The 72,089-nt window shown below is 35.3% G+C and overlaps 2 long non-coding RNA genes and 2 pseudogenes across 2 annotated transcripts; 2 read left to right on the top strand and 2 right to left on the bottom strand.

Moving 5' to 3' along the window:
* Positions 1-24,343: 24,343 nt before the first annotated feature.
* On the bottom strand, positions 24,344-36,183 carry LOC147496699 (D-glycerate 3-kinase, chloroplastic-like; annotated as a pseudogene).
* Positions 36,184-44,423: 8,240 nt separating this feature from the next.
* Positions 44,424-45,783, bottom strand: LOC147496698 (protein NRT1/ PTR FAMILY 4.6 pseudogene; annotated as a pseudogene).
* A 10,136-nt stretch (positions 45,784-55,919) lies between these two features.
* On the top strand, positions 55,920-56,451 carry LOC147496697 (uncharacterized). The gene is made up of 3 exons (XR_015194351.1): positions 55,920-56,089; positions 56,186-56,248; positions 56,330-56,451. It is a non-coding gene; the product is annotated as an uncharacterized LOC147496697 (long non-coding RNA).
* A 2,295-nt stretch (positions 56,452-58,746) lies between these two features.
* On the top strand, positions 58,747-59,635 carry LOC147496696 (uncharacterized). The gene is made up of 4 exons (XR_015197173.1): positions 58,747-58,771; positions 58,854-58,949; positions 59,041-59,185; positions 59,323-59,635. It is a non-coding gene; the product is annotated as an uncharacterized LOC147496696 (long non-coding RNA).
* The last annotated feature ends 12,454 nt before the right edge of the window (positions 59,636-72,089 follow it).

The following is a 72,089-nucleotide window of genomic DNA, read 5'->3' as shown; positions in this document are numbered from 1 at the left end:
TTTCATAATGTTAGCAATAGGTATAGTGTAATTCAAAGTATACCTAGCTTCTAAGAAGGTATATGTTGAAGACTCTCTCCAATATGACAAAAGTTATTTGTACGTATCACCCACCTGTGATGCAAAGAAATAGATGTAGTGCATTAGGACCACATATAGAGTCATGGTAAAGATAACAGTTGATAAACTTATGGTCAGAACTCATTCTTGAAAAACAGGCATAGTACCCAGGTAGTGTGGGACTGACTATTAACACCTACTTTCATCTCCATGGCCAAGGCACTCCGCCCCACCCTCTCCATGCGGGCTAAATTTAGACATTCTTCTTCCTATGCTTACACTAATGTAGTCTCTAGTAGGCTAGAAATTGGATTAAATTCAAGCCCATGCTCATTTGGCTTCTACCGACTAGTCATAACATACATATTAAAATACCATACAACAAATCTAAAACAGAAAAATGAAAAGAAAAAATGGATCATAAACCAAACCAAAAAATAACTTACTATATAACCATGAAACCAATAGCATCCACAAAGGCCAAAACTATCCATAGAAGCCACAGCTATCAAAACAAAAGCTATCCACATGATCCACATCTATCTGCTTATCCACATCATCAAGGTCTAAGCACCACTGCATTTCATAACAAACAAAAAATCCAACTTATTCAAGTTCACAAATAGACATAGTGAATGAACTTCACAAAAAAATAAACTTAAAAACCTGATTACCAATCAATTCTCCGCAGCATTAGGCTCAGAAGAACTCGATCCAAATAATTCTACAAAACAAAAAAGAACACAAGCATATACATATGTAAGTCGAACTACACAAGTACATATTTTAACATAAGAAAATAACAATAGACTAAACATATTACATCCACCTAGTTTATCATATTGCTCGATATCATCCATTGACTGTTGATGATTAATTGGAATTTATGGAGAATGAAGCCAATCTTGTGCACAAATAAGGGCTTCCACCGTGTTAGGAGCTAATGAACTACGGAAAGGGTCAAGTATCATTGATGCTAAATGTAGACTCAGAAGCTACGTAAGATATCGGAACAGCCAAAACATCACGTGGAAAAAGAGAAAGGATCCGGTACCTAGAAGCGTTGATCTTCCACCAACCCAAAATGTCAAACTTATCCCCACCAACTTCATTAGTTTCAGCCAAAAACCTCTCAACCTCAGACTTATTCTATAAGTTATCTTCCTCTAGCAAGTGTTGCTAAAATTCGGCAGCTAGTATAGTAGGATCTTGCTCATCATCATCAACATCCATTCGGCTTGTTGTTTGTCACGTTCGCATCAAGAGGTGGCTGATTTGAAGAAGGATAGTGCCCAACATACCACTCATACAACGCAACCAAAACATCTTTCACTTTCTTTATTTCATCAGTAGCTTTAATTTCTACATACAACTATTTGAAGGAATTAAAGACACATACTTCTTCTTGAAACGGGGATCAAGCACAACACCAACATATAACAAAATGTTAATCTTATCCACATCCCAATACTTATCAAATTTAGCTTGCATACGTAACGCCATTGATCTCAAACGTGCATCCTCACTTCCATTAAACTATATCAAATTCTTCTGAACAAGTAGAGTTTCACTAAAGAAATTATTCGAGGTACCATAACAAGAACTTAAAAATCGCAATGTTGCCTTATAGAAAACTCTTAGAAATTTCACAAATAATCTAGCACTATTCCAATCAGTTAAGGTTGGAGGCCCCTTGATATTGTCATCATCAAAGTAAAGGGTGTACTGTGGGTCTTCAAGCTCCAATAACTCAAAGGCACTTTGGAACTTCTCAGCAATTTCTAACTTCATGAATGTCGCATTCCATCTAGTTGCCACATCTAAGCATAAAAGTTTGGTGCACTCTATTTGTTCTTCCTTCACACACTCCTTGAACCTGGCCAACCTAGATGGAGATGACCTCACATACCTCACTGTAGTACGTACTCGAAAAATAGCATCATTAACATCTTTCAAGTCATCATAAACAATAAGATTTAGGATGTGAGCACAACATCTCATATGTAAATACTTATGTTCCATAACGGTGTCTTTCCCAATATTTTTACTTTTCTTCAAGTAATCAATGGCAACAGAATTAGAACTTGCATTATCAATAGTTACAGTAAAAAGACTATGGACACCCTAATTAAGAAGACACTTCTCTAACATCTTTCCAAAGACAAAAATTCATAATCCTTTTTTGTAAGTTCCAATCACTATCGATGAAATGAGCAGTCAAAACCATGTAATTTAAGTTTTGAATAGATGTTCAAGTGTCAATTGTTATACATATTCTATTACCATGTAGAAAACTCTTTAACTTTCTTCTCTCCTCCATGTAAAGTGTGATGTAATCCCTACCAACTTGAGTCCGATAGGGCAAATTTGTAGACTTGGGCTGTATAACCTTCACAAAATATCGAAACCCTTCACCCTCCACAAAACTAAACGGCAACTCATCAATAATAATCATTCTAGATAGAGCATCTTTACAAGCTTTTAAGCTAAAACGAACATCAACAAGCTCTTTATCTTTGAAAGACAATGTTTGTTGCGATTTATCAGCCACCACCTTATTGTTAGGATTCTTCTTACATACTTTCATATGGCTCAACATATTAGAAGTTACATTACCTTTCAAAGCACAATATCATAATTAATATGGCAATAATTACATTTGGCTCTTGGATTTTTGGGATCACAACCCTCTATCTTATGAAAATGATCCTAAGAAGGAGAAGATGAGGATTTTCTTTTATTACCTTCCATAGTAGGATCGACCGTATCCGTAGGATTTTCGACAGTTGACTGTAGAGATGGACCATCACTAGGAACCTCAGTAGAAGCCATCTCCAATGAGATTGTTTTCCTGAAGAGACAAAAAATTAACAGTTTAATGGTCAATCTAATAATCAGCAAATGCTGAAACATAGGCTAAATTCACAACATTCAAACTATAACTATATCATCAAACACTTAAAACTATATCATTACAATACAATTCAAACTAAACTATATCATATATATAATAGCGCCATAGTGCACTATCATTTATAATCATTTGTAAACAAAACTAAACTATATCTCGACAAAAAGCGCTTCCACCCTCTTAAAACAAGAGGAAAAGAAACACTAGCAACAGCATAATCAGTAGTAGAACAAACCTTTTTATTATTTTTACTTATTGAAAGATGTAGAAGTAACCTAAGTGTATCATATTCTTTAGTTCATTTGTCTAAACTATATCCTTTCTCATATCGATAGTGGGATATATTGTCAACATTCAAACTATATCATCAAACTAAATACATTATCTTGCATTCAAACTATATCATCAAACACTCAATGAAAACCATTTAATCAAACAATGAAACATTCAAACAGACTAAACTAACAACAATGAATATTAGAGTGTAAGAAAAAAGAAAAGAACTGACCTTGGGTAACAATAATTTTAGATACGCAATTAATGCAATCCAAAAAATCAAATAATCAATGAAAACCATTTAAATTACTTACCTTGATTCGAATGAAGAAAGAGACGAAGAAAATCACAGTTAAGCAATTGAAATTGAAACCATATGATTACTGTTAATGGTGATGACTGATGGATGAGTGGTGGAGGAATGGTGGTGGGAAATGAGAGAGAAAGCAAGAAATGAAGAACTGGCTAAAGGGTGGCAGCTAGACTGGTGGGCAGGGGGTGTGGCAGCTCTGTCTTAGTTAATGGTTTTTTACTAATTGGTACGATACATTTCTACTAATTCTAGTATATTGATATATTGCAGATCGGGTCGGTTATTTTCGGTTATCCCAAATCTAAACTGAGCACCAAATCGACCCTGTCGATTTTGCAATTGCACAAATCGATCCAAACCATTTTAAATGGATAACCGACCCATATGGCTTTGTTCAGGTCAAGTCAGTCAGTTTAGTCGGCTGAAACGAATGAAGTTGGTGGGGATAAGTTTGACATTTTGGGTTGGTGGAAGATCAACGCTTCTAGGTACCAGATCCTTTCTCTTGTTGCACATGATGTTTTGGCAGTTCCGATATCTTCCATAGCTTTTGAGTCTGCATTTAGCACCCGGGGCGTAAAACTTGACCCTTTCCGTATTATATTAGCTCCTAACACAGTGGAAGCTCTTATTTGTGCACAAGATTGGCTTCGTTCTCCATCAATTCCAATTAATCTTCGACAGTCAATGGATGATATCGAGCAATATGATAAACTAGATGGAGGTAATATGTTTAGTTTATCATTATTTTCTTATGTTAAAATATGTACTTGTGTAGTTCAACTTACGTATGTATATGCTTGTGTTCTTTTTTGTTTTGTAGAATTATTTGGATCGACTTCTTCTGAGCCTAATGTTGTGGAGAATTGATTGGTAATCAGATTTTTAAGTTTATTTTTTTGTGAAGTTCATTCACTATGTCTATTTGTGAACTTGAATAAGTTGGATTATTATTTTTTTGTTATGAAATGTAGTTGTGCTTAAAGCTTGATGGTGTGGATAGGCAGATAGATGTGGATCATGTGGATAGGTTTTGTTTTGATAGTTATGGCTTCTGTGGATAGTTTTGGCCTTTGTGGATGCTATTGGTTTTTGGTTATATAGTAAGTTATTTTTTGTTTTGGTTTATGATCCATTTTTTCTTTTCATTTTTCTGTTTTAGATTTGTTATATGTAATTTGAATATGTATGTGATGACTAGTCGGTAGAAGCCAAATGAGCATGGGCTTGAATTTAATCCAATTTCTAGCCTACAAGAGACTACATTAGTGTAAGCATAGGAAGAAGAATTTCTACATTTAGCCTGCATGGAGAGGGTGCAGTGGGATGGAGTGCGTTGGCCATGGAAATGAAAGTAGGTGTTAATAGTCAGTCCCACACTACCTGGGTACTATGCCTATTTTTCAAGAATGAGTTCTTACCATAAGTTTATCAACTATTATCTTTACCATGACTCTATTTGTGGTCCTAATGCACTACATCTATTTCTTTGCACCACAGGTGGGTGATACGTACAAAAAACTTTTGTCATATTGGAGAGAGTCTTCAACATATACCCTCTTAGAAGCTAGGTATACTTTGAATTACACTATACCTATTGCTAACATTATTAAATCTCTATGCATTTTTTTCCCTCTTTTTGTTACTACCTAAATGTGTTGTCTTGGATATGTTTTCAAGCTTTCACTAAGGTGGAGTTCTTATTTTTTACCTTAATGTCTCTCTGAAAAAATTAATTTCTTCGCAGATTTTGGTTTATCTGTGATGGTGCATCTTTTGGGTCTTCTCAAAATTCATGTCCATCGAGGCATTAATCTTGTTGTTCGTGATGTCTGAAGCAGCGATCCTTATGTTGTTCAGAGAGTTAGAGAGAGTTGCAAGCCAATTTGAAGTTGGGCTTAAGTTGTTGTAGCTATTTAAACTTATTCAGTATTATGGTGTTGGTATACTATCTGATTTGCTCTAAATCTATGTGGCTTGTTTACTCTATATATTTCTGCCATTAGAATTCTCTTAGGCTCTCACCATATTATCATGTGTTGTGTGCTGTTATTATTGGAAAAAAATGTTGTGCTGTGAAATGGTTAATATTTGAGACTCAGATGCTTATATCTATTCTAGGACTGAACTGTCACAGAGAGGTTTGGGCATGACCACTTTTTTGTCAGGCTCCTTGGACTGGACTGTCACAGAGAGGTTGTCGTAAGGCCTAGAAAATATCTCCCTTTTTTTTAGTTCAATAACTTCTGTTATAATCAGAATTTTGTCACAGAGAGGTTATAAGAATTTGGGGTCGGGTTAGTTATAATCGGGTAAACCGACCAACAATCAGTTTTGGTCGAGTATCGGTTAGGATAGAATTTGGTCGAGTCGGTTGTGGGTCGGTTGAGTCTATAGGGTCGAGTCGGTTACGATATTGCATAAACCGACAGGGTCGGTTATGTGGTCAGTTTTAGCCTAAATCCAACCCGAACCGACCCGTGCACACCCCAAGTACGTAGCCAACCATTGTCTTGGTTCAGTTTCATCTCAATATCAAATTTCCTTGATCCCAACATCAAATTTTCTCTATATCTTAGTGCGTTCATTATCATTTGCTCTCGTTGTGTTGAAGCAGGTTATTGCCGAAACATTTAAACTTGCTTTTTACGGTCTTTTTTTCTTATACCTCCTCATATACCTCCCCTTTATCATCTGTTTAACCTTAGTGGGTATCATGTCATTGTAGATGCTAGGAAGGATGACCAAGCAAGGTATAAGCGTATTCCACACAAACATCTTCACTTTGTATATAAAATACTAAATATATTTGTGGTTGTTATGCATGTAGTTTTATTCATCACCTATACAATAAGGAATTATGGATGATCTCAGTCTTTCCTTAGACGGGGTATGTATCCATTCATCACCAGCTTTCTAATCAATAAATACGACTACAATACTATTGTATATAAAGCATGATACAATACTTCATAAGCTACTATGCAATGTTTGAAAGATAGTATTTTGTTCAATATCAAGAGGAAGAGTTGACCAGTTGATGATACGAACTTTTTTGGATTTGGGGTTTCGAAATTGAAGCTTTCGGTTGTTGTTGTTGTTGTTGTTAGTGATGGAAAGAAAGAATCATGTTAATGAAAATGGAAATTCTTCTTCTAATGGTGAGTGTTCAATTTTTTTATTTTGTTTGAATGCTTTTTAAATTTGGTTTATTTGTCTTGGCTATTAGATCATTTAATAGTATGTTTTTGTTAGCTATAATTGCTTTTGAAATTGTCTATTTTTTTCCCTCTCCTGGGTAAGTAAATTTATGATGTAATAGGAAATTAAAGTAAATTATTAGTAGTAATAAAGAAAAAGATGAATTTTGGTGAAGAAAATTATTAGTAGTAACAACACTAGTTTCGGAGTTAAAATAATATAAATCGTAAGTTGAGGTTTTAATTGCGAGAAGGCTAGGGTTTGGTGATTTTAATTTCATATGGGAATTGATTTCCGGCACTATCTAACATATTAATTCCAGTATTTATCACATTAACTTCAAAGCTGTTTAATTATACTTACGGTTTGAATTGATTTTCTTCTTTGCATTAACATGTAGCAAATAGGATTATTTTCACTCCGTTTGTTGTTACTATTTTCTTCCCTCATGTAACGATAAACAAAAAACAATTGACTTAATTGCTAATGCATATTTCATAGTTGTTTCTAACTATGAGTAACCGCTTTCTTTCAAATAATTTTTCATTTCATGTCTATGAGTATATCTATAAGATTATGTCCGACGTTGGAACACATCTATATTGTAGGTGATAATGCAGGATCTTATTTGGGTTTTATGGTGATAATTTTAGCGTTGGGTTTTTAGATTCCGTTACCTCAAAATCTTAAACTGGAATGCGTTTAGAATTCTATTTTCATTTGTTAATGTAGCTTCTATTTCTCATCAAAATAGTATTATATTATTTGACTTCAATTTACTATGTAAGATGTTTGCAAGTCAGTAACGGCTATTTTTTTTTCCTATTCTTTAGTCTTATTGATGGCTATTTTTTTAAGTGATCAAATGGTTTTAATTGTGAGTTTGTCTGTTTGAGAATTTGTCTCATAAAATGGTTCCATTAGTTTTGATCAATCACTTTCTTATATATGCTATGGATGTCAGTCAGTATATATAACAGTGACAAATGTGATAAACTGTTTACTCTTACATTATAAATTTAGTTGTTATTAACCAATTTTAAATGTCTAATATTGCTTTGATTAATAATTTCAGCAGCTATATAATCAGCCCCCAAATGTGGGTTTTATTACCTTTACAATACTTCAATTATGCCTTTCTTATGCTTAATGAACAGACAACTTATAGCTTCTGCTACCGTTTGGGGGATATAGGCCATTTAGGACATATATTCCTAATACGTGCATTTTAACGCAAAAAAGCTTGCTATTGACGTTGCTTGGGAAGGTTTTAGCTTAGGAGCTAAAAGTGTCGGAAAGTCAAGGTCAATTGTTAAAGTCAACTCTCAAAGACTCAAGGACTTAAAGCTGGAAGCTAAGGATTCAGGGACTTAAAACCAAAATCAAAAATTATATATATTGTATGGGGTTAGGTCAAAAGCCCACAAGGTTGTTTCTAGAAGGAAAGGCAAATATGTAATTGGTGTCCTATATAAACCAAAGAGATGTAGAGAATTAGTTATCCAATGTTTTAAGGTCCATACCATTTGGTTTGTTAGGAGTAGAAACCCTAGAGCTAATCTTTGGTCATTAGGAGTAGATTAAATGTTTTAATTTAATAGTGTAATTTCCTTGTTTTCCATTTTTATGTTCTTCAAGCTTTAGTGTAAACCAAGTTCTTAATCTTTTCAATACAAGTTTCCCATCTTTTCTTCAATACAATTTTTCTCTACTTATCTCATATTGATTTAATCCCACAAACACAAGTCATACTCATTTGACAAGTTCAAATGAGTATAAGTTTGTGAGTAAGATAATCATCAAAACCAATTTCATTCCATATTTCTTTATTGAATGTGTTTAAGATTTCAACAAGTTTAAGATAAGAACTAGTGTTTCCACCATTAAACTTAGGAACAAAAGAGTAAGAGAGACTAAAAAATAGTAGAGAGAGTTTTTTCCATCCATCAAACCATTCCTCCCACCATAAGAATTTAAGATGAACAACAAACCCAACACCACTATTTCTTATCAACCAAATGGCACCGCCTTCATGGATTCAAATGGGAAAAGGAAGATGGAGAAAAACAACACTCATTGAACCCTTCTTTTCAAATCTTAATTTCAATTTTTTTTAGTTTCTTTTCTTGATTTCATTACTGATGTTTCGTTTTCGTATGTTTCCAACACACTCTTGTGCAAATGGAGCCTGAGAATAGTACAGGACGAATCACCAGAACTTGCTGTCGAAAAACGAGCGCAAACGGAGAAAAAGAACCCATGTCGCGCCTGCCACACGCGCACCCGCCCAGGAAATGCGACCGCACATGTCAGACATGCACCCGCGAACCGTTCACCCGCGTCTGCATTTGACACGCAATCGTGCCTCATTCGCCCACGCCGCGTCTCGATTTTCTCAGACGAAGCTTCCGTTGGCTCGGAATCTTCGTGTGTAAGTCCACTTTAATACCCACTAGTCTTTTTAATTCAACTATTATGAAACAAAAAGTAGATAGATTTGCAAGGTTTTGAGTTTTCAAAAACCAAAAATTCAATTAAAAAAGCATTTTTAAAATTAAAAGTTTTTATTAATTAAAATGAATTAGTAATCATCAGCAATGTTAAACATAAAAATTAGTTTAGTAGCATGTTTAGGTTTTAGTTTTCATTAATTGTTGTTTATGCATGATTAGATTAAGATAATATCATATAGTTAAATCAAAATACAAAAAAATTAATTAGGGTAAATACAAAATAGTTAAGTTTTGGAAGTTTAGTCTTTTGGTTAAAATTTACTTACCAAGAGTTGGGGATTCAACTAACTTGGACCGGCTGGATGTGCGAGGCATGAAAGAGTAGGACCACGCTCGCACATCACAGCCTAACTTGGGGGTTGAAGTTCCAATCTTTGACGAACACTTTCCAAGCTTTTACATATTTTGTTTAATTAATCATTAGTGAATAGTTAATTAGCTAAACGTAGTTAAATTTTCGTGGTTATCGCTTTCATAGTTGTAAGGCCACGAAGGCAACCAATTGTAACTTATTGGCTTTGCCCAAATTTCAACCCGACTTATGGGTTTTAAATAGATTAAACTTGTAACCATAAGGAAAAGCTCGAATGGTGCGTAGGTTGAAATACAAGACATCAAACACTTCATCAACCCCACCATGTCGCCTTCACCCCAAGGGTCGTGTACGCACACCTTGGGTGGTAATTTCTAAACCTCCTCGCTACAAAGTATAAGAGGATACTTGTGTGTTACTAAGCATGCTTGGATGATTGTGTAATTTACATTTTAGTCTCGTCTTTACATTAACGGTAAGGCTAAACCCGAGCCATAAAAGAACAAAAAGTGGGATTAAGCCCCATTTTAGAATGGACGTTGCATGAAATGTTTGTTATGTAGACCAAATTAAAAAGATAAAATCAATCAAGCATAGCCAATCTAGTCACGTCTAGCAGGACAAACATTTAGCACGAACAAAGAGAGTAGTAAACTGCCAGATTCCAATGGACCAACCACCTTCCTCACTCCCCTCCCTCAGAAATACCGTGAGTGAGATTCTTGGTGGCACACCATCTGGTGAAGTAGCGATCTTCTCCCTCGACGCGTGTAGTTCCCAAAACCCAGTTTTGCACCTACTGTTAAATTCAAATAGGGTATAGTTTCTAATATATAGACATTGCATGCAAACTTTTCTCAAAAACTTCAAGATCACAAATGAATTTTTGCAAATTGTGCATTATTCTTGTTTGAGCATACATGGATTATCAATATCTTGTGCAACCGTCATGGAATTACAATGCAAACCCAAAACCTTGTTCTTGTTGTGGTAGTCCGTATCATTGGGCGTCTCAATACACATCATATACCAAGTTCAAGCCTCCTATGGAATATTCTTACGATTACGAACCTTAATTTTCAAATTTTCGTAGTACCCAATACACCCCAGAGTTTTCTAATCATGTAGACAATTCATAAAATTCCACCACAAATAGTTAACCATTATTCATATATCCACCCGGTCAGTCAAAATATGGGTTCACTAACAGTTCATTACCATTCACATCACCATCCATTTCAAATTCAGATTCCACTCCACCATCTATCACAGACCAACTTTACCAAGCAATGGTCGAGCAAACAATTCAAATACAATAAATAGCAAAGGCCTTCTGTTTTCTCCAATCTATTTCAATCGATACCACATCTGAGACTAATATTCTTCCTACCAGTCCAGAACCCAACCAAAAAGAGAAACAAGGTGCTACTATAACAGACCCAATTGCTAAAGCCCATCCTAATATTTATGACCAATTAAAACCTAATCACCATCCACCTGACTATCGTGTGAATTCCAGATCTATGATAATTACTATATGCATGAGAACACTCCGACAGAAGAGACTCTAGAACATGTGTTGGACTCGACATACTTGGACAATGATAAAGAGGACAAAGAAAATAAAGTTTCTAGAGAAAAGGATATAAATTCTATAGTAGAAAGTGGATCTAATTTTAGTTTGGCCATTAAAGACTTATCAATGGAACAAATTTGTGACATCCTTAATATTGCTGATATGAACCACAAATTTGTGGGAACGCCAAAGCTAGATGAAGAGTTCCCTGAGTCTTTGAGATCATATGAAAAACCATCACCCAACCATCATTCCCCCGAGTTAACACCTCTCAAAAGTCAACCTTTATTCATAAAAAATCCACCAAATTCTAAGGACTGCACCACTAAACCATTTAAAATAAACCTCAAGCTCGCACTTAGGCTAAAAGTCCATTAGAGGAGTTTTATGAAGTCTATGTGAGGGTTATGATTGTTCTTCATTAGTTTTCTTATTGTCTTATGTGCTTTAAGTTCAAGTTCTATAGTTTTCTAGAGATAGAGATTATAGAAGTTGAACTAGAGAAAGGAAACTTCACAAAGAGATTTGTGGAGGAGAATTTCTCTTATGCTAATCATATCTTAGTACAGAGATTGCTAAGATTGGCTAGGGATCAATAAAAATTGTGACTTTTGTTGGTTTACCTTGTGTATATTAATAAAGGTTAAGATTAAAACATGAGAAACTAGTTAGAATAATCATAGATTAACATAGATGGATTAATTCTTCCTCTATGTTCTTCCTATTCATTACATTAACCTTTTAATTGTCATAGTATAATTTAGAATATCTTAATTAGTTATTCCCACATATTAGTCTTATTAAAAACATTGCTCTCATTGGTATTGAAAAATTATTTAAGTTAGTGAAACTGTTACGTTCTAAGCAACTAGGAGTGGAACGAATCCTGACTCTCTATATTGCATAATGAATTGAGAGTAGGAATAATATTGATAAGGTAGTTGATCATTAGTTGTTTGTGTTCTTCTATAGATAATTAAGGATTAATTTTAACGATTATCAGCATGCCAAACCATGGGATGGTTGCCAACTGTGGCCCTTTATTTTCGAAAATGTTTTCCTTCTGTGGTGATTTCTAGTTGTTTCAAGTTTCATCTTACAATCTAGTTGGAATGGCTTTAACGAGGGTAACTAGATAGTAGGAGAGGAGAGACTAGATTATCTAGAAATAGAGCTAGTCCTCTTCACTAGATTTGCCTACTTGCAAAACAAGAGGTGGAAGATCTAGGGAGGCCAAACCATGGGATGGTTTGCAATTTGAGTCACCTAAATTCAAAAATATTTTCCTTCTATTGGGAGGATCACTCTCCTCATAGTGATTTTTCTTAGTAGTAGTTATCTCCTTTTATGTTATTGTTTTAAGTAATTTAGAAACAAAAAGCCAAAAAGCCAAAAAGAAAAACCCTTCTCTCACCATTTCATAAAAGTTCTTGTTTTTTTAGTACTTATAATAGAGTTTCTCGATACATCAATAGTTATGTGATTTTCCAAAAACAAAACGGGCAATGGATTCCACATAGACCAACCCTTAGAAGTACGCAATCTCTATTCTTCTAAGGGCAGTTTGAAAATCAGTTATGTGTTATTAAGGGTTGCCCATATCACCATGGTATTTGTACGAGACATCTTAAGTCTTGCACAATAAATCCCTAAGCACACATAAATGAAGTCACGGTCTAACTGGAATGGGTTCAATAAAGAGCCGACACAAAAGTTGCCTAAAATCACCTGTTATGGGTTGTTTTCAAACTTAGCTTAGAAATCACAGCTTTTGAGTACGAGTATCTTTATAACATCTCTACATAGTTTTCAAAACTTGAGAATATAAAAATTAAAATCTTATGCCACAGAGTAACTAAAATGATACTGGATAAACGTATGATTTTATCTTCTTGTAAAAACCATCTATATGGTTAGAGACCTTTTGAGAAAAACAGGATTCAAAAAAATAAAATAAAACACACACACACACACACACACACACACACACACACACACACACACACACACACACACCCATTTCATATAGATAGTTGTTTATATACATGCATTTCCTATCTTTTTATTTATTAACTTCTAAGTATAATTCTGCATGCATGTTAAGTATTTCATAGTAGAATAATTATGTAAATCCCTAGTATAATAACCCATGTACATCTCATTCGCTCCAAACTTGTTTGGGGATGATATATTTTCATAACGAAGAACAAAGTACAAGTCACTACCATTTTTGCTCATGTTCTTATGGCAATCTCCTTCCTTTTTTTCATACTTTGATGACAAAGCATATTTTTATTTGGGGGTGGTATAGTAACATTCTGCAAAAACTAGGCATTTATTCTTATATTAGATATATTAAGGATATTTCTTTCTTTCTTAAAATATTTTGAAAAGACCAAAAATATTTTTTTTGTTTAGTACAAAAAGTCTTGTTTGCCTTTTTCTATGATGAATAAATGGTTTAGAAGTCTCATTATAGCAATAGAGTAAAGATTCGTTCTTCGAACTTAGACTAATATATATACAATACTTTCTGCACCTTTTCATAAATAGCATGCATCAGCATTTGATTGTATATAGCAATGAGTTTTCGAGACCAAGGTTAGAACAATTAAGTTCCATATCCTGTGAGAATCTAGTCAAAAGCCTCATCTAAATGTTATTAAATGATGACACAAGGATGTCCGGATAGAAAGATAACACGTCCACTTGTTTGATCACCATGTCATATCCTAGAAGAGAATTTAGGCCTTTTTTGGATCGATATAGCTAAATAAACGTTAAAAACCCAAAAAGATAATTTTTCCTCTAGTTTCCCCTTTGAGCCTTCACTAATTTCTAAAAGCCTTTTTATTTCTTTGCCATCAATCCCTGAACCGTTACTACACACACAATAAAAAGCTTATCCAGCTGACGAGTTGAGAATTGGAACAGAAAGAGAAGAGAAGACCTTGTACAAAAACAGAATAGTTAGAAGCTTCAAAAAAAAGGAAAAGAAAAAAGATTCAAAAATTGAAATCTCCCAAAAGTTCAAAATCAAAAGGAGTCGAATTCAAAAGAAAGAAAAGCAAAGTTAGAACTCCCAAAAATCAAAATCATATGGAATCACAAAGCCAAAGGGCTAAAGAATGAATCACAATTTCTGAAGCAAAGAACAAAACAAGGTTCTTTTCTAGTTACAAATATCCTGAAGACCCAATTTCTCAACTTATCATAGTTTGTTTTCCCTTCCCTTTATTTCTAAACCACTACCTTAACCCCTTTATTCCTAATAAAAGACCTCTAGCTCAACTAGGAATAGGATGGTGTGATAGTAAAGGGATATTGTGATCAATCGACCCCGGTTTCTTTGAATGTCATTTGAGTATATGAGGAATATAAGTGTCATCTACACTTGAGAAAACAAAACTTGAGTGAATCTATCAGAGAGTTGTGATTGTAACACACCTCTGTGAGAACCCAACTTAAGGACGCTCTCCAAAAGTTTTGAAAACGACTCTGCTTTTGCATTTCACCGCTCATGTTTTGCACATTTATCTTTAGATGATTAAACTACTGTATATATATTTTTCTGAGTTCAAAGGAGCTTTTCTTTATTCCCCCACTATTGAGATGTATAAACCTCTGAGAATAAATAAGAAAACGAGACCATTTGTACTAAATAGAGGAAGTTTGCGAGTACTTTCCCTGGAAAACTCTCACGAGGCTTAAGCACATCCACTAAGGAAGTCCTAGTGGTTTAAGGCCTTGCTGTATATGGTCAATGCAATTGCACTCCGCAAAATAAGACTAGTATAATAAATCACACATTTGTTATCTTAGTTTTTTCTCTCTCATCTTTGCTTGAGGACAAGCAAAATGTTGTTTGGGGGTAGTTGATCAGCCCCCAAATGTGCATTTTATTACCTTTACAATACTTCAATTATGCCCTTCTTATGCTTAATGAACAAACAACTTATAGCTTTTGCTACCATTTGCAGGATACAGGCCATTTAGGACGTATATTCCTAATACGTGCATTTTAGCACAAAAAAGCTTGCTATTGACGCTGCTTGGGAAGATTCCAACTTAGGAGCAAAAGTGCCAAAAAGTCAAGGTCAATTGTCAAGGTCAACTCTCAAAGACTCAAGGAAGTAAAGCTGAAAGCTAAGGATTCAGGGACTTAAAGCCAAAATCAAGAATTCTATTGTATGGGCTTATGTCAAAAGCCCACAAGGTTGTTTCTAGAAGGAGAGGCAAATATGCAATTGGTGTCCTATATAAACCAAATAGATGTAGAGAATTAGTTATCCAATGTTTTAAGGTCCAAACCATTTGGTTTGTTAGGAGTAGAAACCCTAAAGCTAATCTTTCGTCATTGGGAGTGGATTAAATGCTTTAATTTAATAGTGTAATTTCCTTGTTTTTCATTTTTATGTTCTTTAAGCTTTAGTGTAAACCAAGTGCTTAATCTTTTCAGTACATGTTTCATTACATCTTTTCAATACAAGTTTTCATTACATCTTTTCAATACAAGTTTCCCATCTTTTCTTCAATACAAGTTTTCTCTACTTATCTCATATTGATTTAATCCCACAAACACAAGTCATACTCATTTGACAAGTTCAAATGAGTATAAGTTTGTGATTAAGATAATCATCAAAACCAATTTCATTCCATATTTCTCTATTAAATGTGTTTAAGATTTCAACAAGTTTAAGATAAGAACTAGTGTTTCCACCATTAAACTTAGGAACAAAAGAGTAAGAGAGACTAGAAAATAGTAGAGAGAGTTTTTTCCATCCATCAAACCATTCCTCCCACCATAAGAATTTAAGATGAACAACAAACCCAACACCACTATTTCTTGTCAACCACTATAGAAACTTAAAGAAGAACCAAAGGAACTGCTTATCATACATTTGGAGGCTCTAGAAATGATGTACGGTGATTTGAAACAAGACCCTTACAAGCCAACTGCAAGCAAAGTGAGTCGAGCGTACCCTGCTTCACAAATATTATGGTTGTGTATATGCAATTAAAATTACATACCACTAAATATATTTATTTGCATTCGGAAATATATTAGATATTCCATTCAAGGTTTAGGCTAGACACATTGGTATTTTTAACTATTATGCAACATCTCTCAAATCTCTATGAACAAGAAGAATAAGGATCTAAAAATTTACTTTGGGGTTTAACAGAATACGGGAGAGATGTTCACCATGAAAATTAAAAAAATAAAAAATAAAATAAAAATCAACATTCATTCTCTTCGATAAAATCCAACGAGAACCGGACCCTAAATCAATCAACAAAAAATGGACCGGAAAAGGAGGGAAACCAAAGAGAGAATGGAGCAAGAAGTGATTGAATTCAAACAAAGAGTGGCTACATTTGGCATAACCATATAAGTGCTTATTAGAAACTATAATAATTATATTACTAATCTGCAGATGATGGATTGAATCATTTAATGCTAAGTGAGAGGCTTAAAGCTTAGGAGTTGGGAAAACAAACCAAGGATTGGGGCTTTTCTCGATAAATAACCGAAGAAATAGAAAGAACACAGTGCAAAACCAAATATCTTTAGCGAGGATTTTTGTAGGATTGGTTTCAAAAATCCTAAGATAGACTATGTTATAATCCCTAATCCTAATAGAGTTTTGTTGGTATTTCATTTCCATCTCTTTTAGTTTACAAGGTAATCTAATGTGAATTTCTTTTTATCCTTACTCTTTTTTTCCAAGGATATGTGGAAGGTGATGTTATCGGATGTTATATTAGTTTGCTTGATGGGGATTTGTACGTGCCGAAGTGACATATAAGGAGCAGAGGTTTGTGTTTGTTGCTGACCAAAAGGAAGAATGAAGAAAAGTTGTACCAGGTATGTCATTGTTTCACATAATAAATTTAATTTGATGAATGTAGGTAGACTACTACATTGCTTAATATTTTTGAGTGTATTATTTTTCGCTCAATGTTCCTTGAGCTATTATGCTCCAATAGACTGTTATTTTTTGTGTTTGAATTGTAATGGTAAATGCAGTAGGCAGTAATCACACATTGGGTGAAATGGTGCTATGGTGGATCCCTCAAGCAAAGGATTTAAATTATTTTAACAACTTTCATTCACACAAACTCGAAATTTTAATTTATATTAAGGATTTATTCAGAGATAAGTATATTAGGAACAGGATACAGCTGTATGTGAGAATAACAAATAACAAATTATTTTAAACTGTGACCATATGTGGGTCAAATCAGTTATTTCAGTGGAGGGAGACAAAAACATAAGTTAGGGAAGATGGACGGAGTTAAGATTGCAATGAAGAAACTCAAATGTGTATTAATAGACCATACCTTCAAGAGGGGGACATGTGGAAGTGGTGACATGGACACATGGTGACCTGACCCATCTAAAGCTAAACTTGGATATGAAGTTTTAGTGGTGAAAAGATGAAAACTAAGAAAGTATGAATTTGTAGTGTAGAGCCTCTCTTCGTCCAAGCATGGGTTCTCTACATTTGATTTGTATACGGTTTCTGAAAAGCAAGTGTAGTTCACAGGTAACCTTTTTGGTTCATTTACTTTATTTTTATTTTCAGTTTTCTCTTCCAACCAATTGTTCATGTAAAAAGCTTCAATTATTATATGTTTCTTTTTATTATTTATTTTTGCTTCTTATAGAATTTATATTGCAGGGTGCCCACAGTATGTACACCATTCCAAGGGTGTAGGCTTAAGACAAATGTACTTATGCATAATGTACTACTTGGATGAATGAGAATCTGTTGTTTGACTACCAGTTTTGCAAGACAGGGGTACTGGATAATGTCAAAAAGGATTGGAAGAAGGTTGCTATCCTTAACATCATCTTTCTCATCTTCATCATTTTATCATCATTATTAGTCATTGATCTTTGTGTAACACAACAGTCGGGTTTGTCATTTCGTTCACATTTCAATAAAATTGCAAAAGTTTATTTATAAACAAAAACTAATTCGATCACGTGAATTTGTGAAAGTGAATTTAGGTAAGAAAATGATGAAAATAAAATAAAATAGACTTTGATTTCGGAGATAGAAAATCCGTTTGAGCGAATCATATCTCCGTTAAAAGAGTTAGTCTCGATTTTTTATCTGTCTGTAAAACAGCGGTTGGGTTTATCATTTCGTTCACATTTCAATGAAATTGCAAAACGTTATTTATAAAAAAAAAAAAAAAAAAAAAAACTAATATGATCACGTGATGTTTGTGAAAGTGAAATTTAGGTGAGAAAATGGTGAAAATAAAATAAAATAGACTTTGATTTCGAAGATAGAAAATCCGTTTGAGCGAATCTAATCTCCATTAAAAGAGTTAGTCTCGATTTTTTATCCCTAATAACGACTCTTCATCTTTGAACGAGCATTATTAGCGCGTGGAATCGATTCAGAACCCCATCTCTGGGTGAACTTACTCGATTCCTAATCGTTATAATTATCGAAACACCCTCTCTAACGGAGATAATCCTCACTCGGGCAGAGTTTATGCTCTGAGATCACAGAACTAAAGTGTTATTCTAATTAACAAAAAATAAAACTGAATTAAAAACATTTTAATTAAAAATTGGAAATTAAATTCTTCATTACACTAGAACAGCAGTAAACTATTCTAAATCCTATGATTTAATGCTAACCATTCAATGAGAAAAACTAAAACTAGACCTTTCTATTTATAGTTTTTTAGATGGTCTAGATTCAATACATCTAATCTAAATCTAACGGTTACAAATAAAATATAATATCCCAGGGAATATTCTAGAAATATTCTCTAGAATAGTAATGGGCTTGGACTAAATAGTAACATGCTTTGGCTTTATCTTCATATTCCAAACTGTACGACCATTTTTTGGAAGCTAAATACTATTACGTAGAGTTTTCTGTGCTAATCATTTTAGCTAGTCAAATGCTTGAATCAGAGTCAGGAGACGAAAGATATCATTGTTTGAAGTTTTCTCCTGACTTTCGGGATGATTTATGTCAGTTTGACCAAGTTTTTTATCTGAAAATCTCTTCTTTAGCTGCCTTAGGGACTCAAGTTTGATTTATTCAACTTGTTTCATGGTTCTCTGAGTCCATGAGCTTTGCTGGCAGTTTGGAGCTTTAAATGAGCTGATACTAAAGATTTTAAGTCCAAGCTTTATTCTGTTGTATTTCTTGCTAAAATGTAGGTTTTGTGTGTATTTTATCATTGTCTATTGAAACCTGTGAAAACATGAAAATATAATTAATTTATATTTATTAAACACATAATTGACCCAAATGTAATGTCTCTACAGGGGTTAAAACACAGTTTTTAGTACTTATCAGTCATTACGACAAAATCTTTGCAAGTATGTTTTCCATTACTTTTGTTCCTGTCACAAAATGATTACTTTATCCTTATTTTCAATTCGTAAGAAAAACCTTTTCTTTTCAATATGTTGTTTATTTTATTCAATATTTCTATCTATTTTTACCGCTGATATCAAGTTTGTATTGGCAAGAACATCTAGAGGTCTATTTCACACTAGGTGTCTTATAGTCCTGACTCCTGTGTTAACTATTTGTTTAAAAAAAATCTTAAGAGATGTCTAAAGATGGGTTTCAATTTTGACTTCGTAACTGCAAAAAGACAAAGTTATTAGGTGAGATTTTATTTTTCTTTTTAGAAATTCTAGCACCACTTTGTGTAGACAATTAGGTTCTTTAATTGCACAGCCAAGTGCTAGCATTCATTTTCTCTTTAATAGATCTTTGAAGAGGAACTTAGTGGTGGAAGTTTGAGCACAACTGATTTATACTACAGATTGTAATGTGTCCAGTTCCCCACATACATTTAGTAAGAAATAATTTCATTCTTCTTAGGATGATCCATAAATAAGATAAAAGAATAGTAAAGTAAAATAAGAACCCATTTGTTGTGTGGAAATCCAGTGTTAGAACCATCACTAATGAGGTTGATGGTATGTACATACTTCATAGCCAATATCAAGCACTCATCACAATAATGTTATCTGGATATCATTCATAGCCATGAAGGATACCCACCAGTTTGTTAAAACCTTAATTTATTAGTCTTTGTGTGACCAATATTTCTCAAAAAGTTGGATATATAGTTGTATGATGAGGTTTAATAGCTTGAACTAAACTATATATGGAGAGAGACTGAAGTGGAGGAAGTGTGGCTAAAGATGGTTAGCCCAAGTTCAATCATGTTCAACATTCATTTTGTAGGAGTGTAAATTTACTCAAGTGTTTTACGCTAACCTATGTTTTATGTTTCACATTTCGTATTTAAAATAGTTTGTTGTTTCCTAATACTTCAATGTGTAGCTCAACTTCATTCATTTTCACAACACCTCAACCTATCTACAAGAAGACTAACCAACCTAGCAAAAAAAAAAGATACAAGAAGACTAAACCAAAGTATCGTGGACAACGTAGCACATCATACTTTATGAAGACACACACTGCGACTAATTAGAGGTTGGCATCCAATTCTTAATAAGTTGTTAGTTTCTCTTTATTCCTTTGGCTTTACTTAATTTCTCTCAAAAGGCATGCATAAAATAACAAAGGTTGTAAAGGTAGTCTCGGGAGAGTATTGGGTGTTATATTTATTCAGATTTGGAATAGAGTTATTAATAGAAGAGTTATGCTGAGAAGTTTTTTGATATCCTGACTTATTTGTATGTAGATGTAAGTTTTCTTCATAGTTGTAATGACATTTTGAAGGACGGTCTTTGCTTGAATTGTATTTGTTTGTGCAAGTTCGTTGTAGTCGCTAAGGTTGTGGTATCGTTAAAGCAACGTTCTGCCTTTATTTGTATTTTAACTTGGTGAATCGGTTTTAGGATTAATAACCTCACAATATCTCAAATCTATTTTCAGGTACAAGTGATTATTTGTTAAATTGAATCCAACCATTTTCAAAATGTAACACATGATGAGTACCTCATACTGAGTTTGGGACAACCTGTTGATTGGGATGGACTGCCAAGTTGATGAATATGAAGGTAGGCGAGGCAGCAACATAGCACATGAGGTACAATTGTTTCATTTAAAATTCGTACCTACTTTGGTTTAGGTAGGAGCTGTGAGAATAAATCTTAATGCATTAGTTTGTTTGGTTCAGGTAGGAGTATAAGTTTAAAATTTTAAACTCTACTAAGCTTTCTTTGATGAATGATTACCATCGTTGCATTTCTTCAATTTTGATGATTACCATTATAAGCACCATATGAACTTTGTGAGAATGGTCACATGCATTGGCATAAACATATCTCTTATATTCCTTCATTGTTCTCTACACATTCAAATGAAACAATTCTAATGGAAGACTTATATGACTGGCTCAAAAAACAGATTGGTCATCATTCGTTCTTCATTTTTCTTGCAATTGTTTGTCAGAGTTTGGGTTTTTGTTTCGTATTCCAAGTATGTACATATCTTAAGTTTCTTATTCAAGAAAAATGACACCTAATTGCTTTCACATGTCTTTGTTTTTATGGAATTTGTTTGTTAATAGATGGTTGGAAGAATATTAATTTATTATTTACTCTACATTCGCTTTTAGGTTTTCTGTGAAATTATCAAAAAATGGCTAAACTTTGTTACCATAGATTATTTGTCAGACTTCATTTCTCCTATGCTCTACAATGGTAGAAACAGGGCAAGCTCATTTGTTCCATCAATTTTGACCAAATGTGGCATCATCAACAAACTTAGGGCACTAAATAGATTTCTAGGGCACTCCCTCTTATGTATTTATTTAGTTTTATTTAAATTTTGTGTTTTTTAACATGTATCTTTTCCCATTTCAGTTGACTGGGCATTGTGTATTTGTAAAAGAGAAATAATAGCTAATACACGCATATTGTTATATGAGCTTCATACGCAAAAGAATGTTCATATTTCTATATGAGCTTCATAGGCAAAATAATGTTGGGTCTGATATTGTAAGGTCTCATACTAATAAAATCTTATTTTGATTGCAAGGTGTAGAAGACTGGGAGAACCGATAATGAAATTAAGAACTTCTGGAACACCCACTTAAAAAAGCGTCTCCTTGGCATAGGCCTTGACCCACACACATACTCCATCATCGCCCTTGGGTTCAAGTGCTATCTCATCTACATTTCCTTCAACATGTCATATATGGGAGAGTGTCAGGCTTGAGGCAGAGGCCCAGTAATTTAAGGTTTCTTTACTGTTTGGATCTTCTCAATCCAACCTTCTGAAGTTGAGAAACCTAATTGTGACTATTTTTTCTGCATAAGGAACTCAAAAGTTGGAAAAACATTTCGAATACAAGTTACACAAGAAACAAGTCATAGCCCCAAGTCTCATGCATCATCCTCAATATAATATGGAGTTGGTTCAAGGGTTAGTGCAAATGTGGAATATTTCGACCCCCACCTACGTGGCAAACGTCCATTGGTAGTGGTCTTCACTTTATTTATTTAATCGACAGGGCTAAGGCCCAGATTGCAATACCATAGATTGATGTACAGTCCCATTAACTCATGTGTCTAGGGCTGAACCCTAGCCACATGGTTTGCCATTTACATACATTAATTTATGTCCAGATTCATTTCTTATCAAAGAGATAATCATCAATTAAGAGTCATGTTCAATTACAATTACTTGAGCTACAAGAAGTCTATACTCTACACATATAAATACCAAACTATTTTCATAAAGAACTACATTCTTTGGACTTTATCACATCGATAATTTGGGTACGTAGACAACCGAAAGGTACAGTCTCATCATTCTCCTTATCACCGTCACTTTTCTCACTACTTTTCTACGTTCTTCATCTCTTTCGTCACCACTTACTATTTTGATCATATTTGATCGAAACATAATTGACGCCATCTGCGGTTCTTATTCAACACCATCGATCATGTTCTATAAAAATTATGACGAATACTAGAAGAGCACAAGGTCTCAATGCAATTACTGATGATCATCACAAACATGATGTTCACGGTCAACTTGGCGATAACGGACTAATCCCTCCTACTCCTTTTCAACAACAAGTTGCACGCGACGCTACTTCCGTTCCACCGATGCACCAAATTATTCAGCGTGAAGTTATTGCCTCTGACGATTCTCCATCATCTAATACGGATAATGTCAGTCAAATGTCTCGCAAAGAACTTCATAACAAGTTCAAGTGTGTATGGAAACAAAACAATTACTACAAGCGTCGTCTGAATCGAACCATTTACTACAAGAAAAAAGGCTTTATATCACTGTTAAAAACAGTCACAGAAAGTCTTTTGTCACTGTTTTTTTTTTTCCAAAACCGTGACGGACTGAGAGTCATTTATTTTTTTCCCAAAACCGTCACAAAGATTTGTTGCAGACTAGCCTCTCTCTACCATAAAAAATGGTATCAACTGCTCAAAAACCATCACAACAAATCATATAATTTGTGACGGTTTTAAATAAATTGTTATGCATTCATTCCTTTGAACGGTCATAAAAAGTACCATTAGTCATGACGGTTTAAGTAAAACAGTGATATGTATATTTTCTTTTTCAAAAAAAAATAGTGAATATTTGTGAAAACAAAAATTGACCATTCCACATTAAATTAGACCTACATTTCATATCTGCACTGATAAAAGTTTTCTAAACAAACAAACATAATCCATTAAATTTCAAAATAGTATTTACAAACACTAATTCAGGTGAAGCTTTACAAACCAAGATCGACTTGGATAAGCCGATATATGTATTTGAATATAAATCAAAATTAAACATATCCCAGTAGAATAGAAACGTATTCATCCTAACCCACCAAAACACAACACATTCTTGGATAAAGCCAACAAACTCACGTCCTTGCAAATAGCCTACACCTCTAGGATAACTACAGTATTTCGTAGTACCCAACAAGATGAGGACTACATTACCCTCAGTATAGCTCCCTCCACAACTTGATTCTCATATTCATCCTACATACAAGAAAATTAGCGAGTGTACGTCAATACTATTGTATCCTAAAGTGAAAGTTTTTCGTATTTAAACTAGCCAAGATCAAGAATCACCATGTGAAACAAATGAAAAGTACATTTCCAAAGTAATGAACAAGGCAAAATCACTTACTATGTTTGGGGAATTATTTATCGTAAAAAATTTAAGTGAACATTAATGTGAATGGGAATGGCAGTGCTAATTTTAATGACTAAACATTCAATGTATGATATAAACTTTCTTTTTGCACATTTAACCTTTACATTTAACAAATTCTAAAATGGATGTTAAAATAATGTTCATACATATTATAAAAAATAAAAAATAGTCTCCAGTTCTGACTTTAGTCTTCTAAGTAGTTGCTGTCAGCTAGTTTCCTAGGATGGGATTTCTTTCGTCGTCAATATCAACAAATAAGAGATGCTTTGGGTCATAACCAAGCGGTCCTTCGGAGTACAGTGCGGGAAGGTAAGCCTTGTATGCTGGAAAGTAGCGTGAAACAAAATCCCTAACCTGCAAAATTTGCAGAAAAAAAAAACAGTGTCTTAAACCCGACACAAATTAACATTTCCAAAATTTAGGACGACAAAAATCCAGAGCAAGAAAGTTTTCAATCAGGTGATCATTGCAGCTTTGAGACAATAACGTTCGGGCATTCATAATTTAATCAAGCCAGGACTTAAATAAAACATTTGCAGACAGACCTCCTCATCAGACATTCCAGGTTTGCCTTCCTCTCTCATAGCAATCTCTGCCGACAAAGTAACCACAAACTTATGTTCACAATGCTGAAAATAATGTTCCAATGCACAAAGGTTTAAATAAGTTTTCGAAGGATTTAACCATACTTGTAATCGCCATTGGTAGACGCATCTTGGCTCCATAATCTTGATAGCTATCCAAGCATTAATGAACTTGTCCCATGCATCATAATAGGCTTCAAGGTTGCTGTTTACAACCTCCAGCTGGAAAGTGAAGCATAATTCTAATCAAAATCCATTTGCATTAACATGTTGAAATAAGTGTTATGCTCCTATATGCACTAACATAGTAAGTTACTTTTAATGTCAACCTAATCTCAAAGACTCCTTACATATGGATCGACAGCTTTAACAACTTCATTTGGAACGGGTTTAAAACCAAGCATCCAACCTTTGAACAATACAACCTGTATTGACACCCAAAGAGCAAAAGATGTGAGCATAACAGGCATGATGAAATTCAAATTTACATAAAAGTCTTGCATGTTGCTATCTTACAGTTAGTGGCCCTTTAACCTCTGGCCATGTTGAAGGATCGGCTCTGTCTCCCTTCCCACCATATGCAGACTACAGAAAAATTCAATAATAAGTAACGTTGAAATAATGTGTATCAATAAGCAAACAACAATAGTGTTGTTTGTTAGTACTCACTTTATTATATCGTGGTAGCTTCATCTTCATACCTAAATATCATAAGCATAGCATAGAGTTAATACTTGAAAGATCTGTGTCTATAGAGAAGATACCATTTTGAACTTTTGTAATTGAATTAGTAGATCAGAACTAATGCGAAGTACATAATATAATTAACAAGCATGTAGGGAGCATTACCCTTTTTAGTCATTTTAGTTAGACCCTGAAGTGTTTCAACTGATAATGGTAGATCATGGCTTCCAGCATTTCCTCATAACTGAGAATGCAAATTCACATATAAAACAAAAAAATCATCACAGTTACACCTATACAAGGATTGAGAGTGTTCATATAGATACCTCCAAAAGTATTTCCTGGATTTTGCTCCCTCATCTTAGCCTGCAATGTATACGGATTGCATTTAGAAAACAGAGACAGAGAAGAAGAATGTATATCAGAACTGCAAGTATCTTTACCTAATCCTCTGCAATTAAATAAAAATCATCGATTGAAACTGTGGCAGACTTCCTGTAATACAATTAAAGCCAATTGAACCAAGAAAAGAACTAAAAAAACAACCAAATTCAGCTTTCCAACTTCCAAGAATTACCATTATAGCAACCTGATTAAAGGTACATCACATAGTTAAAATGATAAGCAACAATATTGTGAATGAAAAGAAAAACGGGGAATAAGTGAAAATGAAAAGGAATCACAACCCACCTAAAGCAAGAACCTTGAAGCCTCATGCTCTAGCTAGGGTTCTACACAATTTGCATTATCGTAGTTAAGCTTTCAGACTACCATAAATCTCACCAGCCATACCTTCAAATTTGAAGAAGAAATGAAGAGAGTGGGAGTAAGTGTTGACTGCCAATGAATGAAGTGATGGAAATGAAATCCAGAATCAAATGCTCTAATTTAATAGAAAGAAACCCTAACAAGGAAGAGAGGAGAAGATAAAGATAATAATAACTAACATGGTTCAATTGATCGTTGCAAAGCAATCCTCTTTGTAACCAAGATCAGAACACCGGTCGCAATCCTATTTCTTCGTTGAAAAAAATGAAAGTTTTTTTGTTTGTTTTTTTATAAGAGGGGTGTAATTTTGATACCGTACTGGTATAGAGTTGGGAGTTTTTTTATTTATTTATTTATTATTGTTTTAAAGAGGTGGGGAGTTAGTGTGTGGGCAAGTCTAGAATTTTTTCGAGTCGTGAATTGTGGGCACTTGTTTCTAATTTCTTACGTCAGTAGTTTTTAACAGTGACAATTAATATATACCAATTATGTGATTGTTGTGTTCGAAACAAATATTTCTCCACGCATATACTCCCGTCTTTAGAAAAATACCATATTTGTGACCGTTTCGAAAACGCAAGTCACCAAAAACTTTTTAAAACAGTCACAAAAACCCTTTTCTGCCATTTGTGACCATTTCAAACATAACAGTTACAAATAACATTTTAAAATAGTCACAAAAAGCATTTTTTCTACTAGTGGTATATTCCTCTCGAAAAGGGTGTGAAATTTATCGCACCACAACATAACACACGCCAATGACATCGTAGCATGTGGGATTGTTTACGTGGTGAAGATGAGATTCCCGTTGCTCCCAACATACGGTCATCCACGAGTTCTCAAAAATGGTGTTGTATCTATCACACCACAACGTAACACACGCCAACAACATAGTTGTGTGTGATCATTTACGTGGTAATGATTAGATTCTCGTTGTTTGTAATGGTTATCCACGAGTTCAAAATGATAAATACAGACTTCACACTGGTTACTTTTCACGAATCTCTGCAAAACATTTCGAATTCATATTTGTCCATTACCATTTGATAATGCCGATAGTCGTCTAATATTCTTTATTAGCAAGACTCTTATATCAGCTGAATCGAGGCACTCTTGCATTGAGAAAATTGCATTGCCCTTGTTTCATGTTGCCAGATGTCTTAAGCTTATTTCTAGGAAGGAATAGTCAAAGTTTATACTGAATCTCCGCTGCGCACGTTTTTTCGCAATGTCTATAAATCGTCTCGCAGAATGAAAAAGTTACCTTAGCACTTACAATATTGTCTCTGACACTCGTACATTTAAACAGCGACAAACTTTGGTTTTGCTAATAGCTGATTTTCTTATTGATGATATTCCTATATCAAATGCATTACGCGATGAGGAAAATGTCGATCCCTAATTGTCATTACCTCCTGGGGGCGATGACTTGAAATACTTATCGGATATATCAGCTGATTGCTAGATTTATACCGATGGTTTGCATAATAAGTCTGGCTCCGGTCTTGGTTTTGTCATCTTGAAGCTGAATAAAAACATAATTAAGAGGTCTCTACGCTTGAGTTTTGATGCTTCAAATAATATGGCTGGGTACGACACTGTTATTTGTGGTATGTGCACAACTCTTCAGCTGGGGCCGACTAAGTTACGATTAATTATTCTAAGGTAGTTGCAAGCCACTTTGAATAATAAAATGCGGCTCGCGATGATAGAATTGGCGTTTATATTAAATTAATTCAACAAATTGTATGAAATTTTGCATCTATCAGTATTGTGTAGTTTCCGCGTTATGATGTAAAGCATCCTGATTCTATCGCATACTTATCTATGGAAAATTAAGTCATCCCTGTCACAACAACACTGGATCAACAACTTATCTTTGTTAGATGATCCTTAACGAGCTTAACGCGATAATGTCTCGATATCTACCATAGCTACCAACGACGATCATGCAGCTGACAATGCTCCGAAATTCCTGATGACCAAACACTATCACAAAGGCACAAATCTCAATCATCTTCTTCGTTATTTGAGCAGAACGAATGATTTACTAGGCCTCAAAGATATTTATTCAGGACTATATGAGCACCACTCCTGGGGGCAAAGTCTTGCTCACAGAGCAATGACCCAATGATATTAGTAGCCATACATGCAACAGGATGTTAAGCGTCTGTCCTAGAAGTGTGTGCCTTATCAAAAACATGATGATATAGGTCAAACTTCCCGCGATGAAGCATCGTCCAATCCATAGCCATTATTCATTTGCGGAATGGGAACTTGATATTGTTAGTTTATTTCTGACAGCCCATAGCAGTGTTCATTTCTTGCTCATCGTAACAAATTATTTTACTAAGTGAGCGGACAAAATAGACAAGTTGAGCGAAAAACCAGAAAAAAATTTGTTAGTTTATTTCCCGTTCAATAGTTTCTTTTTGTTATTATCATTGCACTTTTCAAGATTTGGTGATCAATAAAGAAGTATTACTTTCACTTCAGTTCTAATGGTATAATTTTGTTTCCATCGCAACATTATAATCACTATGACAAAATCTAACGAAGTTACCACGTTTAGCTTCGCCAGTGTAAGTTTTACCGTTTTTACGCTCGCTTAGTTTGTTACTATCGCTACAACAAAATTTGAAGAAGTCACTACGTTTAGCTTCATCAGTCTAATTTTGAACGTTTTTACACTCGCTTAGTTTATTACTATCGCTACGACAAAATCTAACGAAGTTATCACATTTAGCTTTGTCAGCCTAAGTTTGAACGCTTTTACGCTCACTTAGTTTGTTACTATCGCTATGACAAAATCTGACGAAGTTACCACATGTAGCTTCATCAGTCTAAGTTTGAATGCTTTTACACTCGCTTTGTTCATTACTATCGCTAAGTCAAAATCAGACGAAGTTACCACGTTTAGATTGGTTAGTCTAAGTTTGAACGTTTTTACTCTCGCTTAGTTCATTACTATCGCTACGACAAAGTATGGCGAAGTTACCACATTTAGCTTAGTCAGTCTAAGTCTAAACATTTTTACACTCACTTAATACATTACTATCGCTACGAAAAATGACGAAGTTACCACATTTAGCATTGTCAGTCTAAGTTTGAATGATTTTACGTTCGTTTAGTTTTTACTATCTGATTAATGTATAATTTCTCGTTTTGGTTTTATACTTAAGTCCGGAGTCCGAAGTCCGAAGGCCAAAGTCCATTAGTCGTCCATTTAGTCAAGTAACCTTACTCACGTGGGTTTGGTAGGATAGGTCAAGTAAGGGATCGTCAAAACCTTAGGGCTCGGCAAGGTTTACAACTGGATTTATAACTTTTGGTGAGTAGGATTTTAGGTTATTTAGTTGGTTTAAGTAAATTAACGGTAATGCGAGTAATGTAAAATAATAGCGATTGATTTCTACGTAAATAAATAGGAAAAGAGAAGCAGGGAAAGGGTTAATCAAACTCATGCAAGAATCATTTTTCAACAGTTTATACTATCACATCACTATAGCTCTAATCCGTTTTGAATTCATAGACAAACCCGAGATGACGTCGAGTATCGATCCCTAGCGAAATGCACGCATCTCTGGGCGTATCTCACTAACAGAAGGAGTTGAACTAATATTTCATCTCTAGAATATCATTTCAGCTCCTAGTTCGATTCTACATCAGCTGGACAAATTGGAGAGCTGTCTGACACCAGAGAGTCGCGCGCGAGACATTTTGGGTCTCTCGCGAGACTATTCTGGGGCAACAGCACTCCAAACTTGGACAATCTCAATCATTTTGGGACCGGATGTATAATCTACACCTAATTCCTAAGTAGTGATTCTAGAACATTAGAGTGTCAATCTGGATTCTCACACGAGCATCGTAACCCTCCCCCTGAGGGGGGAGATTAGCTCATGGTCATTGGATGAATAATTAAACTTGTTGTATAAAATAAATAAGTAAATGCAGAACAGGAATTAAACTTGAAAAGAAATGACTTTTATTAAGAAGAAAAACTTACAGTACTGAAGCTGTTAGAAGGCAAAATGACGGAATGTAAACCTAAAGACTATAAACTAAATCTAACTAACTAATGAGCTAAAGCTTGAGCGTAAAAGCTGAAGAAGAAATATTGAAGACCCCCTCACATATATATATGCTCCAGACCCTTCACATGAAGACCAAACATTAAAATGTTTTGTTTCATTCAATTGCTAAACTTAAAACTTTGTATTAACAAAGGTTTATCCTATTATATTTTGTTTTGTCCTTTTATCTTTTGTTTTGTCCTTTTGCCCAATTCAATTCAAAACATTGAATTGGTATGTGCATTTTTCTTTTGCAAGGTGGCACAAAATTGTGACCATCACTTGCCACCTACCTATGCTGACTCGTCATGCCTTTTGGGCCCACAGATTGGGTCCACGTGGTGTGTCCAGTGGTAGTGCCGATTTTGGCATTTTTACAACTTTTTGTCTTTGCTTAGAGTTCGTCACCCTGGTTGCTCTGGCAATTCACTAACCGAAGTTGGCGTCTGGGTTTGAAAGATGTGAGCTTCGGAAGTTTGCTGCTTCTTTTCATGTGGACCCATTCTGCACTGGTTTTGTTCCTTTGGAAACTTCGACTCTAGTCAGGCTTTGTTGGGCTTCACTGGGGCTGAGTGGGAAGACTTCAAATATTCCAGTATTCTCGTACTTCGATGCATGTTTTATTAGTATATTCACGTTAACTGCAAAAACCTAAAAAAGTACAAAAATATAATTATTACATGATTATTAAACACATAATTAACCAAAACACTATGTCTCTCGGGGTTTAATATTATAGTTTTGGGTGCTTTTCACACCACCCCCAAATAGCACTTTGCTTGTCCTCAAGCAAAGAAGAGACATTAAAATGATAGTGGCCAAAAATGTGTTGTCCTAAGCTAAGTCTCATTTCGCAGAGTACAGTTACATTGACCGTATGCAACAAGGCCTTGAACCACTAGGAATTCCCTAGTGGACGAGTTATAGCCTCATGAAAGTTTTCCAGAGAAGATACTCACAAACTTCATTTATACTACAACGACTCAGTAACAAAGGCTCGTTCCCTTAATTAATCTCCGATATCTATATATCTCACTAGCGGAGGAAACAAGGATTTAATTCTTTTGAAATTCAAGTTAATATACATACAATAATCAAAACATTTACATATGAGCATGCATGTAGTGATCTTTACAATGAAATGTACGAGCAGGGCCGTTTCTGGATCCTTTGGATAGTGTCCTTAAGTAGGTTCTCACAGGTATGTGTCGAAACACAATTCTCTCTTATTTTTCCACTCAAGTTTTGCTAACTCCAATGTGCAGTGGGCACATGTTTCCTCACATACTCAATGACAGTCAAAGGAGCCGAGGTCGAGAATTCACATCTACTACTTATTATCACACCACCCTACTCCTAATTGAGCTAGAGGTCTTTATTAGGTTTTATGGGGCTTAGGTGGTAGTGTAGAAGAAAATGGTATGGAAAATTCAAAAATGACAAGTATGAGATAATAAGGTCTTCGAGATATTTATACTAGAGAAATCCTTATTTTCTTTCCTGCTTCTAACATGGGTTTCCATACTTTGCTTTTTTTTAGCTTTTGCATTCCCTTTTGATTTGATTTTGGGGAAATTCTAACTTTGATATTTCTTTTGATTTTTGGAAACATATTTCTATTTTTCTTTTTCTTTTCTTCCAAAGTGTAACGATTTTGATTTGTGACAAGTTTTTCTTCTTTTTTCTCAAGACTTCATCCTATTTCTCATACTCATCATCTAGGTGGGCTTATTTATTTGTGGTTAATAGACGGGTAATAAATTTTTGATGAAATAGAAAGGATTAATAAAAGGTTCAGTGGGGCGACTAGCGGTAAAAATTATACAGGTGTGAATTTTGGTTATATCGATCCAAAGAAGGCCTAAATTCTCGCCTAGGATTCGAGTAGTGATCAACTAAGTAGACATGTGAACTTCTCTATTCGGAAAAATTACTCATCTGTGTCATTACTCATATATCACACATTTTGAGGCTTTTTGGTTAGATTCTTACAGGATATGGAAACTAAGTTGTCTAACCGTGGGTCCTAGAAACTTACTGCTGTGTACATTTAATAATAGTCAGTGCATGAATGCTCATGAAAAGATGTAAAAACTATTGCATGCGTATTAACTTAAGTTTCAAAGAACAAGTCCTAATTCTGATGCTCGGGTGAGATTTCTAAATATTTTTCATCAAAAAAAAGGAAACGAGAATTTGTCACTAAATATGTTTATTTAGACATAAAATAAAACTATATACAACTATGCATGCTTAAATTTTGCGAAAGGTTCTCACCACCCCCAAACAGTCGAACGATGTGTCCTCAAAGTGTCAAGAGGAAGAAATAATATACCTGAGAGGCTTTGAGCAAAAATATAGCTAACATCTTCCACAGAAAATTATGGTAACACACTATATATTATACAACATAAAAGTGAAAGCACACTGTTAGGTTATTTATTTTTCATATCAAAACGTAAAACAAATATGTACATCAACTCACATTGCCCGAATTACGAACTGGGGGTAGGTCAATTCTTGCTTCGTCTTTGTAGAAATGTCATTCCTTTGGGTCACGCCAATCTATCATAGCCTTCCAAACTTCGCTCCACTTCCTCTTTCTTGAAGTGTCCAGATGAGCTATCATTTTATCGTCATCAGGGAAGCAACGAACTTTCTTTAGATACCTTGTAGGGTGCTGCCATACCCGAAATCACAAAGAATGAATTATCTTGTTTGTTGGACACATAGAGTCTACCTTTACTCAGTCATGAAAAGTGGTCAGAACTGTGGGAAGTATGCGTCCTCATTATCCTCGCATGTTATAACCGGCAAAGTGATATAGTCTTTTGCCGAAAAAGATCGAGCCCTCTTAAGGTTCTCAATTACTAGGTCTGTGATGTCGAAGGCGGTATGTTGCTAGGCCAGGGCATGGAACGTCTTACAAGCTGATTTTGAGGCAGTGGAAAAATGTCAATCCCCCATGATGTTTAGAAGAATAAATAACATGCCAGTTCCAACATTCATGGTCATACTAGCTAGTGGAATAGTGTTGTCTGGCCATTGGCCAGCTCCGGCAAGGCCATCGCCATAACGGGTGGCAAAATCTTCCCAAGAATAGTCATTAAGGTTGTTTTGTATCATGTATTGAATGGGGATGTCTGGCTGAAGAGGAGGAAGGTCCAAAGCCATAGCAACTGCTGGCTCGTAAAAAGGGTGTCGAAGTGTTACCAATACGGATTGCAAATCCGTTCAACACAAAACCACGTACAACAAGTAGATCCTCCATATGATTGTAAAAATAAGTTGCTAAACCTGGAGAGTATGTCTGCTCCGGGTGTAGAATAAGGGAGTTCCAACCAACTCGTGGGATGAAATCTCTGAAGAGATGTCCATATGTAGGAGAATTCAGTAACGAATGGAAAGATTGTTTTGGAATCATCTTTGGAGATGCCATTGTAGAAGACGTGTGAAGAAAGATTCCACCTATAGACAAAGATAAAAAAAAAAAGAGAATACGATGGAAATGACTAAGTAAAACAAATTACATTTATAACCATAGGAAAATTTCACTATATTAACAACTAAAACGAAAATTACAAAGAACATAAAATTGCAAAATCTAAATTGTGTCATGGACCCAAGTAACGGCGAGGATCCTTTTGTGAGAGAAATCCATTTATAAGATTCTCGATGCCGTCAATCCGTGCAATAGCCTGCTGCAACATTTCGCTCTGTGTCTATTAAATCTTGGCGTGGTTCTCCATTATGAGAGTGTGATTTGCCAAGAACTGGTTGTGGCTGTGCAATAATTGTGCTTGTTCCTCTTCTTGTATTGTCCGTAGGTCGTGAAATTCAAGAAGACTAGTGATGATAATGTTCTAACGTTTGTATAATGTCATCAGTCCTTGGTGAATTAAACGAAGGCCTTCCATAGGATTAAATACGTTGCATAATGCATTTTCAGTGAAGATGTTTTCAGCGGAACAAGCTTTGCCGGTTTCTGCACCGACATGGTTCTTTGCAACGTCGGGATTCTAGAAACCGTTCCTACAAACTGAGTGAATGGTGAGAATGTTAGCTATTCTGAGAGGTGTATTAGGAGCAGTAATAGAAAAACCCCAACGCATCATGATAAGTGTCATAATGGTTAGCAAAAGAGCTGCCTTTTTCCTGGCACGTGCGATCGCGTTCCAGAGAAATTTAATAATGCAAAAATCATTGCAGTTAGTCTGCAAGACCTAGAGTAGATGGAGGAGGGGTTTTGTTATTTCAGAAGTCTTAGATGTGCCGAGCACATTATGAGCTAGCCATTGGATCATAGATAATTAGTTTCTTTGCAAGGATCGCTAATAAACAATACGGTTTTTCCGGTTATATTTGCCGTAAAGGATAGTTGCAAACATCAGATGCCTGATATTGTCGAATGGTGAATCCTGAAGGTGTAAACCTGGTTCGTAATGGGAATTTGAAGTACCTCGGAGATGATTTCTATAGTCAATTCACGCTCACATCCATTTGCACGGACAAAGAATTGCCCATTTTGGAAATAACCGTGTTTATAGAATAGCAGGACTAATTCTCTGGAATAAAATGCTTGCTTGTGATGTAATAGAGGGAACCATCCTCGACGTAAAATTTATGTGTCAAAAAAAGGATGAAAAAGACCGTTTTGGAAATTTTCCATAAAATTTTGCTCGGGCACGAAAATTCAAGTGAGGGCCATTAAAGATGGAGTGGTGAAGAAAATTTAGTGGAAAAAGGGAAGTTGGATTTTAGAGGCGTTTATCCTTGTTATAAATAGGCACCAATCCAAGATGTAGAAAATACAGATTGAGGTGTCACAGGGTAGTTAGACCACGTGTATCTTCCAAAATATGGCGCAAATGTTGATGTAGTGTGGATGGGGCATGTGACTACAAGGAGTGTCCTTTTTTTTTTAGCGTAGATAAATAGTGTAAGTAGAAGGACAATGAAGATGTAAATATAATATCACAATAAGATGTAAGAACGTACAGAGGTGTGGGAACACATCATAATGATACGGGAAATAAAATACAAACCTAAATATTAGATAGGACTATATGCCACATTAACAACATTAAACGAGCATAAAGACTTGAGTAGCATATTCAATTTGCCGGTGCTCAAACTTTTCTAGTGCATCCATGAAGCTTGAAATTTGGAGCGAACTAAAAAAAAACGATATTTAGAATAAGAAGTGTAGAGGGAGAAGATGAAAGGAGTGAATGTGAAGGATGTGTTGAACTTATTTATAGAAAGAAAATTGAGCCGTTTTTTGTTTTTAGATCGTTTTCATCGCTTTTTACTGCGTTTTGTAAAACGTTAGTTAACGGTAAAATTTGATGTTAAGTGTGATGTCTAAAATATATATGTATATATATTTATATATATTATTATTATTATTATTATTATTATTGCTAATATTATTATATATGTTTCTACCTATATAATGTAATATTAGAGATAACAAATATACTATTTGACAAGGCAGAGATTTTGGAAAATATAGGAAATAACAGACATCCTAGGTTGGAAAATTAAAATGCAAACACGTAAATAAAATATCCGACATAAATAATATACAAGACCGGAAAAATAAACTGGCTACTGAGAATCCTCAAGGGCTGCAAAAGAAGAACCAGGAGTCCTACGACGACGTGCAGGACGAGCTCCCGTGGAGGCTAACTGCTCCTGGATATCACCTAGAGTATCTATCACCTGAGCTTGAAACTGATGCTGGTTCGCCATGAGCATTCACTGGAACTGATTCTGGTGAGTAGTCATATGGTCCTGAAATATATTCATGGAAGCTCGCATTTCTTGCTGAAATTTGCCCATGCTGTCTGTCAGCGACTTGTGGCAAGTGGTCATATCCATCCTTAACTTGCCCAAGGTATGTTTCATCAATACTTGGTGATAACCGTAAAAATAGTAGAATCCTAAATATTAATGTTAACAACACTAATACGTAATCCTACCGTTCTTACGTTTAAATCAATTCTTCTTACTCTCAAAACATAATCATGCAATATAATGAGTAAGGATTCGTTCCACTCTTAACTATCTAGACTTAAATTGAATTCAACTAATCAAACCAAAAGGAACAATGGTGAGAGTAATGATTTGATGTGAAATTTCTATACTACCATTCCCAACACAAGAACAATAATAAGAACATGTCATTATGGAATAAGTAATTAACTTTATAAATCTAATAGAACAATAAGAACAAGATATGATTGAATAAATAACAACTATTTTATTTATCTAATGAATGATATTCAATGATTTAAATAACTAATCTAAAACAAAGAATGAAACTAATAAATGGAATGAAAACTAAGTAATTAACTAATCTAGATCTATCTTTTTCTAACCCTAAACTCCATTAACATTAGCTTCCTAACCTCACTACCTACCATTAACAAAGAGCTAAGCTTTTGTTTTTATATGTTTCAGATCCAAAAATCGTGCATGGACTTGGAGCCATGTTTTGGGCCAGAGAATCAGGCCCAAAACCCAATTCTTTCAGTCCAAAAAGGCCTCTTCAGCTGCAGTTGGCTTTGATAGACTTTTCGTCCACTTTTGCTCCTCTGATTGGGTCAAGGCTTTGACCATTGGAAAGATCTTTCCGAGCCGGTCGTTTTGAGATAAGATACTCCCAATTCTGAGGTCTAAGTCCAAAGATACGACCTTTGGAAGTTCTGCTGACTTGTGCACTGTTTCTGCCCGTGTTGACTTTTCAGCTTTTGACCGGGCTTTACAAAGGCTTTGTCTCCTTGAATCTTGGCCTTTATTCACAGAACTCCTTAGCAACCGACCTTTGCTCCTTTATCTCGCTAAAGTGGCACATTTCTGCACATAATGGACTTTGAAGCCCTGAAATGCATAAAACACGAATCGTATTAACTCTTAATTATTACTCACATAATTGGTCTAAAAGTATGATGGTTAAGGGGTTTAAAACTACAGTTTTGGGCTCTTATCACCTGGCGAGTGTACATGTTTCTCATTCCACTGTTCATAGCACGTAAGGCATCCATAGGATGGCTCATCTTACTCATAGCAGTCTCATCAAAGAAGGGTGGGTGAGATGAGCCTACGTTAGCGTGCTCAGCTGCCATTGGTGTTGTGGGCTCCCATGGGGCAAATATGCATTTCTTGAAAACAAGCATATTCTCATATAGTGGCATAGGGAGTAACGGGGTGGCAAACAGGAAACCAAAATTAATCATAACTTGCGTTACAAGAACGGCAAGAGGGGCTGACCTGAGGGTGGCATACGTAATGATATCAAAAAAAAGGTGACTATGCAGAAGTTACCCTTGCGCTCCTGGAGGATCCAGAGTAAGTGGAGGAATGTCTTGTTGATGTCCAAGGGCTTCGAGGTGCCAATGACGTTCTGTCCCAGCCATTGAGTCACAGCCGGCTGGTTCCGTCGCACCGAGTGCTGATATGCGCATATCCCATCCATAATGTACTCGCCCTCGAATAGCGTGTCAAGCATTAGGTCGTAAGTCTGTGGGTACACGGACTACTGCTGAGTCAACATGTGGTCAACCAGAGGTATGCCCGTTATCCCCGAGATTAAAGCGAGTGTGACTTCGTGGCGCACACCGTCGACGGTAACCTAAAAATGGTCGCCATTAAAGCTACCATTGTCGTAAAATTTCATCACCAAATCCTTTGAATATAACCCATCATTGGCATACAACAAGTACTCCCATCCTCTAGAGTGTATTTTCATATCGAAGAATGGAGCAAACATCCCATTTTCAAATAGTGAACCAAAATTTTTCTCCATCGAAATCCGCCGGTTTCTGGCCATTGGTGATCGTAGGAAAAGGATGGATATTGATTTGAGATGAGGGGAAGAATTTGGAGTTGCTGACGGAAGGGAATTGGTTTCTGAGCTGTAGGGGTCGCGCGCAAGACTTGGTTTTAACGTGGGCCTGTCTCGTGCAAGACTAAATCGAGAGGGAATAATATCCGGATTTTAGGGAAGAAGAAAAACAAAATTGTGACGCGTGGGATGGTTGTCTCGGGTTTAAATGGGCCGAGAATAACGAGATTTGGTTGGGCCCAAAAAATTTCCCAAACCCAAATCAAGCCTAAAGCCCAATTTAAGCCTAAAAAATCTAAACGCTCACCCACAACTCGTTCGGACTCCGAATTAGATGAATGAGATATCGAAATAATTGGCACAAAAAATGTCATCCAATTATATGATTCATTCTCAAAGGTCACAAGAGTTTTTGAAAAGAAGGAGGGGTGTTTTATTTATAAACAGAGTTTTTATTTATATACAAGGGAGATTTACGTGAAGAACACTGGATGTCTAGAAGAGTCACCATCTAAATTTATAAGCAACTGTCATGTCGACTCTGGAGCAAACCCAATCCAGCAAGATTGTGGCTTTACCTCTATGTATTATGGGGTTAAGGGCAGGATGGTACCATCCTGGATCATGTGTGCTACGGTCTAATAATATTGCCCTTATTACATACGGCTATCCTCAAACTGCCCCAAAGGGAACTCAAAGTAATCAATTCTAGGGGTTGGTCTGGTGGAATCTATTGCTCGTACGTGTTCCAAGTATGCAACATCCGAGGTTGAACGCGAATCTGTATGTGCACAACTTAATGCAAAGGAAAAAGGCAACAATATAAACATATCTACAAGGTAAGTATTTTAACGTCAGATCCTCAAGACGAATTGAGTCTTTTAACATCAGATTCTCAAGATGTTTGCTAGTCTTTTAACGTCAGATTCTCAAGACGATTCCCAACCCGTGGGAGAAACGGCGCGGTGACAAAGTTTATCGTGCGCAGCTGGTGTCAGACAAAAGTATACCTTATACTGGCTAGTATCAGATAAGAAGCCAAGGCCTGGACAGAAGGGTGTTTGCCAATGCATACACCACCCCATCTTTTGCGCACGTCGTTTACAAGCAAAAGTACTACGAACATTACCTATTCATGATAAGTGAGACTTACACCAAATGATTAGCTGAAGTTCGTGAGGCAGAGAGTAGAAAAGGGAAGAGAAGGAAGGAGGTGAAATTTTTGGTACCCATCATTTACCAGTAGGAACGTTTGCTCGCGTTACTGAAGACATTTATACTCAGTTATGAAATAGAGTTTTTGTGGACTACGGTTCCGGTGCTTGCAACCACACACTTCAAATAAACTATTGAGTTCATAAAATAGAAGATGGCCCGACTACCAAAATGGCGTACCCTCTACAAAAACAAGATTGAGTACACCAAATGAAACATCTAGTCTATGTAGACCGGATCTTGAAGAAGAGTCTGTTCAAAAGTTGGGGAGCGTAACTCGTGGTAATGTTTGAGGTGTTGTCCATTTACTTGAAATTTGTTGTTATCTTGTGGATTAAGCAAAGAGATTTCCCCATAATGAGTCACAGCTGACACAATGAAAGGACTAGACCATCGTGTTTTCAATTTACTAAGAAAAATGTGTAATCACGGGTTAGACAAGAAAAACTTTTGGCCAATTTTGAAATCCTTATGCAAAATGTGCTTGTAGTGCACTCTTTTCATATTAGCTTTGTAGGATTTCGAGAGATCATAAGCATCACTCCGAATCTCCTCAAGCTCATTTAATTGCAGTTTTCGCTTCTCGCCTGCCGTGTTGATATTATAATTGAGGCTTTTGATGGCCCAAAGGGCACGATGCTCAAGTTCAATTGACAGATGACAAGGTTTTTCAAAAACAATGCGGTAAAGAGACATCCCTATAAGTGTCTTAAATGTTGTTCGGTATGCCCACAAAGTATCTGATAGGCAGAGAGACCAGTCTTTTCTTGATGGATTGACAGTTTTCTCCAAAATGGACTTTATCTCTTTGTTAGAGACTTCCACTAGGCCATTCATTTGTGGGTGATATGGAGTAGCAACTTTGTGAGTAACTGATAGGGTTATATACTAAAAGCATTACTTTTGTATTAACTTTTATTCTTTATTTTTTGAATGAGAATCATATGGGCAAATGTTATGCATATTATATAGGCTTAAATATAGAAATATGCAACGTACTTAGGTCCTATTAACACTTGTATCAACATAGAATTTTTTTTCACAAACGTATCAATGTACTATGCCCGATTTAACAAAAATAACAATCCGTTAAGTTCCATCAGTTAAGTGATGATGTGTCATTATTTTTTCAATTTCATTTTATTTGTATTTTCCACTTGGCATGCCACATCAGCATTTTCTACCAACTCATCATTTCCACCTCAGCACTGCCAACTCAGCATTTTCGTTTTTTTTTTAAGTGACTGAAAAATAAATTAAATTTTTTTTTAATTAATAAATATATATATATAAAAATAAGTTAATAATTATATAATAATAATAAAATAATTATATAAAAAATAAAGAAATATATAAATAATATATTATTTTATTTATTATATATATTTGAAAATTATAAAAAAAAAACTATAAATAATAAAAAAAATTATAATATAAAATATATATTATTTTATAATAAAATAATATATAAATAATATATTATTTTATTTATTATATATATTTGAAAATGACAAAAAAAACTATAAATTATAAAAAAAAATATTATATATATAAAAAAAAGAAATAAAAAAATATAAATAAAGAAATATATAAATAATATTTTTATTTTATATATATATATATATATATATATATATATATATATATATTATATTATTATAATTTTTTTTTTATTCTTTATAGTTTTTTTATAATTTTCAAATATATATAATAAATAAAATAATATATTATTTATATATTTCTTTTATATATATATATTTTTATTTTTTTTTTTTTATATTATAATCTTTTTTATAATTTATAGTTTTTTTATAATTTTCAAATATATATAATAAATAAAATAATATATTTTTAATTATAAAATAATATATATTTTATATTATAATATTTTTTTATTATTTGTAGTTTTTTATAATTTTCAAATATATATAATAAATAAACTAATATATTATTTATATATTTCTTTATTTTTTATATAATTATTTTATTATTATTATATAATTATTAATTAATTTATATATATATATTTATTAATTCAAAAAAATTTAATTTATTTTTCAGTCACTTAAAAAAAATTAAATTAAATTAAATTAAAAATTAAAAAAAAAACAAAAAAAAACAAAAATGTTGAGTTGGCAGTGCTGAGTTGGCAATGCTAAGGTGGAAATGCTGAGTTGGTAGAAAATGCTGATGTGGCATGCCAAGTGGAAAATACAAATAAAACGAAATTGAAAAAATAATGACACATCATCACTTAACTGACGGAACTTAACGGATTGCTATTTTTGTTAAATCGGGCATAGTACATTGATACGTTTGTGAAACAAAATTCTATGTTGATACAAGTGTTAATAGGACCTAAGTACGTTGCATATTTCTGTATTTAAGCCTATTATATATATCATTAGTTATATGCATGTGTCTAATACTTTATGTTGTAGATGATATGGTGTGTGGTGACACACAGAAGATCATATATCATCAGTACCTTATAAAGTATAAGTAAACGTTCACAACCTAGATGGATTTGGACAAACCATTGGTAAGGTTGTAGTATAATCTGGTATTAGTCTATCTTGACTCTGGATTATACTAGTACACTTTGTGTGTATTGAGCGAGGACCAAGTGAGGTTGTTTCTCTTTATCTTCGACTATATAAGATAACAAACACCTCTGTTATTATGGATGCTTGTCCTCTTAATCCGGATATAATAACGGGCACTTGCGAGCATTGTACATTGCTTTAAATCATCAATGAGTAAGATTCATTTGTAAATCAACAAACTCAATAGATTAGGTAATGACATTATATGTAAGGTATGTTGTTGATTGTAGAAAGAATCTGTGACCCGCAAGTAGTCGGGTTGATGATGTCCCCTTGAGGAGCTCATAAGGATTGTCATGTAAACCCTGCGAGCACTACTAAAAAAAAGGGTTTTTATCTCGGTTCTAAAATTAGCCTTATCTCGGTTCTGCTGATAAGAGAGATAATATGTTCTGTAAATGAGATAATATGTCCTGTAATTTAGGTACTAACTATGAGTATAAATCTGTTATCTCACCTCTTACTTAACCGAGATAAAATATATGGATTTTACCTTTGGTGGATAGGAACCGATATAATAGTAAATTTCATTTATCTCACCATTGTGGAAACGGATATAATAGGAAATTTCATTTATCTCACCATTCTAAAACTGATATAATAGGAAATTTAATTTATCTCACATTGGTGATATAATTGATATTAAACCAAATATCTCGGCACTCAAATGATATAATAGCTATTATACCAAATATCTCGCACTAAAATGATATAATAGCTATTATACCAAATATCTCGGAATAAATTAAAGAAAACAGAAATCAAAAAAAAAAAAATAGAAGTCCAAAAATTGAACTCCCGCTCTACCCGGTACTCTTTATCTCGTCGATCAGAATATCGATATCATTCATTTAACTTCGTGATAATGGCAACCGCCATTCTAATCCCAAGTATCTCGCTCTTTGCTATCTGTTCGTTTATTTTTAATCCCAACTATCTCGCTAACTATCTCGCTCGATCTCCACTATATATCTCTTCAATTCGTGTATTTTTAATCCAGCTATCTCGCGCGCTCTCCACTATCCGTGTATTTTGCCCTCTTCACCTCTCGCACGACTCAGAAATAATTCAAGTTCCACTACCCATTTCAACTCAGCAGTTTAACAACTCTTCTGGGTTTTGGTACTAAAATTATCTTAGATTAAGCTAGGAGATTATATAGTGTTCAAAACTAGTCAGATTTTTGAAAATTCATGTATAAATAAGTTAGTGCCTAACCTTTATAAACTGATTTGCAGTTTTTACATCAGCTATTCATTCCTTGTTAAAACAAATTGGATCTGAGGAGGTTAAATTAGATCTCAACTTTGCCTCAACTTGATTTGCTTTTGAGCAGGTATTACTCTTATCTTTTTTCAGATAAGGCCTTATTGTACATAGCGAGCTTTTTTCTTGTATCAAGCTAGTGTTATTATTTAAGCTAGTGTTATTATTTAAGGTAGTGTTATTATTTAAGCTACTATATCAAGCTAGTGTTATTATTTAAGGTAGCGTGATTGCACACAAATAGGCTGATGAGAGTATGAGACCAAACAGATTCTTCCGATTAACTTAATTGAACTTATTCCACGAATTTGGATTGTCTTCATTATTTAAAATAAGAATCATTCATTCTATTTCGGTTAAATGCATTGCCTTTTCCTTGGTATTTGAACTCGCAGTTTCTGTAACACCCACTAGAGTTAAGAATAGATCCAGGCCAGTAGTATTAGAACAAATAGTGCTATCGATAAGCTTGTTAACGAGTTGCCCTCCATAAGACGAAACGAACTTTGTATCTAATAACATGATTAACAGAAACATTGGCTGCTAGTGGAAGCAATGAGGCATTGATGTACAAATGGTCGGTCCCCTGAGAATTTAGAGTTCTGGCCACCCAAAGTCAAATACTACTTTTAAATGTCGAAAGCTACCTTTTGCACAACCCCCTAGTCTTCTTATGTGGTCTTGGATTTCAGACCACACAATGAGGCTATGGTTCTTTTTTGGCAAGTATCAGACCCCCTTCATTTGATATTCAGTACAACTCTAATGTCTCTGATTATACTTTTATATATAGGCTCAGACAAAGTGGGGAAGCAGATCCTGGAACTTGACTCTAAACTACTTGTAGGACTTGTCATTTCGGGTAACAGTTTTACATTTGATTTTTTTCAGAATAGTTTTATTGTAGCATCAATGATGGATTTCGAAACATAAAAATCTTCATTATATGGTAGTAATCAGTTTAAGTACTTCCAAGAAATTAATGTTTGAATCTGTAAATTGAAAACTTATATTTGAGATGGAAATTTGACTTATGAGATCATCCCCAATGGTAAATCTTAAGCATAATTCCAGTGGTTCATACTTGCTAGAGACCTATGCCTGTACCATCTTGCCGAGAAGAGATAGTGTAAGAAATTTAATCCACTTAAGACACACATTAACCAGTAGAACCGCTCGAGATGGTAATGATTCAAGTTGCTACCAGATAGCCATGGTGTGTTCTTGGAGGTACCTGTGATGCTGCTGACTACCAAAACAAGAACTGAGCTGAGGTAGTACCCCATTGCCAATGAAGCCCATGACAGTGCCATGGCCAAAGACCTGATTCTTGCAGGTGCCTCGGTGGAAGAAGAATTCGAAGAACTTGACCAAGGTGAACAAGTCATTTGAACCAAGAAACAAGTCTTCGCAAAGCCACCTAGAAGAATGTGATTGGTAATGGATCATTGGAGTCAAGTAGACCTGAATGAGTAGCCACCCTCTTTCGGCTTGACTTCAACCAAAGCTCGCGATTGCCATTGCAATGATAGATAGTACCAACCCAATTACCAATTCGTTGCAAGTGAGATATTCCCATCTCAGTTTTCGTTGCTTTCCTAGCAAATGGGATGATGAGATGGTCATAGAGCGGCGTGAGGATTATGATGAATAGAATAGGGAAGACAAGAAGGGAGGCAGGTGGAACCTTCAAGGATCCAACCTTTGTGTCCATTGTCACTGCTTGTTCCACAGAGAAGGTGGATAGTTGGGCTAGACAGCAGTTAAACATGATGGTGCAAGCAAAGATGGGAAGAATTTTGACCAATACTTTAACCTCTTCTACATCCTCCACAGTGCATTCTAGTACCTGGTAAATAGGCTTGTTTTTTCCTGCTTTTTTGAAAAACTTGAGACCTTGGGTAAGGGAGTGAGTTTGAAGATTTTCTTTCGTCTTTCGTTCTTCTTCTTCCCCTTTCGTGGCTGTGTTGGGTACATTAGGTGTGTGTTCATGCTTCCAATTGCATTACTTGGACTCCTACTTAAGCATGTTGTGGAAGTTTTTTGCCAGAACACCTATTCCATTGAAGTGTGGCATCATTAGAACTTGAAGAAGGATGCAACTTAAGCAACATGGTATGCACAAAATGGTAATAGTTTCGTAAGAGCTTAGTAGAAGAGCAAGATTTGTTTGAGACGATCTCAAACGTTAGTAATAAAGGCGGTATTGTAGTCTTACACTCTTACTACATGATGTAGTACTAGCTTTGAATGAGGCTTACCTTGGCTATGGTTGTTAAAGGACTTCTGTAGGAATCTTATTATTGTAAGTAGTAGTAGAGCCAAGCAAAGGAAGATAGGTATTTGACAATATTGTGTCGGTTGAGATTCCAAACCCCATTCCCATCCTTTATTGTCTTCAATCCATACAACCAATGTTCAAGCATCAGAGCGACCCAATTTGTGATTACCGGGGTCCGGCGGCCGATGGATCCGAAATAAGATATACGGTGGAATGGTAGGCATTCTAGCGGGGCCACGTCCACATGAACTGGGTAGGAGGGGATGAACACCGTGAACCGAGAGTCGACGGTGGAGGGGATGAACATCTTATTTGGGAGCAAAGAAGATTACCCTTTCTGTAATATGTTTGCTTTCATTAATCTTCTCATTGGAATATCAGTAGTTTACCTCATTTTGCTTGGTAATTCATAGCTTTGCAATCTATGTTACTTTATTGCAATCTGTTAAAATTGCAACCCTAATAAGTTTAGCTTTCAGGGTAAACTTCTGCCCTTGCAACTTGGTTTTACGTAAGTTGAGAATGCAAGGTTTTCGTCATGAAATTTTGTATTTGGGTAGTAGAACCATTTGATATGCTTTCTCAATTGTAAATAGGTTCACTCTTGTTTTTTCAGCTTGTTTATTGCCATTGTTATATCCTAAGTAGTGAATTAGCTGACTAAACATTTTATTTATTTATTTGCAGATCTTTTATCACTTCCAGTCCTTGTTAGAATCGAATTGGACAAGAGAAGGTCCTGATTGCTTTGCTCCAACTTGGGTTGCTTTTAGAGTTGGTACACTTCTATCTTCTTTATCTGATTAAGTTTAATCTTTTTGGGTTAACCTTTGTTCATGTGTATATGACTTTATCAATTTTGTTTTGTGTACATGAGTGTGAGGAAACATGTTTTCTGTTATGCACCTTTGTTTTTGGATAGTACAACCATTTTTTTATTGGTCAATAGTCCATACATTTATAGTTTTAGTTGTTACTCGCTTAAAATGTTGCACTATTGAATTCAAGTATTGTTACTTTACTGTGTATATGCCTGAATATCTATTAATTCAGTAAGTTAACTTTGATTCTCATAGCATAGGTTTTACTTTCAATGATGTTGATATATAGTTTTACCTTAAAAAAGAGGAAAACCTGTTTTTGTACGTCTAGTTAAGCTATAAAATGAAGAAGTAACATGGTTACGCATGAATTCTAGTTTGTTCACCTCGTTATTTGTCTGTATGTATTAAATAGCTAGTATCGAGCAACCCCTGACCATATAATACGTAGCATTATTAATGTTTTATTAGAAATAAAGACTGGTCATGTAGTGTTCTTGTTAGATTTCATATCTCGCATATTCGTGGGGGATTAAAAAATGCCTTTTGATTACTTTGTTAACTGAACAATATTGTTTACATTCAGATTACTCTTTGACACCTTCAAAATGGATAAGGGTTGGATGTCCAAGGATAAGTTATCTATTGAATTCAAGTAGGGGTTCAGAATTTTCTATTTGATTTGCACGGGGCCATCTTTGGTGAGGGAAATCCTATCGATGTCCATGCAAACTATGCGGGAATGTCAAGAAATTGATGGAACTTCGGCGTAAAAATCATTTGTATTTCAATGGCATGTGCCAAAGTTATACTACATGGACATGGCATGGAAAAAGAACAACAAGTGCAGCTCCCTCGTGATATGGATGGATGAGCCTTCCCATCATCATTTTGAGTGGGAGCACTGTAGAGGATCAATTTGAAACAACAAAATTGGTTCAGCCGCGACGAGATCGATATCACGGGTAACCCTGAAATGATTAAGAAGTTGCTTGAAGATCTTTGAGGAACCTTTGTATAGAGGATGTTCAAAGTATACGAAGTTATCTGCCACTGTTAACTTGTTCAATCTGAAAGCGAAGAGTGGGTGGTCCGACAAAAGCTTCACAAAGATGTTACAAATGATGAGAGACATGCAACCAAGCCGAAGGGAATATCTTGCCCAAAAATATCGTGAGGTTAAAAGACATTGGCAGTGTATGGAATGAAATATGAGAAGATAGATGCGTGTCCCAATGATTGCATACTATATCGGAAGGGGTTTAGTGACAGAAAGACATGCCCTACGTGTGGACTTTCAAGATATAAGTTGAAGGATAATATGATTGAGCAAAGTAATGGTTCGCCTGCAAAAGTTTTGTGGTATTTTCCACCGATCCCTAGATTCGAAAAGATGTTCCAATCAGCAGAGACAGCGAAAAATTTAACATGGCATGCCAATGAGAGAGAAGTTGATGGGCAACTACGTCACCCAGCAGACTCACCCGCATGGAAGCTAGTGGATGATAAGTGGCCAGAGTTCGGATCAGAGCATAACCAAGAAACCTTCGCTTAGCACTTTCGGCAGATGGAATCAACCCACATAGCTCTCTTAGTAGTAAATATAGTTGTTGGCCTGTTGTATTGGTCACTTATAATCTTCCTCCCCGGTTGTGCATGAAAAGGAAGTTTATGATGTTGACAATGTTGATTTCGGTCCACATCAACTGGAAATGACATTGACATATACTTAGCACCTTTGATCGAGGACTTGAAAAAATTGTGGAAGAAAGGGGTTAAGATTTATGATGCTTTCCAACGACAAAAATTTACACTAAAGGCTATTCTCTTATGGACAATTAACGATTTTCCTGCATTTAGTAATTTGTCCGGTGCTTGTGTTAAAGGCTATTACGCTTGTCCGATATGTGGTGAACACACAGATTCTTGCAGATTGAAGCATTGCATGAAGAATGTGTACATGGCTCACAGAAGATATCTTCCGGAAGAGCATCCGTATCGAAAGCAAAAAAAGGCGTTTAATGGTAAATGTGAGTTTCGATCCGCACCAACACCACTCACCGGTGTGCGTATACGGAAGAAGGTTAAAACACTTGTAACTTTTTGGGGCAAAAGTGACGAGTCAAAAAGGTTAAGAGCAAATATTGTTCATGATGATGTTACACGTTGTTGGAGGAAGAGGTCGATTTTTTCCAGGCTTGTGTATTGGAGACATTTACTTCTCCGACACAACTTGGATGTCATGCATATTGAGAAAAATGTTTGTGATAGCATTATTGGGACCTTGCTTAACATTAAGGGGAAAACGAAGGATGGGGTTGCTTCGTCATTGATCTTAAGGAGATGGGTTTGAGAAAGGAATTGGCACGAGAAAGAAAAGGATTGAGAACATACCGCCACCCGACTTGTTACACATTATCAAAAGCGGAGAAATTACGAGTTTGCAAAACCTTGCATGAGCTAAAAGTTCGAAGGTTACTCATCTAATTTCAGGCCACTTGTTTCAATGGAAGATTTAAAATTAGGTGGTCTGAAATCCCACGATTGTCATGTCTTTGATGCAACAATTGCTTCCAGTGGCAATAAGATCTGTGTTGCCAAAGCATGTGAGATATGTAATTATTAGATTCTGCTTCTTCTTCAATGCCATTTGTGCGAAAGTAGTCGATTTGCAGAAATTACGTGAAACTCAGAAAGAATTGGTAATCACATTATGTCTTCTGGAGAAATACTTTCCACCATCTTTCTTCGACATTATGGTTCATTTAACCGTACATCTTGTGAGAGAAGTCCAACTTTGTGGTCCATTTTTTTTCGATGGATGTACCCATTTGAGAGGTAAGTTCTTTGAATATCATTTATAGTTCAAATTATACCAAGTTAAATATAGGAAATTCCATCAATATTCCTTTTCTTTTTGTTAAGGTACATGAAGGTTTTAAAAGGCTATGTAAGAAATCGAAATCGTCCAGAAGGTTGCATTGCTGAATGTTATATTGCAGAAGAAGCAGTTGAGTTTTGTAGTGAGTTTTTATCTGATTTGGGTGCTGTTGGTACTCCACATGTTGAAAGCAACACAGCCAAGGAGATTATTTCTGGAAAGCCTCCATCAGGTGGTGATTTGGTAGTTGTCGACCGGAAGTCCTTAGAGGAAGCACATGGTTATGTGTTGCACAATACAAATGTTGTTGAACCTTATATCGAAAGTAATGACATTTCAAATACATTTGAGGAGTTCAATTTTTTTCTAATTTTTTTCTGTCATATCTAACCAGAGTTGGTGTTCATAATTTGTAGGGAGCATATGAACTACTTAAGGCAAAACCATCCCCGCCAATCAAAAAGCCAAAAGTGGTTACATGATGCACATATTAGCACTTTTAGTGATTGGTTAAGAAAAAGGGTGAGTTACTAAACAACTTGAATTTTTTATTTACTACTCTAATAAGCGTAACTAATTTTATAAAGAACACAGGTTTCAGATGAAAGGAGCATCCCTGGTAACAATGTCTCGAAAACCTTACGTTGGATAGCTCAAGGTCCTCATATACATGTATTGAAATATCACAATTATGTGATTAATGGTTGCCGTTTCTCCACAAAGGATCGTGATGCGTCACGAGTCAATCAGAATAGTGGAGTGAGTTTAGTTGCCAGTGGAATGCAGATAACAAGTGCAAGAGATAAAGATCCACTCTTTTTAGAAAGTTGCTACTATGGTGTTATTACCGAAATATGGTTGCTTGATTACACTAAGTTCAAACTCCCAGTATTCAAGTGTGATTGGGTTGAGAATCGGAATGGCATCAAGGTAGATGACTTGGGTTTTATCTTCGGTTGATCTTGGTAGAATTGGGTACAAATCGATTCTTTCGTCTTTGCCTCTCAAGTGAAGCAAGTTTTTTCTATGTACCGGATCAGATCGATCCTAAATGGTCAGTTGCCCTAGCAACTCCTGAGAGATATTATGATCATGATAATGAGAATGAAGATGATGACTTCATTGATGATGGTATTGGAGACAACATTCATGAATGAAGTATTTCCAGATATGGAATCTCGGATGTGAATGACGATGAACAATCAATGTATGGACGTGAAGATTGTGAGGGGATCTGGATTGCTCACAAGCCTTCAAAGAAAAGAAAAGCCCATAAATGAAACATTTCAGCTCTATTTATTTGATTATTGTATATTTTATTTTCTTTTTCTTTTCTGGTAGTTCTAATAGTGTAGCTTGAATTTTCGTATTTAGGAGAATCTTGAGATGATCCGAATAAAACTAATAAAGCTTTCAGGCCTTTGTTTATATTCAATTGTCTTGTTTATCTTGTTATTTTCATGTCATTGCTTGGTCATAATTCTAAAGCAGGTTTTTTATTTTTAATTTTGCACTTCTCTGCCTTTGCTGTTTTTTTTTTTGGTAAAGATAGTCTCTGCCTTTGCTGTTGGAAATGCTTATGGGATGCATTAGTTTCCTATATTTTTGTTTAGATTGTTGATTCACTGTCCATTTTCTTCCGAAATTAGAAAATTGACCGTTAATCTGTCATACCCTAAAATTTCTACATAGATTTAACATGTGTTGTGCATTTTTATTTTTGCCATGTAGGTTATCATGGGTACAGAAGAAGATGGCCAATCAAATGACAACCGAAAAAGGAACGATGCAACTGAAAAATCGAAAAAGGGAAACACGAAAAGAGGAACAACAATAATGATTGAGCTTAACAAGAAATGGGATGGAAATAAAATTAGAGTTGCCTATGATGAAAAAGGAAGGCCAAATAATCGGGTAGTATGGAGAAAAACTTGCTGGTATGGAAGGTGCATTGGCAAGGTCCAAGGTACCATTGAGTGAATTTGAAACTTGGCATGATTTACGAGTAACCTTTGAGAGATGATTTATGGGAAGCAATGCAGGTAATGTAATCGTGATAATTCTATGCACTTTATATTATGAACAATTTGTTTTTGCTCTTCTTCCTAAAGCTGATGTCTTACATGCTTTTTTATGTCTAGCAAATATTTGATATTGATCCAAATTGTATGGGTAAAGTCATATCATCCATTGGGGAAAGATGGAGGACTTTCAAGACCAATTTGACTAGGAAATATGTTACTCCTTACATAAATGACCATAGCCTACTGGAGAAACCACCAAAAATTTATGATTTTATTCGTCAAAATGACTGGGAACAGTTTGTGAAGTCAAGATTGACGGATGAGTTTCAGGTATGTATAGTAATTGTTTAAACTCGGGATGAATGAAATTCAAATTGCATAGTGATAGTTAGTTATGTATGTTCATCCCCTACTATACTTAGTTATTGTTGTCTTTTTGAATTCAAAGGAATATAGCAAGCTGCAATTTGAGAGGAGAAAGAAGAATGTGTATAACCACCGACTCAGTAGATCAGGCTATGTTGGTCTCGAAGAAGAGATGGTAATCATTTAGTTTTCTAAATTTTCTGTTATTAATTTGTTTTTTTTTTCGGGTAAGTTTTAGGTTTTTACTTTCTCTATATACATGGTTGATCTTTGAATTGCTCCATCTCTTCCTTCATATTTTGAATTTTCCCCGATCTTCTCTGCTTTGCCCATGGGTACTTGGTTTTCTTTTTCAGCCACGCTATAACATTTGTTGAGTCTGTTTGTACCGCTATCTTACTTACTCCTTGTGTTAATGCCATCCTCATTCCTTGCTCTATCATTACGTAGGACTGCTGCCCATTCTCCCTCTATTCCTTGTAGAGTCCCGTCAGTATTCAGATTGTGTATCTCCTTCTCTGCTCTCATCCACTTACAGTACTCATACTTTTTCTGTTTTACTCCAACCTCTATCTCCCACATTTCCATGAAATTATGTGCTTCCGGTCCTTGCTCCATTCTTATGTTAAGAGCCAGTAGTCGTCTTCTTACATCTCCGATCACTGAGTTTACTAACCGGTCAAGGCCAACTTGCTTATTCTGAAAAAAATCTTGTCATTTCGTTTTTTCCAATCCACGTATACAAAAGCATTCCATGTAAACCTGTGACTATCTTGTATCTTTGCCTTTACCTCGTGTAATTTTTTCAGCCCATTGTACCTCTTCTTGCCACATATGGGCCATGGAACTCTTGAATCCTATCTTCTCAAGCAAAGATACTACATAATGTTTTGCGAATTGTACATGTATGAAAGAGATGATCTACGTTTCAGTTTCCCCGCCAACACAAAGACACAAACATCGGTTGCTACTTTCTTCCACTCTTTTAGTTTTCGCAACGTCTTGAGCCCTCCTTTCAATGCCATCCGGTGATGAAGGAATTTTCTGTTAGTCAAATTGTCTTCCTACTAGAGGAGAATGATCCGAGCAAAGCCTACCAAGAACTTTTTATATGACCAACCGGAAATTTTCCATGCTATATTCATGAATGCTCTGTCTAGCTTACCCTAAGTTCTGCTTTTTGCTTCCAGGTTGCCTATTGCACCATGTGAAATGATACCCTTTGTCGGGGGCCTCAAGCATCATATTGTGATTTATAACTTGTCCGAATTCAGTCATTGCTCTCGTTTAGGGCAGAGGCCACCCTCTTTTTCAGTAGGGCTTAAGTAAGTATTGAAATCACCAATCAATAGCCATGGCAAGTTAGGACTGATTAATGAGAGTGAGTTCTCTCCATAATTGTCTTCTACCAAGTATACAAAGAATAAGCATGAACAATTGTAATCGGACAACCATTGACTTCCACCTGAATTTCTTTGAGGAGATTGGACAATGAGGTTAGGTGCAGGTATATTGCTCTTCCACAAAAACAAAATATTTTGGCGGTGAGATGGATCTTCGATTGACATGAAGGCTAATCAGATATCCCGGATTTGTAAAGAAATGCAAGTGAAACTGATTAGGGTCTACTAAAGGCTCGGCCAATCCCTATGAAGTCGGGATCATGATCTTTTATTAGCTTAAACTGCCTATTTATGGTTTTCTCATTTGAAATACCTCTAAGATTCCAATAAAAGCACTTCATTAGAAACTAGAGAGTTTATTGGGTAAATTGAGCGAGCTCGATTGAGAGATATTTTCCCACTTGACCTTGGACCTCAAGGGGGAAGGTAATTCTTCTTTGCCTTGTGAGAAGGTGTTTGTTACCTGCGGCTTCTTCTTGATCGATCACTATCAATCATATCCGCCCTTGACTACCAATGCAAAGAATTCAGCGACTTTATGAGGATCGGTGGCTCTGCATCTTGATTTGGCATCCCGGCTTGTAAGCCCGCAAGGTGGAGAATGTGATCGCTTCTTCATTCACTTTTGCTCTCCGAGCTAGTGCCGGCTCATCAGATTCGTAGGACCAACTTGTTCTCTAACAATCTAGCTGAAATATTTGTTTGGTGACTCTAGAAAAAGACAACAAATCTGTTCCTCTCTATCCATTTCACTAACAACTTGTGGTGCTTCTGTCACACTAGGATCATTATGGTGCAAAGCCACTGAACTGAGATCTTCAACCACGTAAATAGGTGCATCGACCACATGTCTATGTGCATCAACAACCCAAGGTGAACCATTGAGCAAGTTCCCTAGCATTCGTGATTCAAAGAACTTGTGAGCTCCTTTGATTTTCTGTTTGTCCTTCAAGAGTGTTAGCATTATCATGTTCCACTTCTACTGCTAGAGCTTGAAATCTATTCAACTCATTTGAGGTTTTCGGATTAATCAGAATGAGGCTTAGGAATCCAAGAGACCTTTGGATCAACATGAGGCTTTCTTCTTGTGTCGGTTATCAAATCAATTACGTATGTCCGATTAGGTGGCTGAAGGTTCAAGGTTTATCACCTCACCTCTTGTCCAATACTCTAGGTCCTATTATATGTTTCTTGTTTGTAGCAATGAATATACTCTAGTCTAATACAGTTTTTGTTTATGTTTAATAGAAAGAAGAGTTCGGTTCCTCGGTAGAACATGATGATCGGAGTGTCAAATGGCTAAGGGGCAAAAAAGAAGAATGATGAATTTGTGAATGATGCTACTATGGAAATTGCAGAAAAGAATTGTCCATTTTTCTTGAAGTTTTGTTAATTTCTTTTTACTTTTATATATAAAATATTGAAATGTATTAACATAATTACGTCATGTAGGCTCAATTGAAACCTTAAGGAGAAGGAGGGGAATTTAGTAACTAAGGAAAGAATGATATACTTACTCGAGGGCTTTAGGAACCCCAGAGCATAGTGGTAGAGTTAGGGGAGGGAGGTTTGTAACTCCAACAACATACTTTAAACTTCCTAGGCGTGCTTGGAAGAGAAATAGAGAGGAGCTTGAGACCCAACTACATGAAGAAAAAGCAAGAAGGATGGAAGCGTAAGAAAGGGTGAGGTTTCTAGAAAAGGAAAGTGCATTAAGGATGAAAGAGATGCATAAGTCGCCACCACCACCGAGAATGTTGGATCTAATAGTGGTAGAAGTGATAATAGAGTAAACCAACAGGTATCAACTTAGTTCGCATCGATTATGACTTGTTTGTGTTCGCGATTCGATTTCTTTTTTTTTTCTTTGTGGGACTTAATTAGATCTCATCAAACATACAGGTAGAAGATGGGGATACATTTAGCAAGATGTTGCCCAATCTTGAAATCAGATTACACCAAGGTACTTATCCTTTAAATTGATATGATTCTTATCACGATATATGCATAAGCTCTAACTCATATCCATGTTTCTTATAGGCTATTAAGTGTTGTTCTCGGCTTTGAGATCCAAAGGCAACATTGTTGCTAAAGGTTTACTTTTCAAGAAGACTGGACCCGAAGAAAAAGTCCACAACATTCCTTTGGGAGAACACAATGTATGAAAGTACTGATTGACTTAATAATGAAACCCGATCTCCCCTCCCAATACCAGTACCAGTGGTGACTTGAGCGTTATTAGCGATGCATGGCACAGCTTTGTGGCATGGCCAAAAGAATTTGTCATAGTCGGCGATGTGGTAAAGAATCATAGAAAGATTAATGACGTATTTGGTTGATTTACACTTGTTCATTCATTTGATTCATTATGTTGTTTTCCCCACTCATTTATGTAGGAAGGAGATGGTGATTTTGATGCATCCGAGAAGGCTAGAAACTATAAAAATCAAGGAAACAGTCAACATTTTATGTTTTTCACCGATATCTTCTTAACACTTAGCACTTAGTACTTTTAGTGTACATATATTGATTTATTTTTATTAAATATGCAGGTGAAAGATGCTATCCCAAAAATGAAGAAGACTCCGACCAATCATGAATTCAGTACACCCAAGGTACTTATCCTTTAAATTGATATAATTCTTATCACGATATATGCATAAGCTCTAACTCATATCCATGTTTCTTATAGGCTATTAAGTGTTCTCTGGCTTTGAGATCCAAAGGCAACATTGTTGCTAAAGGTTTACTTTTCAAGAATTTGGACCGAAGAAAAAGTTCACAACATTCCTTTGGGAGAACACAATGTACGAGTACAGATTGACTTAATAATGAAACCTGATCTCCCCCTCCCAATACCAGTACCAAGTGGTGACTTGAGCGTTATTAGCGATGCATGGCACAGCTTTGTGGCATGGCCAAAAGAATTTGTCATAGTTGGCGATGTGGTAAAGAATCATATAAAGATTAATGACGTATTTGGTTGATTTACACTTGTTCATTCATTTGATTGATTATGTTGTTTTCCCTACTTATTTATGTAGGAAGGAGATGGTGATTTTGATGCACCCGAGAAGGCTAGCAACGATAAAAAATCAAATAAACAGGTCAACATTTTTATCTTCTTAACACTTCGTACTTTTAGTGTACATATATTGATATATTGATTTACTATTTTTTTTTTGTAGGGTGTGAAGTGTAGTTTGGCTTTGACTTTGAAAACCAACATCGTTGCTAAAGGCTCAATTTTCAAGAATACTCGACCTCAAGAAAATATTAATGATATTCCCTTAGGAGAAGCCAATTTTCGAAAGTACAAATTGACATTTGTAATCAAACCCGACCTCCCTCTCCCAAGCATGCGGTTGGTGACTTGAGATTTGTTAAGGATGCATGGCATAGTTTTGTGGCGTGGCCAAAAGAATTTGTGATAATCGGCAATGTGGTAAACTATTAGACAAAAAGTAATGATTATTGGTGTTGACATGCATATACTAATTTTTTTTTCTCCTTATTCATGTAGGAAGAAAAACATGATTTACTTGGATCGAGAAGGCTAGAAAGGATAACAAAGGCAAACAGGTCAAAGTTTACATTATTGTATTTTTATATGCATTTTGTACTTTTAATATATGACTTAGATTTATTACTATACTCATGCAGATAAAAGATTTTGGTGTTGTGGCTAAAAGTAAGAAGGCATTGCCTAACTTTGAAATTAGTACTCCACGTGTATTTAGCTTATTTCATATGATCATAATCCCATATATTTACTAATTGTTATTTATAGACTTTTGCATAAAGAAGAATTGGTTTTTCTAGGAACAATCTCATTTCTAGCATTCCCCAGTACAAAGAGTAAATTCACATAGAGGAAGGTACCAATGAAAGGCAGGGAAATGTTCACACTGCACTCATAGCATTAGATAGGTTAATCTAGTAAATAAGTAAAACTAGTACATTGGTAATCAAACACTATGTGCCGTTAATTATTATTAGAGTTTGGTGAACAATCTAAATTGGTTCTAGGACGACTAGGAGGAAAAGTTATTTCATTTTGTATAAACTCGGGTTGTTGTGCCTCCTGGGTAGTATTGAGTTTTATCTTGCCGCTATTCTGGAAACAAATCCTGTTGTGACTCCCATACTGTTTATAAGTTGAATGATACTTGACAAGTTTCCAACCACTTTTAACATTTTCATTTGTGTCAATTATATTAGTGTTTTGCATTGTAAACTTCTTTTTTTGAAGATCTTAACTTAACTTAAGTTTCATCCTCATAACCTAATGGTTTTTGCAGATGCAACTAGTTTTGGTAGACTTTAGATTATTTAAACTTCAATCGATTTGAAAGTATGCGTTGATTTTTTTCTTTCTAGATTTAGCGATGATGTTTATAATAATAAGTTGTGAAGTTCTATCCATGTGAATTAGCTTATTCAAGTTAAATTTGTGCCCTTGTCCTTTTATTCTCTTCAATTTCTTTGGGTTTTCAATTTCAATTTGTTTTGTATAGTTTTTTTTTTTTTTTTTTTTTCTAGTAAGCGTTAGTGATATAAGTCCATATCTATGTTATGCCCGTCAATATTTTGATTATTTCACATAGGAAAAGGAGGAAACACTTGATGAGATGGAATGTAGTATCAGAGAATATGGCGATATGCTTGACAACACGATGGAATCGTCTGATAATATTGTCATCCCTATAGAAAGGGAGCTTTTCGGGGAAGAGATTGAGCTAGGCCATTTTTCCATTGAAAAATCTGATTTGTTGGATATTTGCAGAATGGATTGGCTAAGTGTCAGCTGCATGACTACATACATGAAGTGAGCTAAAGTTGCATGCTGCTTTAAACATTTGTATTTGATTAGTAGATGCAATTATCGTAACATTTTTAATTTTTAATTTTTTTAGATATCTTTATGGGAGTTTCATGAGTTCTCAAGAAAGATACACATTTGCTAATCCTTCTAACTTCACAAACTATGGGAATGATGATGGGGAGAAAATTCAGCATTTGCAACATAGATTAGGTTATGTAAGCTTGGAATCAAATTCTATTGATTCCTTACAATTTGGGGTAAGTGTTTTGTTTGTCTCTTAATCATATTTATTACTTAAATGACTATACCCCTATACATTATGGATTAATTATTATCTATTTATTTCATTGTAGGAGGCATTGGGTATTGATTGTTATTGATATATCATCACAACAAGTTTACTGGTTGGATTCTTCTGGGGAACCGACTCCAATATTCAGAATAAAAGTTCTTGTTGACAAGTAAGTTATGTGTTTCATGTATTTTCTTGTATGATTATAATCTTTTTCCTTTAAAATACCAACCCTTTAAGTTCTCGACTTTATTATAAACATATTCAAACTCGTATTGTCTTACATGATGCTTCTCGCTAGCATCCTCCTTTAGTATATGTTGTGTTAATGCGTGTGCCCCTCGCCGAAGTGAATGCAATGTGAGCTTGGATCTCAAAATGTTTGCAGCAAGGTCTTATATGAATATGTGTATACCCAATTTAATTTCTTTTTCTATAGTGCTATTAGAGCTTTCACTTATCTTTGGAGGGAAAAGAATGATGCATTTTGGACCAAATTGGCAAGTGGTCAAGGTAAACAAAGGCAAATTCAGATATTTTTATTACTTTTTCCTTCCAAGTAAGTATGACTAATCTTATTATTTGTCTTGTGTAGTGCCCAAAACAACCAGGAGGTGTAGAATGTGCCTACTACGTTATGATGTTTATGAGACACTTTCTTAGGGATCCTTCTCAATCTTTAACAAATAAGGTAAACACATATATACTTCTTTGTCATATAATTAAATTAGAATATTAATGCCTTATAATATATATTAGTTTTCTTTCCTTCTCTAATTTAGATCCAAGAGTTGGGGAAGATAGCAGCATATACCAAAGATGAAATAAGAGACCTTCGTTCGGTTCTACTTGACTTTATTCAACAATTCTCATTGAGTACAACTTGAAGTGGTTAAAGGCATTTGGGAGCGAGACTTTTGGTGCATGGTGAGTATTTTCTTACATTGTTTTTCTTTTTTAGAAATTATTTGCTAAATAGTATGCATTTGTTTTGCTGACAATCAAACCTATTATGGAAAAATGATAAAGTCAAACTCTTTAAGGTGTTCATTTTGGCTTTGTAGGTTTTGGATCATCACTTTCAGTTAGAAGATTCTGGAGATAGCTAGCTTTCAAGGATTTGGAGATTCTATTAGTTTTCTTAGGTTAAATGTTATTGAAATCACCTTTTGGCTAGTGATTACTTTTATTACTTGACGTAGTTATTACTTTTATTCGTATTCGACATATAAGACTTTTTTCTTAGTAAATAAATTCTTGTAAGGAATTTATGTATGCCGTATTGCTTGTATTAATTGTTTTGATGATCAATGTGATGCTGGTAAGGGAAATCCTATACTATGTCCATGCAAACTATGCGGGAATGTCAAGAAATTGTTGGACGTTATACTACATGGACATGGCATGTTGATACAGCTCAGTTTCTTCTCTCTTTTGTTTCCTTGGAGGAAGACTGCAAAAAGCACAAGAAAGCTATGCCAGTGAAGGAAGACTGAAAAAGCTTTGTTATAACCCCATATGGCTTCTACTCTCTTTCACTTCATGGAGCCCTACATAGAACTATACTACTACCAAAAAAAGCAGAGGTCTCAGCCTCTTAGGTATGTTGTTGTAGTCCTAGCATCCTCCTAATCTAATAATTTACTCTTTGCTTCACAAAGATCGGTATTAAGCAAAGTATACTAATGCATAACTTTTCGGTGTTGCCTATCGCATGGTTCGTCCGATCCGATCATCGAGCCCGGAAGTCTCATCAATTTAACCTCCTCGATCTCGCCTTGCATGAGATGTGGCTGTATATTGATAACATTTGAAGCGCGTGTCTTTGGGTCCATGAGAATTTTTTTGGCTTAGGTACATCGTGTATTTCGTTCTCTCGATTACCTATTGTTGGAAAATGACGGTTTAAAAAAGACTTCTTATATTTTCAATAATCTTCCAGGCCACGTACACCATTGCAATGTGGGAGGTACCTACTTTTTTGTGCGCTTGGAAGCTTCCAGACTAGCTCATTAGTTGATCCTATTATCATCATCTGAGTATGAAAGTTCTCTTCAATCAGCATTTTTTTCATTAAACACTTATCTTCAGGCGTGAAGGTGAAGTGATGTTTAAAGGGTAAGAGAGACGATGTGGATAGAAAACCTAACCGACCAAGCTTTCGTTAGGCAACACGAAAAGCTTCTTGTGTACAATACATTGAGCGTTTCTAGTAGAATGATTCTTCTGTTTAAAAGAGAAGTATCGAGTTCTCTTTGAAGTTGTTCACAACCATTTCTGGTTGAGGGATTCTTCGTTCCAAAGACAAAATATAGTTTTGTAGCACTCTTGAACTAACCATCTACAGCTAACGGACTCGGATTAAATGAGAAATCACTTGTACAGAGTAACGATATCAGAAACCTCATCTTCTTTTCTGTCCACCACACATACATTGTGAACTTGACTTGGATATATGCATTTTATAGCATTCTCAAGGAGTTCCTCAAGCCTGAGCATTTTAAGAGGGACAGACTTCAAGATTCTTGTCCGAATTAAGAAGAAAGCCACGCAAGAAGTCAAAGAAAGAGAGAGTAAAAGACAAGTTGTGGTGTGCATAGAACTAACGATATCACGAGATTTCTGATGGTATCGGTAGGGTTTTGTAGACTTCGGTTTCTTTGTTCAAACTTCTAATTTCAATTTATTCAATACATATGCTTCAAAAAGGACAGTCTACTTATACATAAAAAATTTCAGGTGTGGCCTATACCGCATGGTTCAAGCTCACAGCCGAACCTCAAAGCTCCTTTGATTTAACCTCGATCTTAGTCTTACATGAGGTGTGCACCGCACACAATACTTGGAGCATTCTCAAGTTGATAACAATGAGCATCTCTTCATTCAGGGTAACCAATACTTAACGCAAATAAAGTGCACCGGTAGACCGGGACCATCATACAATAAGTTACACAACATTTAGTATTTCTCGTTGTCGAATATCCAAGTTGGAAAAATGATCAAGGTTTAGGCAATAGAAGTTGAAGGCCTTTTATTTCTTCAATGACCTTCCAAATCGGCACACACCCTTGCGGTGGAGTCATGCTAGTTTGATTTCACTCTGGCGGCTTTGAAAGTTTCTTGACAAGCTCATTAGTCGATGTTGGTACCCCTCGCCATCGAGATTTCGTAATAGTTCATTTGATCACTTCAAACTGTATTTTATTTGTTAGACAGAGAAGTGAATAAGCGGCATAATCTGTATTTCAGGAGGCAACTAGTCATGGCTGATTAAACATCAACCCACATGCATGGACAAATAAAGGTTCTTCGACTGGACTCAATTTCCTGCCCAAGCTGACCAAGATACTTCTTTTCCCTAATTCTTTAGTGATATCTCTATATATACTATATATTCTGATCACATGATGTTTGATTTTCCCAGTCCGTGTTCAGATCGTGAAGCAATGCAAGTCCTTGTCGAGGACCAAAGACAAAAGAAGGTCCTAGAGAAAACTACATGGATGAGCTTGTGCTTTCCAGTGGACTACTAAAGTTTTATAATTTATGGTGTGGTTGGAACAATTAGACTATTGGCGGGGTAAGTTTGGATGGATTCCTTATATTAGTTAATTTTTTTTATCTTGTAGTCCAATCGAAAAATTGCAATAGTATAATGGGAGACTACTAGGCTAGTGTGCTATTATAGTTCTTATCGCCTTACATTAATGCAATCTCTCGCCATATTGTTACTTTAGATTCTTTATGCTATTATGCTAGTAAGATGGATGGGGTGATATGTGCCCGGTCATATTGGTGAAGTCAGTTGAAAAAAGAACTTTTTAATAATATTTTTTACAGAACATATTTACTTGTAATAACTTTCGCAAGGAGGTTGGCACTTATCTTGGTTTCCGCTTTTCGAAAGTAATGTCTATGAAGTTTATGGCCTGCAATGGGATTTTTGAGGCTTTCATCTTGTCAAGAAGTAAGAACTTTTGTATTTGTGGAAAAAGGCCTCCTTACTTCCACTTCATACTTCATGGTTTAATTCCCTTCGGAAGAGGGGAGACAAAAGTCTAGGTTTATATCGTCAGATTTCGCGGTGCATTTATATTCAATCGCTCCTCGTAGTTTGATTGGACAATTATTTGAATAAGAAGTTGTTAGCACGCTTGCAGAAAAGAGATGAGGCTTACTTTATGAGCTCTGTTAAGGATGATGGAATCAACACCGGGTTGTATTATTCATATGAAACAGACCTTACATTACATTAAAGTGAGTGAGTCCTTTAAGCAAAGATATTTTAAAGTAGATCGCAACTAGTATGAGAATATTTTCACTTATTAGGTTCAGATTAAATGGTGGTGATATTGGTCAAACTATTTAGCCCGATGGTGTCGCGGCTTCGATGTCTACCAGCCTTTGCAGCTTAACAAGGGAAGTTAGCGAAGGAAGGGCAAGGAAACCACTTTGGAAACAGGTCCGTTGGTATAGTCTATTGCAAACAGATCTCATAGTCGGGTCACAATTTCTTTCATTCAACCCGACAATCCGTGCTCACTTCTAACACATGATAAATTCACCATTTATTGATTTGCTTCGAGGAGCTAACGTTTGGTATCATACCAGCTGATCCTCGATTTGTTTGGAACAGAGTTTGTTGGAAGAGCTAATCGAAGTTTCAGGTTCCTCTTCATAACGGATTTGAGAATATGTGTTTCGTGGGTCGAGGGTCAATTCCACTTCTTTGGGAGCAAATCGTGGATTTGAGCTACAAGCCATGGATCAAAATCGTCAATCATGAATAAACAGTATGTGACTATTTATTTTTGTTGTTATATGAATGTTGTAGTATTTCCAACACAGTGCTTCTATAATGATATGCAGTAATCTTTTCTTTCTAGCCTAAAATCGTTCAACGCCATTTTAATGATCTCATTCAAAGATACGGAGAGGCCATGGCTGTTGATTTGACTGACAAAGTAAGGTTTTGTGTTCATGTATTTTCTTTTTTTATTGTGTCATTTACCTCTTCTTTCAAACTTTATCAATTTAAATGATTGAAGGTGAAGTTTTATCAGCCTTCAGTGAACATCATAATTGAACTGGATACAGTGTCTAACAATTGATTATTTTGCCTGCTACTGTTGTCCCTTTTCTGAAATACCCACTCGCAGACTTTTATTTTACCTTTCCACTGAGACATTGAAATCCATTTGGGGATATTTAGATGTGAAACCTCAAATAATATCCCAAGCTTGGGAAACCTCAAATATCCCAAGCTGTCAATGATTAATTGATTATTCTTGAATATCGAGCGTTCAATGTCTAATACCACCTCCGATGTCTGTATTGCACAATCTTCCCATCCATTGATGGTTTCATCGGCCAAATCCTTTTTAAGCACACCACGGATGACTTCGGACAAGTCTTCCGCAAAGATGGCTCTCGTATTCTTGAGAACTCGACCATATTTGCGAAACGAAAGCTTTCCTTGTTGTGGGTTTTATGCAAGAAGCGCCTTCCAAAGGTGGTAATTGCTTCTTTTTCGTCTAGAATTTCTGTAATTGTATCAAAGATTAGCTTCCTATGCACTTTGGATAAATAAGAGGGAATTAGTCTTGTAGCATTGTCTTTCAAGCAAGGAATACAAATCCTAATCATAGATCAAATCGTAAGCTTTATAAACATGGCGCCCGCCGGGACTTTATGAAGCGAGGGTGTGATTATAAACATGGCGCCCCTCGCCGGGACTTTATCCAATGCTTCCGGACCACTATATACTCTCGGCTCCAAAGGTGTGTTTTCTTTTATTTTGCTTAGTTGCTATTCACTTATGAATGCATACTTGTAATTTTTCTGCCGATCGTTGTTCCTTGGTATGGTAATACCATAGGTGGTATGGTGTTATTTCGATATCACTTCTTTCCTGCATAAACGTCAAGAAATGCCTTTTTACGAAAGTGAAACCGGTTTACGGTCAACTCGTTAAACTTTTCATTTTAAATTTGTATTCAGCTTGTAGGAATTGAATTCTGGTTCAAAGATAATCCGCATGCTATTGTGTAAATAATAGTATCTCTTCGCTTCTTATCTTGCTAGCGACAAAAAGCCCCTGCTTTTGTAATTGTTTGAATTTCACACGATCTAATTACTCCATCATGCCATTATCTTTCTTTGTTGGATACCGAAATGTTTACATATGACCTTTTTTGAAACTCAAGATCGCGACTTCAATTGTTTACATATGCTATAATGACATTGTTATGGCATGTGCTCTCATTTTTTTTCATCTACTTTTCAAATACATACCAACAGATTTTGGACTAGAGCTATGCTACACATTTGTCTTGATAGGCGTTAATTTTTACCCTACTTTGATCCCCTTCTCCTCCCAAATCATCTTTATAAGTTGAATAATAAATGATCTAAACTAATTTTCCATTTTCTTTGGTCTCTTGACATTTTGGTGATGCTTGTATTTCTGTAATTCATGGTATTCGAGGAAAAAGAAAAGAATCTCGGATGCCATAGTGCATGTAGCGTTATTGGTCTTAACCGGTAATTTACCCTCCTATCTAACAATTGGTGTTACTTATATTTGGGGAAAAGTACAGTTGCATAAAGAATTTGTGGGTGATGCTCATGTGCAGGAGTTCGATATTAATTACCCATTTCAATATTTTCATCCCTATCTCTATAAAGAGTTGAATTGGTGATAACTGGATTTGTGGATCGTTTTGCTTCTAATTTGTCTAGGTGCTTTTGAGCTTATACAAGATGAGCGTAGAGCTGGTGCATGTTTATGGATCACGAACCGCAGAGGCATGGAGTATTGGCCTACACCCAATTGAAGAAACCAAGTACCGAACTAAGCGTACCAAATGCAAGAAAAGTATACTCAAACATAGAAAATCTTATATTCAAATCCCCCAAAGTTATGAGGAAGACGTAAAGTAAAACCACTGAACCTTGTTTCTTTGTCCAACTTTATCTTTTCTCTTTCTAAAGTCTCATCATATTGTTCGCGACATACACTATCCATAGAGGCTTAATTATGATCGGTTAGTTAAGCATGGCACTTTAGTTTAGAATCGCTTCATGCTGATATTTCATTTCAACTTTTGGCTTCATCCATTTATGGCATCAGATGGTTGATTGTCGACTTATTTTGGTTTTGCTGGCTAGGGTTGTTCACACTCCGAGCCACAATTTTCGGCGCAACTAGCATTATCAGGCGACTTTGTTAAAATTACCGATTGAACCACATCATGTCCTTCTCAAAGTCATTTATCTTTGGTGTAAATGCTAGTGATGTAAGTTTCTTTGATTCCTACCTCATGGTACATATTATTCTTTATTGACATTGGCTCATGATTTTAATTTTGTTTTCGTTCTAAGGTATTTGGTCTGCTAAAATGATTCTTTTCTTATTAACATAAATATGTGTTGGTAAATTTCAGCTCGGTCATTATTTTTGGTGGCATTGACCAAGAACTGTCCTCCGCGTCTACCATTTCGATCTTTGGTTTTGAAGGTGTTGTATAGTGTTAAAACCATATATTTCTAGCTAAAGCAATAATATCAGATACCCAATGGTTAGTCTTGCATGGAACTCGAGTGAGCTTGGTTCTCAAACACAACCATTTAAAGAAATCAAGAACTTCCAAGTGCATACTCGTTTTATTTATCTTATTAAAAAAACATTGTCTATACAGCTTGAGTGGTTTTGCATTCAAGATTACACACTCCGAAAGTTTTTTTTACGTTATTACACACTTCTGTTACTTTTAATCCTTGCAGATTATCTTTGAAATAAGGTGCTTGAGTTGATGAGTTGAAATGACACATTTTGCGTGTCGGACTGACACAGATTGGCAAGAACATCTAGAGGTCTATTTCACACTAGGTGTCTTATAGTCCCGACTCAGGTGTTAACTATTTGTTTAAAAAAATCTTAAGAGATGCCCAAAGATGGGTTTCAATTTTGACTTCGTGAACTGCAAAAAAGACAAAGTTATTAGGTGAGATTTTATTTTTCTTTTTTAGAAATTTCTAGCACCACTTTGTGTAGACAATTAGGTTCTTTTAATTGCACAGCCAAGTGCTAGCATCATTTTCTTTTAATAGATCTTTGAAGAGGAACTTTGTGGTGGAAGTTTGAGCACAACTGATTTATACTACAGATTGTAATGTCCAAATTCCCCACATACATTTAGTAAGAAATAATTTCATTCTTCTTAGATGATCCATAAATAAGATAAAAGAATAGTAAAGTAAAATAAGAACCCATTTGTTGTGTGGAAATCCAAAGGTTAGAACTATCACTAATGAGGTTGATGGTATGTACATACTTCATAGCCAATATCAAGCACTCATCACAATAATGTTATCTCGATATCATTCATAGCCATGAAGGATACCCACCGCTTGTTAAACCTTAATTTATTAGTCTTTGTGTGACCAATATTTTCAAAAAGTTGGATATATAGTTGTATGATGAGGTTTAATAGCTTGAACTAAACTATATATGGAGAGACTGAGTTGGAGGAAGTGTGGCTAAAGATGGTTAGCCCAAGTTCAATCATGTTCAACATTCATTTTGTAGGAGTGTAAATTTACTCAAGTGTTTTACGCTAACCTATGTTTTATGTTTCACATTTCGTATTTAAAATAGTTTGTTGTTTCCCTAATACTTCAATGTAGCTCAACTTCATTCATTTTCGCAACACCTCAACCTATCTACAAGAAGACTAACCAACCTAGCAAAAAAAAAGATACAAGAAGACTAAACCAAAGTATCGTGGACAACGAGCACATCATACTTTATGAAGACATACAATCAATTAATTAGAGGTTGGCATCCATTTTAATAAGTTGTTAGTTTCTTTATTCCTTTGGCTTTACTTAATTTCTCTCAAAAAGGCATGCATAAAAATAACAAAGGTTGTAAAGGTAGTCTCGAGAGTATTGGGTGTTATATTTATTCAGATTTGGAATAGAGTTATTAATAGAAGAGTTATGCCGGAAGTTTTTGATATCCCCGGGAATTTATTTGTATGTAGATGTAAGTTTTCTTCATAGCTTGTAATGACATTTTTGAAGGATCTGGGTCTTTGCTTGAATTGTATTTGTTTGCAAGTTCGTTGTAGTCGCTAAGGTTGTGGTATCGTTAAAGCAACGCTCGCCTTTATTTGTATTTTAACTTGGTGAATCGGTTTTAGGATTAATAACCTCACAATATCTCAAATCTATTTTCAGGTACAAGTGATTATTTGTTAAATTGAATCCAACCATTTTCAAAATGTAACACATGATGAGTACCTCATACTTGAGTTTGGGACAACCTCGTTGATTGGGATGGACTGCCAAGTTGATGAATATGAAGGTAGGTAGGCAAACAACATAGCACATGAGGTACAATTGTTTCATTTTAAAATTGCGACCTACTTTGGTTTAGGTAGGAGCTGTGAGAATAAATCTTAATGCATTAGTTTGTTTGGTTCAGGTAGGAGTATAAGTTTAAAAATTTTAAACTCTACTAAGCTTTCTTTGATGAATGATTACCATCGTTGCATTTCTTCAATTTTGATGATTACCATTATAAGCACCATATGAACTTTGTGAGAATGGTCACATGCATTGGCATAAACATATCTCTTATATTTCCTTCATTGTTCTCTACACATTCAAATGAAAAACAATTCTAATGGAAGACTTATATGACTCCGCTCAAAAACAGATTGGTCATCATTCGTTCTTCATTTTTCTTGCAATTGTTTGTCGAGTTTGGGTTTTTGTTTCAGATTCCAAGTATGTACATATCTTAAGTTTCTTATTCAAGAAAAAATGACACCTAATTGCTTTCAATGTCTTTGTTTTTATGGAATTTGTTTGTTAATAGATGGTTGGAAGAATATTAATTTATTATTTACTCTACATTCTTTTTAGGTTTTCTGTGGAAATTATCAAAAATGGCTAAACTTTGTTACCATAGATTATTTGTCGACTTCATTTCTCCTATGCTCTACAGTGGTAGAAACAGGGCAAGCTCATTTGTTCCATCAATTTTGACCAAATGTGGCATCATCAACAAACTTTAGGGCACTAAATAGATTTCTAGGGCACTCCCTCTTATGTATTTATTTAGTTTTATTTAAATTTTGTGTTTTTAACATGTATCTTTTCCCATTTCAGTTGACTGGGCATTGTGTATTTGTAAAAGAGAAATAATAGCTAATACACGCATATTGTTATATGAGCTTCATACGCAAAAGAATGTTCATATTTCTATATGAGCTTCATAGGCAAAATAATGCTGGGTCTGATATTGTAAGGTCTCATACTAATAAAATCTTATTTTGATTGCAAGGTGTAGAAGACTGGGAGAACCGATAATGAAATTAAGAACTTCTGGAACACCCACTTAAAAAAGCGTCTCCTTGGCATAGGCCTTGACCCACACACATACTCCATCATCGCCCTTGGGTTCAAGTGCTATCTCATCTACATTTCCTTCAACATGTCATATATGGGAGAGTGTCAGGCTTGAGGCAGAGGCCCAGTAATTTAAGGTTTCTTTACTGTTTGGATCTTCTCAATCCAACCTTCTGAAGTTGAGAAACCTAATTGTGACTATTTTTTCTGCATAAGGAACTCAAAAGTTGGAAAAACATTTCGAATACAAGTTACACAAGAAACAAGTCATAGCCCCAAGTCTCATGCATCATCCTCAATATAATATGGAGTTGGTTCAAGGGTTAGTGCAAATGTGGAATATTTCACCCCCACCTACGCGGGCAAACGCCCATTGGTAGTGGTCTTCACTTTATTTATTTAATCGACAAAGGCTAAGGCCCAGATTGCAATACCATAGATTGATGTATAGCCCCATTAACTCATGTGTCTAGGGCTGAACCCTAGCCACATGGTTTGCCATTTACATACATTAATTTATGTCCGTGATTCATTTCTTATCAAAGAGCTAATCATCAATTAAGAGTCATATTCAATTACAATTACTTGAGCTACAAGAAGTCTATACTCTACACATATAAATACCAAACTATTTTCATAAAGAACTACATTCTTTCGACTTTATCACATCGATAATTTGGGTACGACAACCCGAAAGGTCTCATCATTCTCCTTATCACCGCCACTTTTCTCACTACTTTTCTACGTTCTTCATCTCTTTTCACCACTTACTATTTTGATCATATTTGATCGAAACATAATTGATTTCATCTCGCGGTTCTTATTCAACACCATCGATCATGTTCTATAAAAATTATGACTAATACTAGAAGAGCACAAGGTCTCAATGCAATTACCGATGATCATCACAAACATGATGTTCACGGTCAAACTTGGCGATAACGGACTAATCCTCCTACTGCTTTCAACAACAAGTTGCACGCGACGCTTACTCCGCTCCAATCGATGCACCAAATTATTCAGCGTGAAGTTATTGCCTCTGACGATTCTCCATCATCTAATACGGATAATGTCAGTCAAATGTCTCGCAAAGAACTCATAACAAGTTCAAGTGTGTATGGAAACAAAACAATTACTACAAGCGTCGTCTGAATCGAACCATTTACTACAAGAAAAAAGGCTTTATATCACTGTTAAAAACAGTCACAGAAAGTCTTTTGTCACTGTTTTTTTTTTCCAAAACCGTGACGGACTGAGAGTCATTTATTTTTTTCCCAAAACCGTCACAAAGATTTGTTGCAGACTAGCCTCTCTCTACCATAAAAAATGGTATCAACTGCTCAAAAACCATCACAACAAATCATATAATTTGTGACGGTTTTAAATAAATTGTTATGCATTCATTCCTTTGAACGGTCATAAAAAGTACCATTAGTCATGACGGTTTAAGTAAAAAAGTGATATGTATATTTTCTTTTCAAAAAAATAGTGAATATTTGTGAAAACAAAATTGACCATTCCACATTAAATTAGACCTACATTTCATATCTCAGACCGATAAAAGTTTTCTAAACAAACAAACATAATCCATTAAATTTCAAAATAGTATTTACAAACACTAATTCGTGAAGCTTTTACAAACCAAGATCGACTTGGATAAGCCGATATATGTATTTGAATATAAATCAAAATTAAACATATCCCAAAGAGAATAGAAACGATTCATCCTAACCCACCAAAAACACAACACATTCTTGATAAAGCCAACAAACTCACGCCCCTTGTAAATAGCCTACACCTCTAGGATAACTACAGATTTCAGAGTACCCAACAAGATGAGGACTACATTACCCTCAGTATAGCTCCCTCCACAACTTGATTCTCATATTCATCCTACATACAAGAAAATTAGCGAAAGTGTACGCCAATACTATTGTATCCTAAAGTGAAAGTTTTTCAGATTTAAACCAGCCAAGATCAAGAATCACCATGTGAAACAAATGAAAAGTACATTTCCAAAGTAATGAACAAGGCAAAATCACTTACTATGTTTGGGGAATTATTTATCGTGAAAAATTTAAGTGAACATTAATGTGAATGGGAATGGCAGTGCTAATTTTAATGACTAAACATTCAATGTATGATATAAACTTTCTTTTTGCACATTTAACCTTTACATTTAACAAATTCTAAAATGGATGTTAAAATAATGTTCATAATGCATTATAAAAAAAAAAATAGTCTCCAGCTCGACTTTTAGTCTTCTAAGTAGTTGTTGCCAGCTAGTTTCCTAGGATGGGATTTCTTTTCGGCCAATATCAACAAATAAGAGATGCTCGGGTCATAACCAAGCGGGTCCTTCGTGAGTAATATCGCGGGAAGGTAAGCCTTGTATGCCGGAAAGTAGCGTGAAACAAAATCCCTAACCCGCAAAATTTGCAGAAAAAAACAGTTGTCTTAAACCCGACACAAATTAACATTTCCAAAATTTAGGACGACAAAAATCCGAGCAAGAAAGTTTTCAATCAGGTGATCATTGCAGCTTTGAGACAATAACGCTCGGGCATTCATAATTTAATCAAGCCGTGACTTAAATAAAACAGCTTGCGCATTGACCTCCTCATCGACATTCCAGTTTGCCTTCCTCTCTCATAGCAATCTCATTAATAAAGTAACCACAAACTTATGTTCACAATGCTGAAAATAATGTTCCAATGCACAAAGGTTTAAATAAGTTTTCGAAGGATTTAACCATACTTGTAATCGCCATTGGTAGACGCATCTTGGCTCCATAATCTTGATAGCTATCCAAGCATTAATGAACTTGTCCCATGCATCATAATAGGCTTCAAGGTTTCTGTTTACAACCTCCAGCTGGAAAGTGAAGCATAATTCTAATCAAAATCCATTTGCATTAACATGTTGAAATAAGTGTTATGCTCCTATATGCACTAACACGTAAGTAAGTTACTTTTAATGTCAACCTAATCTCAAAGACTCTTACATATGGATCGACAAGCTTTAACAACTTCATTTGGAACGGGTTTAAAACCAAGCATCCAACCTTTGAACAATACAACTGTATTGACACCCAAAGAGCAAAAAGATGTGAGCATAACAGGCATGATGAAATTCAAATTTACATAAAAGTCTTGCATGTTGCTATCTTACAGTTAGTGGCCCTTTAACCTCTGGCCATGTTGAAGGATCGGCTCTGTCTCCCTTCCCACCATATGCAGACTACAGAAAAATTCAATAATAAGTAACGCTTGAAATAATGTGTATCAATAAGCAAACAACAATAGTGTTGTTTGTTAGTACTCACTTTATTATATCGTGGTAGCTTCATCTTCATACCTAAATATCATAAGCATAGCATAGAGTTAATACTTGAAAGATCGTGTCTATAGAG

Source organism: Coptis chinensis, chromosome 5 (assembly GCF_015680905.1).
Source record: "Coptis chinensis isolate HL-2020 chromosome 5, ASM1568090v1, whole genome shotgun sequence".
Lineage (NCBI taxonomy): Eukaryota > Viridiplantae > Streptophyta > Magnoliopsida > Ranunculales > Ranunculaceae > Coptis > Coptis chinensis.
Note: the sequence above shows the minus strand (reverse complement) of the source record. Positions and strands in the feature narration are given on the sequence as shown.